Source organism: Lissotriton helveticus, chromosome 7 (genome assembly GCF_964261635.1).
Source record: "Lissotriton helveticus chromosome 7, aLisHel1.1, whole genome shotgun sequence".
NCBI classification, from domain to species: domain Eukaryota; kingdom Metazoa; phylum Chordata; class Amphibia; order Caudata; family Salamandridae; genus Lissotriton; species Lissotriton helveticus.
In genome coordinates this window covers 358,896,256-358,968,344 of record NC_136068.1, presented here as the reverse complement: position 1 = coordinate 358,968,344, position 72,089 = coordinate 358,896,256, and positions in this window count along the sequence as shown.

The window sequence follows — 72,089 nt, the reverse complement described above, 5'->3', positions numbered from 1 at the left end:
GTATTTCATTTTTTATGAAATTACTTGCGTATCCAATTGTATGTACTGAATCATCACTCACCCTCGTGCCAAATCCAACCAGTATGTGTGTGTGCTTGTGGATTAGATGGGTGTGCAGTAATAATTGGTTTTTTTCTCTTTCTGCATTAGGGTGTACCTTGTCCCTTATTGTGATTGTTTTAATGTGTTGCTTTTCCATTCGGATGCTGTCAATGGTCTGGTTTGTATCAGGTATGAAAGGTGCGTGAATGGCCTGTAAAACGGTTGGTGCCTTGTCGTGGCTTTACAGCTCACGAGTTGCGAGTCACTGGTTCGGTTTTTATGCATTTATTTATTGACAGACCATTTCATTTTTTTGAAATATCTTGTTAATAAAAATTTAATGTACTGAACCATCACTCGCCCTCATGCCAAATCCAACCTGTATGTGTGTGTCTTTGAGGAACAATGGTGAAAATGTTAAGTTCACCAGCTTTTGCAAGAGGGGTTACCTGGGTTTTTGGCCCCGTGCGAGACAGCCATCTAGGGAAACCTACCAAACCCACACATTTCTGAAAAGTAGACACCCGGGGGCTTCCAAGGAGGTATGGCTTGCGTGGATCCTCCAACGTTCCTTTACCCAGAATCCCTTGCAAACCTCATTTTGTGCTTGGAAAAAAATCAGTTTTTTCACACGTTTTAGTGTGGGAAAGCGTGGCATCACTGGGCTCACACAAATTACCTCCCACCCAGCGTTTCCCAAGGTCTCCCGATAAAAATGGTACCTCACTTGCCTGGGTAGGCATAGTGGCTGCTTTAGGAAAAGGCCCAATTCATACTGTGACGACCAAAACATTGCCTTTAGCCAAATAATCTTATTTTTTGAGGGGGTCATCTGAGTTTTTGGCCCGGGGCTTGGCGGGCATCTTTGGAAACTACCAAACCCAAACAGTTCTGAAAACTAGACACCCGGGGGAGTCCAGGGAGGTATGGCATGCGTGGGTCCCCCAATGTTTTCCTACCCAGAAACCCCTGCAAACCTGAAATTTTGGTCAAAAAACCCACTTTTCCGTACTTTTTTGGGTGGGATCTCGCTGCCGGAACAAATGTCCTACCACCCAGCGTTTCTCTTGTTCTCCCGAGTAAAATGATACCTCACTTGTGTGGGTGGGCCAAAGGCATGTTGGGGGGTTCTGCTTTGGGGCACCCACACAAGTGAGGTATCCTTTTACTCGGGAGAACAAGGGGAACGCAGGGTGGTAGGACTTTTTTGCCGCCACAGCGATCCCACGCCAAAAAGTTTGGAAAAGTGCTATTCTTACCTAATTTTAAGGTTTGCAAGGAGTTCTTGGTAAGAAAACATTGGGGGACCCACGCATGTCATACCTCCCTGGACTCCCCCGGGTGTCTAGTTTTCAGATCTGTTTTGGTTTGCTACTTTCCAAAGAATACAACCGAGCCCCGGGCCACAAACTCAGATGCCCCCCCCCCAAAATCAAGGTAGTTTTGCAATAAGGTAATGTAAATTCACCACTGTACGATTTGAACCGTTTCCTGTTGCAGCCACTATGTCTATCCACGCAAGTGAGGTACCATTTTTTTCAGGAGACCTGGGGGCACGCTGGGTGGGTGGAAATTTGTGGATCCACGCAGATTCCAGAACTTTCCACCACAGAAATGTGAGGAAAATGTGTTTTTTTGGTCAAATTGTTATGTTTGCAAGGGATTCTGGGTAACAACACCTGGGGGTAGGCAGACGAGTCACCCCATCCTGAATTGCCCTGGGTGTCTAGTTTTCAAAAATGTATAGGTTTGCTAGGTTTCCCTAGGTGCTGGCAGAGCTACGGTGCAAAAACAAAAGGTAGTCTTTTTGTCCGAAAAGTGCTAAATTTCACTGGGAAATTGAGGTGCGACCATGCTGCGTTTTGCGCTGTTTCATGTCGCAGCCACTATGCCTACCCACGCAAGTGAGGTACCATTTTTTTTGGAAGACCTGGGGGCACGCTGGGTGGGTGGAAATTTGTTGATCCACGCAGATTCCTGAACTTTCCACCACAGCAATGTGAGGAAAATGTGTTTTTTTGGTCAAATATTTATGTTTGCAAGGGATTCTGGGTAACAAAACCTGGGGGTAGGCAGAGGAGTCACCCCATCCTGAATTGCCCTGGGTGTCTAGTTTTCAGAAATGTATAGGTTTGCTAGGTTTTCCTAGGTGCTGGCAGAGCTACGGTGCAAAAACAAAAGGTAGTCTTTTTGTCCGAAAAGTGCTAAATTTCACTGGGAAATTGAGGTGCGACCATGCTGCGTTTTTGTGCTGTTTCATGTCGCAGCCACTATGCCTACCTACGCAAGTGAGGTACCATTGTTTTTGGGAGACCTGGGGGCACGCTGGGTGGGTGGAAATTTGTTGATCCACGCAGATTCCAGAACTTTCCACCACAGAAATGTGAGGAAAATGTGTTTTTTTGGTCAAATTTTTATGTTTGCAAGGGATTCTGGGTAACAAAACCTGGGGGTAGGCAGACGAGTCACCCCATACTGAATTGCCCTGGGTGTCTAGTTTTCAAAAATGTATAGGTTTGCTAGGTTTCCTTAGGTGCTGGCAGAGCTACGGTGCAAAAACAAAAGGTAGTCTTTTTGTCCGAAAAGTGCTAAATTTCACTGGGAAATGAGGTGCGACCATGGTGCGTTTTGCGCTGTTTCATGTCGCAGCCACTATGCCTACCCACGCAAGTGAGGTACCATTTTTTTCGGGAGACCTGGGGGCACGCTGGGTGGGTGGAAATTTGTTGATCCACGCATATTCCAGAACTTTCCACCACAGAAATGTGAGGAAAATGTGTTTTTTTGGTCAAATTGTTATGTTTGCAAGGGATTCTGGGTAACAAAACCTGGGGGTAGGCAGACGAGTCACCCCATTCTGAATCTTCCTGGGTGTCTAGATTTCAAAAATGTATAGGTTTGCTAGGTTTCCCTAGGTGCTGGCAGAGCTACGGTGCAAAAACAAAAGGTAGTCTTTTTGTCCGAAAAGTGCTAAATTTCACTGGGAAATTGAGGTGCGACCATGCTGCGTTTTGCGCTGTTTCATGTCGCAGCCACTATGCCTACCCACGCAAGTGAGGTACCATTTTTTTCGGAAGACCTGGGGGAACGCTGGGTGGGTGGAAATTTGTTGATCCACGCAGATTCCAGAACTTTCCACCACAGAAATGTTAGGAAAATGTGTTTTTGGTCAAATATTTATGTTTGCAAGGGATTCTGGGTAACAAAACCTGGGGGTAGGCAGAGGAGTTACCCCATCCTGAATTGCCCTGGGTGTCTAGTTTTCAAAAATGTATAGGTTTGCTAGGTTTCTCTAGGTGCTGGCAGAGCTACGGTGCAAAAACAAAAGGTAGTCTTTTTGTCCGAAAAGTGCTAAATTTCACTGGGAAATTGAGGTGCGACCATGCTGTGTTTTGCGCTGTTTCATGTCGCAGCCACTATGCCTACCCACGCAAGTGAGGTACCATTTTTATCAGGAGACCTGGGGACACGCTAGGTGGGTTGAAATTTGTTGATCCACGCTGATTCCAGAACTTTCCACCACAGAAATGTGAGGAAAGTGTGTTTTTTGGTCACATTTTTATGTTTGCAAGGGATTCTGGGTAACAAAACATGGGGGGTAGGCAGACGAGTCACCCCATCCTAAATTGCCCTGGGTGTCTAGTTTTCAAAAATGTATAGTTTTGCTAGGTTTCCCTAGGTGCTGGCAGAGCTACGGTGCAAAAACAAAAGGTAGTCTTTTTGTCCGAAAAGTGCTAAATTTCACTGGGAAATTGAGGTGCGACCATGCTGCGTTTTGCGGTATTTCATGTCGCAGCCACTATGCCTACCCACGCAAGTGAGGTACCATTTTTATCGGGAGACCTGGGGGCACGCTGGGTGGGTGGAAATTTGTTGATCCACGCAGATTCCAGAACTTTCCACCACAGAAATGTGAGGAAAATGTGTTTTCTTGGTCAAATGTTTATGTTTGCAAGGGATTCTGGGTAACAAAACCTGGGGGTAGGCAGACGAGTCACCCCATCCTGAATTGCCCTGGGTGTCTAGTTTTTAAAAATGTATAGGTTTGCTAGGTTTCTCTAGGTGCTGGCAGAGCTACGGTGCTAAAACAAAAGGTAGTCTTTTTGTCCGAAAAGTGCTAAATTTCACTGGGAAATTGAGGTGCGACCATGCTGCGTTTTGCGCTGTTTCATGTCGCAGCCACTATGCCTACCCACGCAAGTGAGGTACCATTTTTTTGGAAGACCTGGGGGCACGCTGGGTGGGTGGAAATTTGTTGATCCACGCAGATTCCTGAACTTTCCACCACAGCAATGTGAGGAAAATGTGTTTTTTTGGTCACATTTTTATGTTTGCAAGGGATTCTGGGTAACAAAACCTGGGGGTAGGCAGAGGAGTCACCCCATCCTGAATTGCCCTGGGTGTCTAGTTTTCAAAAATGTATAGGTTTGCTAGGTTTCCCTAGGTGCTGGCAGAGCTACGGTGCAAAAACAAAAGGTATTCTTATTGTCCGAAAAGTGCTAAATTTCACTGGGAAATTGAGGTGCGACCATGCTGCGTTTTGCGCTGTTTCATGTCGCAGCCACTATGCCTACCCACGCAAGTGAGGTACCATTTTTTTTGGGAGACCTGGGGGCACACTGGGTGGGTGGAAATTTGTTGAACCACGCAGATTCCGGAACTTTCCACCACAGAAATGTGAGGAAAATGTGTTTTTTTGGTCAAATTTTTATGTTTGCAAGGGATTCTGGGTAACAAAACCTGGGGGTAGGCAGACGAGTCACCCCATCCTGGATTGCCCTGGGTGTCTAGTTTTCAAAAATGTATAGGTTTGCTAGGTTTCCCTAGGTGCTGGCAGAGCTACGGTGCAAAAACAAAAGGTAGTCTTTTTGTCCGAAAAGTGCTAAATTTCACTGGGAAATTGAGGTGCGACCATGCTGCGTTTTTGCGCTGTTTCATGTCGCAGCCACTATGCCTACCCACGCAAGTGAGGTACCATTGTTTTCGGGAGACCTGGGGGCACGCTGGGTGGGTGGAAATTTGTTGATCCACGCAGATTCCAGAACTTTCCACCACAGAAATGTGAGGAAAATGTGTTTTTTTGGTCAAATTTTTATGTTTGCAAGGGATTCTGGGTAACAAAACCTGGGGGTAGGCAGACGAGTCACCACATCCTGAATTGCCCTGGGTGTCTAGTTTTCAAAAATGTATAGGTTTGCTAGGTTTCCCTAGGTGTTGGCAGAGCTACGGTGCAAAAACAAAAGGTAGTCTTTTTGTCCGAAAAGTGCTAAATTTCACTGGGAAATGAGGTGCGACCATGGTGCGTTTTGCGCTGTTTCATGTCGCAGCCACTATGCCTACCCACGCAAGTGAGGTACCATTTTTTTCGGGAGACCTGGGAGCACGCTGGGTGGGTGGAAATTTGTTGATCCACGCAGATTACAGAACTTTCCACCACAGAAATGTGAGGAAAATGTGTTTTTTTGGTCAAATTTTTATGTTTGCAAGGGATTCTGGGTAACAAAACCTGGGGGTAGGCAGACGAGTCACCCCATTCTGAATGTTCCTGGGTGTCTAGTTTTCAAAAATGTATAGGTTTGCTAGGTTTCCCTAGGTGCTGGCAGAGCTACGGTGCAAAAACAAAAGGTAGTCTTTTTGTCCGAAAAGTGCTAAATTTCACTGGGAAATTGAGGTGCGACCATGCTGCGTTTTGCGCTGTTTCATGTCGCAGCCACTATGCCTACCCACGCAAGCGAGGTACAATTTTTTTCGGAAGACCTGGGGGCACGCTGGGTGGGTGGAAATTTGTTGATCCACGCAGATTCCAGAACTTTCCACCACAGAAATGTTAGGAAAATGTGTTTTTTTGGTCAAATGTTTATGTTTGCAAGGGATTCTGGGTAACAAAACCTGGGGGTAGGCAGAGGAGTCTCCCCATCCTGAATTTCCCTGGGTGTCTAGTTTTCAAAAATGTATAGGTTTGCTAGGTTTCCCTAGGTGCTGGCAGAGCTACGGTGCAAAAACAAAAGGTAGTCTTTTTGTCCGAAAAGTGCTAAATTTCACTGGGAAATTGAGGTGCGACCATGCTGTGTTTTGCGCTGTTTCATGTCGCAGCCACTATGCCTACCCACGCAAGTGAGGTACCATTTTTATCAGGAGACCTGGGGGCACGCTAGGTGGGTGGAAATTTGTTGATCCACGCTGATTCCAGAACTTTCCACCACAGAAATGTGAGGAAAATGTGTTTTTTGGTCACATTTTTATGTTTGCAAGGGATTCTGGGTAACAAAACCTGTGGGTAGGCAGACGAGTCACCCCATCCTAAATTGCCCTGGGTGTCTAGTTTTCAAAAATGTATAGTTGTGCTAGGTTTCCCTAGGTGCTGGCGGAGCTACGGTGCAAAAACAAAAGGTAGTCTTTTTGTCCGAAAAGTGCTAAATTTCACTGGGAAATTGAGGTGCGACCATGCTGCGTTTTGCGGTATTTCATGTCGCAGTCACTATGCCTACCCACGCAAGTGAGGTACCATTTTTATCGGGAGACCTGGGGGCACGCTGGGTGGGTAGAAATTTGTTGATCCATGCAGATTCCAGAACTTTCCACCACAGAAATGTGAGGAAAATGTGTTTTTTTGGTCAAATGTTTATGTTTGCAAGGGATTCTGGGTAACAAAACCTGGGGGTAGGCAGACGAGTCACCCCATCCTGAATTGCCCTGGGTGTCTAGTTTTCAAAAATGTATAGGTTTTCTAGGTTTCCTTAGGTGCTAGCAGAGCTACGGTGCAAAAACAAAAGGTAGTCTTTTTGTCCAAAAAGTGCTAAATTTCACTGGGAAATTGAGGTGCGACCATGCTGCGTTTTGCGCTGTTTCATGTCGCAGCCACTATGCCTACCCACGCAAGTGAGGTACCATTTTTTTTGGAAGACCTGGGGGCACGCTGGGTGGGTGGAAATTTGTTGATCCACGCAGATTCCAGAACTTTCCACCACAGAAATGTGAGGAAAATGTGTTTTCTTGGTCAAATGTTTATGTTTGCAAGGGATTCTGGGTAACAAAACCTGGGGGTAGGCAGACGAGTCACCCCATCCTGAATTGCCCTGGGTGTCTAGTTTTCAAAAATGTATAGGTTTGCTAGGTTTCCCTAGGTGCTGGCAGAGCTACGGTGCAAAAACAAAAGGTATTCTTATTGTCCGAAAAGTGCTAAATTTCACTGGGAAATTGAGGTGCGACCATGCTGCGTTTTGCGCTGTTTCATGTCGCAGCCACTATGCCTACCCACGCAAGTGAGGTACCATTTTTTTTGGGAGACCTGGGGGCACACTGGGTGGGTGGAAATTTGTTGAACCACGCAGATTCCGGAACTTTCCACCACAGAAATGTGAGGAAAATGTGTTTTTTTGGTCAAATTTTTATGTTTGCAAGGGATTCTGGGTAACAAAACCTGGGGGTAGGCAGACGAGTCACCCCATCCTGGATTGCCCTGGGTATCTAGTTTTCAAAAATGTATAGGTTTGCTAGGTTTCCCTAGGTGCTGGCAGAGCTACGGTGCAAAAACAAAAGGTAGTCTTTTTGTCCGAAAAGTGCTAAATTTCACTGGGAAATTGAGGTGCGACCATGCTGCGTTTTTGCGCTGTTTCATGTCGCAGCCACTATGCCTACCCACGCAAGTGAGGTACCATTGTTTTCGGGAGACCTGGGGGCACGCTGGGTGGGTGGAAATTTGTTGATCCACGCAGATTCCAGAACTTTCCACCACAGAAATGTGAGGAAAATGTGTTTTTTTGGTCAAATTTTTATGTTTGCAAGGGATTCTGGGTAACAAAACCTGGGGGTAGGCAGACGAGTCACCACATCCTGAATTGCCCTGGGTGTCTAGTTTTCAAAAATGTATAGGTTTGCTAGGTTTCCCTAGGTGTTGGCAGAGCTACGGTGCAAAAACAAAAGGTAGTCTTTTTGTCCGAAAAGTGCTAAATTTCACTGGGAAATGAGGTGCGACCATGGTGCGTTTTGCGCTGTTTCATGTCGCAGCCACTATGCCTACCCACGCAAGTGAGGTACCATTTTTTTCGGGAGACCTGGGAGCACGCTGGGTGGGTGGAAATTTGTTGATCCACGCAGATTACAGAACTTTCCACCACAGAAATGTGAGGAAAATGTGTTTTTTTGGTCAAATGTTTATGTTTGCAAGGGATTCTGGGTAACAAAACCTGGGGGTAGGCAGACGAGTCACCCCATTCTGAATTTTCCTGGGTGTCTAGTTTTCAAAAATGTATAGGTTTGCTAGGTTTCCCTGGGTGCTGGCAGAGCTACGGTGCAAAAACAAAAGGTAGTCTTTTTGTCCGAAAAGTGCTAAATTTCACTGGGAAATTGAGGTGCGACCATGCTGCGTTTTGCGCTGTTTCATGTCGCAGCCACTATGCCTACCCACGCAAGCGAGGTACAATTTTTTTCGGAAGACCTGGGGGCACGCTGGGTGGGTGGAAATTTGTTGATCCACGCAGATTCCAGAACTTTCCACCACAGAAATGTTAGGAAAATGTGTTTTTTTGGTCAAATGTTTATGTTTGCAAGGGATTCTGGGTAACAAAACCTGGGGGTAGGCAGACGAGTCACCCCATCCTAAATTGCCCTGGGTGTCTAGTTTTCAAAAATGTATAGTTGTGCTAGGTTTCCCTAGGTGCTGGCGGAGCTACGGTGCAAAAACAAAAGGTAGTCTTTTTATCCGAAAAGTGCTAAATTTCACTGGGAAATTGAGGTGCGACCATGCTGCGTTTTGCGGTATTTCATGTCGCAGTCACTATGCCTACCCACGCAAGTGAGGTACCATTTTTATCGGGAGACCTGGGGGCACGCTGGGTGGGTAGAAATTTGTTGATCCATGCAGATTCCAGAACTTTCCACCACAGAAATGTGAGGAAAATGTGTTTTTTTGGTCAAATGTTTATTTTTGCAAGGGATTCTGGGTAACAAAACCTGGGGGTAGGCAGACGAGTCACCCCATCCTGAATTGCCCTGGGTGTCTAGTTTTCAAAAATGTATAGTTTTGCTAGGTTTCCCTAGGTGCTGGCAGAGCTACGGTGCAAAAACAAAAGGTAGTCTTTTTGTCCGAAAAGTGCTAAATTTCACTGGGAAATTGAGGTGCGACCATGCTGCGTTTTGCCGTATTTCATGTCGCAGCCACTATGCCTACCCACGCAAGTGAGGTACCATTTTTATCGGGAGACCTAGGGGCACGCTGGGTGGGTAGAAATTTGTTGATCCATGCAGATTCCAGAACTTTCCACCACAGAAATGTGAGGAAAATGTGTTTTTTTGGTCAAATGTTTATGTTTGCAAGGGATTCTGGGTAACAAAACCTGGGGGTAGGCAGACGAGTCACCCCATCCTGAATTGCCCTGGGTGTCTAGTTTTCAAAAATGTATAGGTTTTCTAGGTTTCCTTAGGTGCTAGCAGAGCTACGGTGCAAAAACAAAAGGTAGTCTTTTTGTCCAAAAAGTGCTAAATTTCACTGGGAAATTGAGGTGCGACCATGCTGCGTTTTGCGCTGTTTCATGTCGCAGCCACTATGCCTACCCACGCAAGTGAGGTACCATTTTTTTTGGAAGACCTGGGGGCACGCTGGGTGGGTGGAAATTTGTTGATCCACGCAGATTCCTGAACTTTCCACCACAGCAATGTGAGGAAAATGTGTTTTTTTGGTCAAATGTTTATGTTTGCAAGGGATTCTGGGTAACAAAACCTGGGGGTAGGCAGAGGAGTCACCCCATCCTGAATTGCCCTGGGTGTCTAGTTTTCAAAAATGTATAGGTTTGCTAGGTTTCCCTAGGTGCTGGCAGAGCTACGGTGCAAAAACAAAAGGTAGTCTTTTTGTCCGAAAAGTGCTAAATTTCACTGGGAAATTGAGGTGAGACCATGCTGCGTTTTGCGGTATTTCATGTCGCAGGCACTATGCCTACCCATGCAAGTGAGGTACCATTTTTATCGGGCGACCTGGGGGCACGCTGGGTGGGTAGAAATTTGTTGATCCATGCAGATTCCAGAACTTTCCACCACAGAAATGTGAGGAAAATGTGTTTTTTTGGTCAAATTTTTATGTTTGCAAGGGATTCTGGGTAACAAAACCTGGGGATAGGCAGACGAGTCACCCCATCCTGAATTTCCCTGGGTGTCTAGTTTTCAAAAATGTATAGGTTTTCTAGGTTTCCCTAGGTGCTGGCAGAGCTACGGTGCAAAAACAAAAGGTAGTCTTTTTGTCCGAAAAGTGCTAAATTTCACTGGGAAATTGAGGTGCGACCATGCTGCGTTTTTGCGCTGTTTCATGTCGCATCCACTATGCCTACCCACGCAAGTGAGGTACCATTGTTTTCGGGAGACCTGGGGGCATGCTGGGTGGGTGGAAATTTGTTGATCCACGCAGATTCCAGAACTTTCCACCACAGAAATGTGAGGAAAATTTGTTTTTTTGGTCAGATTTTTATGTTTGCAAGGGATTCTGGGTAACAAAACCTGGGGGTAAGCAGACGAGTCACCCATCCTGAATTGCTCTGGGTGTCTAGTTTTCAAAAATGTATAGGTTTGCTAGGTTTCCCTAGGTGCTGGCAGAGCTACGGTGCAAAAACAAAAGGTAGTCTTTTTGTCCGAAAAGTGCTAAATTTCACTGGGAAATTGAGTTGCGACCATGCTGCGTTTTGCGCTGTTTCATGTCGCAGCCACTATGCCTACCCACGCAAGTGAGGTACCATTTTTTTCTGAAGACCTGGGGACACGCTGGGTGGGTGTAAATTTGTTGATCTACGCAGATTCCAGAACTTTTCACCACAGAAATGTTAGGAAAATGTGTTTTTTTGGTCAAATCTTTATGTTTGCAAGGGATTCTGGGTAACAAAACCTGGGGGTAGGCAGAGGAGTCACCCCATCCTGAATTGCCCTGGGTGTCTAGTTTTCAAAAATGTATAGGTTTGCTAGGTTTCCCTAGGTGCTGGCAGAGCTACGGTGCAAAAACAAAAGGTAGTCTTTTTGTCCGAAAAGTGCTAAATTTCACTGGGAAATTGAGGTGCGACCATGCTGTGTTTTGCGCTGTTTTATGTCGCAGCCACTATGCCTACCCACGCAAGTGAGGTACCATTTTTATCAGGAGACCTGGGGGCACGCTAGGTGGGTGGAAATTTGTTGATCCATGCTGATTCCAGAACTTTCCACCACAGAAATGTGAGGAAAATGTGTTTTTTGGTCACATTTTTATGTTTGCAAGGGATTCTGGGTAACAAAACCTGGGGGTAGGCAGACGAGTCACCCCATCCTAAATTGCCCTGGGTGTCTAGTTTTCAAAAATGTATAGGTTTGCTAGGTTTCCCTAGGTGCTGGCAGAGCTACTGTCATGAAAACACTGTTACTGGGCTTGAAAGATGTTTAGACTGTGCTGTTTAGCAATAATTGAGCCTGACATTCATAGTTGCATGTAGCAATGCTTGTTTGCCGGTTATAATGCTGTGGAGGATTACTCCAATGTTTGTTGCTGTCTGTGCGTGCTCTCACGTTGAATTGGTGCGCTCCACTCACGCTGTCACACACGTGCAACACTGCCTATAAAAAGGCTCACCTGTTCCCTGCCGGCGCTTCGCTTCTTTCGGCTTGCGCGTCACTCGGGAGCTTCCAGGCTCTCGATCTCCGCACCCGGACCCCGCCCTCACCCGGACCTCGCCCTTCACTGAGGGGGCACGACAGCTGCAGCCTACCTGGCTCCTATTGGCAGAGCCCAGCAATCACCGGACTCCTCTTCGGTTTCCTGTGATCACAGGAGCGCTTCCAGTGCCGGCAGAAACGAGTCTCCCGGCTTCCGGTTTTCTCATCGGAGCAGTTTGACAGACGGACCTGCCTCTCCCTTCCGGTTTCAGGACTTGGATTCCCGGAGACACCGAAGGCATCAAAAGAGGACAGTAAGACCTTTCTATGTTTTTGGGCCAAGAAACAAACATTGGCAATAGCAATTCGGATCTGGTGCAATTACCAAGAGACCTTGGCAAAGGAAGATTGAACTGTTCCTAGAATTTCTAATTATGTACAATTCCTGGTTATGTACAACGCCCAGTATTCAATATTGATATGTTGTAGTGATTTAACTACAGTGATTGATGTTTGATAGCAGTGTCTTGTGGGGCTTGTTCTTTCTTTCTTGTTTCCCTTGTTTTCACAGAACCCCCTTTAAAGACCTCACGTAGTAAGTGTAAGGTAAGAAAGAGCGCTGCATGCCAATTGTTATAGTTACTACTAACCAGTTAAAAGAACGGTAAAGTGTAATGCTTATGCATCTCATGCTCTGTATCTCTTAAGGCTTATGCATCTCATGCTCTGTATCTCTTAAGGTGATTAAAGACTGCTAGACTGCAATTAAGTTTAGTGAACGTTAGAACCTTGCGCACGAAGTACAGGAATGGGCTTGTAAATCAGTAGGTATGCATGTATGTTTTTACTAGCATTTGTGATACTTGAGAAGTTAGGAAGAATGTCCTAAATGATGATTCTTTAATGCAGCTCAGCATTTAATCAAACAATACTGATCCGTGAAGGCCCAGAGTACTTCAAAGAGAGAAAAGGTCATCTCAAGAAGAGATCCAGTGTTGTTTTTCTCTCTCTCACCTTCCGTCCCATCCACTACCCCTTTCCGTCCCCGCTTCCCTTCCCCTTTAGGGGTCAGCACTTGTGACAGGTGTTTTATTCCTTGTCACACTTGTTGGTTTCTGGAGGTGTTGGGATTAGTCATCATCAAGACGGAAACAACCTGGACTTCCGAGGTGGCACGCCTGACAGAAAGCGAAGCCTAATTAAAAAAGTCCTTATTTCCTCTTGTGTGTGACTAATCCCATGGAGGACATGGACATCAACCAGTTAGCAGAGTTGGTGCGTAAAATGAATGACGAAATACAGGACCTACGTTTAGAAAACCAATCCCTTAGGCAGGAACTAGACCACACCAGGGACGAGTTGGAGAGCACTAGAGACGGTTTTACCTCTTGGAGGGATGCAGGGGAAGCCAAAAAACCTATTCTAACACCACCTAAGTTTGGAGTACCATTTCAAACTCAAACCCAGGGCTCAAGTTTGGGTCAAGGCCAGTCTGCTCATATCACAGTTGTCTCTCCACAACCGGTTCCCTTAGCCAATCCAGAGCGCTTCTCGGGAGACAGTGCTCATTTTACCACCTTTATGAGTCAATGTCAGTTACACTTCTTATGTAAACCCCACATTTTCACTTCAGACACCACAAAGGTAGCCTTTATAATCTCTTATTTAGGGGGGGTAGCAGCAAATTGGGCCATGCCACTGGTGGATAAAAATGACCCCCTTCTACATAACCTAACCAATTTCAAAGCAGCAATGTCTAGTTTATTTGCGAAACACGTTTTTCTTCAAGCTTCCGATAACGAGTTACTCAATCTACGCCAGTGGTCTCGGGATCTAATTTCCTACGTGACCACCTTTAACCGCTTGTTAGCTGAAACACAGTGGCCAGATGACAAAAGAACATCCTTATTTTACCGAGGGCTTAGAGAGGAATTGAAGGATTCCTTGGCACACATAGTTAACCTACCTACTGATTTCACCGAATTTCAGGACCTCGTAGTCAAGTTAGATCATAGACTAGGTGAAAGAAGAACAGAAAGACCGAAGGCAGATTTCAGGACTTTACACTTTAAATCAGAGAAAAAGGTTACTGAGGATAGGAATGCCCAGGTTGAGCCTATGCAGATTGGAGGAATCAAAGGACCCCTTACACAAGATGAAAAGGATAGAAGAAGGAAAGCCAATTTGTGTCTTTACTGTGGGAAGGCAGGTCACTTCGCTAAAGAGTGTCCAATCCGGCCAGCCAAGAAGAAACTTTTGGCCACGATTCAAGACCAGGAATCGGAAAACTAGTAGTCTCGAGGAAAGGAGAGGTCGATTCCTCGGGAGGCACTTTTCAGATCTCTCAGTACATAACTAGTATTACTAAACATGTACCTCGTCATTTCACGATACGAATGATTTTGATCCTGGCCAATCAACAAAAACATAGCATACCAGTACTTATTGATTCAGGAGCTACCGGAAACTTTTTCGACCTAGGATTCGCTGAAACTTTAAATTTGAATAAGATTCCCAAGAAAGAACCAGAACCCGTGCGAGCTGTAGATGGTTCGGCACTTTCATCTGGTTTAATTAAGTTTCACACTCCTCCACTACTTCTTCTATCCGACAATGGTCATACTGAACTGACGGTATTTGATTTAATTGACACGCCAGCATTTGGGGTGATCCTAGGCATTCCATGGTTGGAGCTCCATAACCCAAAGATTGATTGGGTTAAGCGTACAGTAATTTTGGACTCCACACACTGTAAAGTTCATTGTTATCAAGAACATAGAGATCCTGAATTACCCCTAATCTGTGCTGCCACCCAACCCAATGCTGTTGAGTTGCCAGTTGAAATTCAAGATTTTGCGGACGTTTTTGACCCTGTGAAAGCAACCAAGCTACCCCCTCATAGGGTTTACGACTGCAGGATTGATTTAATTCCTGGAGCAGTGCTACCCTGCAGTCGGATTTACGCACTCACTGAACCTGAAAACCAGCATCTACGGACTTATTTGGACGAGTTGTTGGAGTTGGGTTTCATTCGGCATTCCACTTCCCCGGTCTCATCTCCGTTGTTTTTTGTGGCAAAAAAGACTGGTGATTTGAGGGCCTGCATAGACTATCGTGCAGTGAACAAAGCTACAATTAAAAACCGATACCCATTGCCTCTGATTCCTGTGCTACTAAACCAGGTTAAGGGATCTACAATTTACACCAAACTGGATCTTCGTGGGGCTTACCACTTGATCCGAGTAAAAGAAGGTGACGAGTGGAAGACGGCCTTCCGCACCAAATTCGGACTTTTCGAATATACAGTGATGCCCTTCGGTCTTTGCAATGCTCCAGCAGCCTTCCAATACTTCATTAATGAAGTTTTGCATGAGCTGTTGGACGTCTGCGTCATTGTATATATCGACGACATTCTGATTTTTTCCAAAAATCCTGAGGATCATGTGTTACACGTCAGATCGGTCTTACAGAAACTACGGGATAACTCCTTGTTTGTCAAATTAGAGAAATGTGTTTTTAATACATCAACAGTAGAATTCCTAGGTTACTGGTTATCACCAGAAGGAATAGTCATGGATCCCAAAAAAGTAAAAGCAATTCTGGATTGGCCTACCCCCACATCGGTCAAAGAAATCCAAAGAATTTTGGGTTTTGCAAACTTCTACAGGAGGTTTATCTCAAAATTCTCGGAAATCGTGGTGCCAATTACAAGCCTTCTACAGAAAGGAAAGAAATTTCAATGGAGTGCCGAAGCAGAACAAGCCTTTGACGTATTAAAAAAAGCCTTTACTTCTGCTCCCATTTTAACACATCCCGACCCGGACAGACCATTTTTTGTTGAAGCAGACGCTTCGCAATCGGCAATTGGAGGAGTACTGCTGCAAAAAGACACAAATTCAGGAAACTTCCACCCAATAGCCTTCTTTTCTAGAAAACTGCTACCAGCTGAACAGAACTACACAATTGCCGAGCGCGAACTTCTGGCAATCAAGGCTGTCTTTCAAGAATGGAGACATCATCTCCTGGGAGCCAAACATACAATAACCATATTCTCGGACCACAAAAATTTACAATTCTACTCCACCGTGAAGGCCTTCACACCACGGCAGATGCGGTGGTTACAATTCTTTAGCGAATTCGATTTCATTATTACCTATAGGCCTGGAACCAAACAATTGTTGTCCGATACTCTTTCACGTCTGGTTTGCGATAAAAGTTGTGAGTCAGGAAAAGGACAACAGAGCATAATACCCATAGAAAAGGTTTGTGCAGAAGTCACTCAATTAGATTTTTTATCGATACTCAGGGACCAGATCAAAGACCTGGATCAAAGTGATTGGCTCTCACAAAAGCTGACTTCAGTATCAGATGGTATATTTTATCTAAAAGACAAAATATATCTTCCCAAAGAAGACCTGAGAGAACTAGCGATTAAATGGAATCACGATCTAGCCTTAGTCGCTCATCCTGGCATTACCAAGACTACTGAGTTATGTCAAAGATATTTCTGGTGGAAGGGAATGAAGTCGGACATACAGCAATATGTTCAAGCCTGTCCGGTCTGTGCCAGACAAAAAATTTCACACTCATTCCCTGTAGGTCTGTTACAACCAATGGAGGTACCCCCAACACCGTGGCATACTATCAGTGTAGACTTCATCACAGATTTACCGAGATCATCAGGAATGACCACAGTTTTGGTGGTTGTGGATTTGCTGTCAAAAATGGGACATTTTGTTCCTTTACCTAAACTCCCTTCGGCAGTAGAATTCAGTAATGTGTTTCTAACCAACATTGTTAGATTACACGGTTTGCCACAAAAGATTATCTCAGACAGAGGTCCACAATTCCTATCAAAATTCTGGAAACAACTGAGCACACAATTAGGAATAGCTTTAGCGTTGTCTTCGGCTTTCCATCCTCAGACTGATGGTCAGACTGAAAAGGTGAATCAATACCTAGAACAAAGTCTGCGTTGCTTAACCACCACTTTGTCCTCAGAATGGATAGATGCCCTGCCTTTAGCTGAGTTTACTTATAACAACACAGTACACTCCGCTCTTGGTTGTTCTCCATTTTACTTTCTCACTGGCCAACATCCCAGAACCCTACCAATAGTATTTCCTGAGAAAGACATTACCATGCCTGCAGTTTCCGATAGACTGGCCAGTTTGCGTAAGTTTCAAGAAAATGTGAAAGAAACGCTGATTAAACAAAAAGGAAAGATGAAATTTTATGCAGACCGACATAGGACACCAGCGCCAGTTTATAAACCAGGGGATCAGGTTTGGCTTTCAACCAAGAATATACAAATTGAGGGACCTAAGAAACTAAAACCAAGGTTCATTGGTCCATTTCCCATTGAAAAAATTGTAAATCCTGTTTCTGTGAAATTGACCCTTCCCCAAGACTACAAGATCCATCCGGTGTTCCATGTATCCTTGATTAAACCTGTGCATCCTGACACCCGTCCTGATTCTCCGCCCCCTCCTATTGTTGTTGGAGACCATGTTGAGTATGAAGTCAAGAAAATCCTGGACTCAAAGAGACTGAGGGGGCGTTTGTATTATTTGATTGATTGGAAGGGTTATGATAGTTCTGAGAGATCATGGGAACCTGAGTATAATGTCCACGCCCCCCGTTTGATTCGCTCTTTCCACGCCCAGAATCCCACTAAACCACGACCCTTGAGGAGGCCTTTGGGGGGAGGAACTGTCATGAAAACACTGTTACTGGGCTTGAAAGATGTTTAGACTGTGCTGTTTAGCAATAATTGAGCCTGACATTCATAGTTGCATGTAGCAATGCTTGTTTGCCGGTTATAATGCTGTGGAGGATTACTCCAATGTTTGTTGCTGTCTGTGCGTGCTCTCACGTTGAATTGGTGCGCTCCACTCACGCTGTCACACACGTGCAACACTGCCTATAAAAAGGCTCACCTGTTCCCTGCCGGCGCTTCGCTTCTTTCGGCTTGCGCGTCACTCGGGAGCTTCCAGGCTCTCGATCTCCGCACCCGGACCCCGCCCTCACCCGGACCTCGCCCTTCACTGAGGGGGCACGACAGCTGCAGCCTACCTGGCTCCTATTGGCAGAGCCCAGCAATCACCGGACTCCTCTTCGGTTTCCTGTGATCACAGGAGCGCTTCCAGTGCCGGCAGAAACGAGTCTCCCGGCTTCCGGTTTTCTCATCGGAGCAGTTTGACAGACGGACCTGCCTCTCCCTTCCGGTTTCAGGACTTGGATTCCCGGAGACACCGAAGGCATCAAAAGAGGACAGTAAGACCTTTCTATGTTTTTGGGCCAAGAAACAAACATTGGCAATAGCAATTCGGATCTGGTGCAATTACCAAGAGACCTTGGCAAAGGAAGATTGAACTGTTCCTAGAATTTCTAATTATGTACAATTCCTGGTTATGTACAACGCCCAGTATTCAATATTGATATGTTGTAGTGATTTAACTACAGTGATTGATGTTTGATAGCAGTGTCTTGTGGGGCTTGTTCTTTCTTTCTTGTTTCCCTTGTTTTCACAGAACCCCCTTTAAAGACCTCACGTAGTAAGTGTAAGGTAAGAAAGAGCGCTGCATGCCAATTGTTATAGTTACTACTAACCAGTTAAAAGAACGGTAAAGTGTAATGCTTATGCATCTCATGCTCTGTATCTCTTAAGGCTTATGCATCTCATGCTCTGTATCTCTTAAGGTGATTAAAGACTGCTAGACTGCAATTAAGTTTAGTGAACGTTAGAACCTTGCGCACGAAGTACAGGAATGGGCTTGTAAATCAGTAGGTATGCATGTATGTTTTTACTAGCATTTGTGATACTTGAGAAGTTAGGAAGAATGTCCTAAATGATGATTCTTTAATGCAGCTCAGCATTTAATCAAACAATACTGATCCGTGAAGGCCCAGAGTACTTCAAAGAGAGAAAAGGTCATCTCAAGAAGAGATCCAGTGTTGTTTTTCTCTCTCTCACCTTCCGTCCCATCCACTACCCCTTTCCGTCCCCGCTTCCCTTCCCCTTTAGGGGTCAGCACTTGTGACAGGTGTTTTATTCCTTGTCACACTTGTTGGTTTCTGGAGGTGTTGGGATTAGTCATCATCAAGACGGAAACAACCTGGACTTCCGAGGTGGCACGCCTGACAGCTACGGTGCAAAAGCAAAAGGTAGTCTTTTTGTCCGAAAAGTGCTAAATTTCACTGGGAAATTGAGGTGCGACCATGCTGCGTTTTGCGCTATTTCATGTCGCAGCCACTATGCCTACCCACGCAAGTGAGGTACCATTTTTATCGGGAGACCTGGGGGCACGCTGGGTGGGTGGAAATTTGTTGATCCACGCAGATTCCAGAACTTTCCACCACAGAAATGTGAGGAAAATGTGTTTTTTTGGTCAAATGTTTATGTTTGCAAGGGATTCTGGGTAACAAAACCTGGGGGTAGGCAGACGAGTCACCCCATCCTGAATTGCCCTGGGTGTCTAGTTTTTAAAAATGAATAGGTTTGCTAGGTTTCCCTAGGTGCTGGCAGAGCTACGGTGCAAAAACAAAAGGTAGTCTTTTTGTCCGAAAAGTGCTAAATTTCACTGGGAAATTGAGGTGCGACCATGCTGCGTTTTGCGCTATTTCATGTCGCAGCCACTATGCCTACCCACGCAAGTGAGGTACCATTTTTATCGGGAGACCTGGGGGCACGCTGGGTGGGTGGAAATTTGTTGATCCACGCAGATTCCAGAACTTTCCACCACAGAAATGTGAGGAAAATGTGTTTTTTTGGTCAAATGTTTATGTTTGCAAGGGATTCTGGGTAACAAAACCTGGGGGTAGGCAGACGAGTCACCCCATCCTGAATTGCCCTGGGTGTCTAGTTTTTAAAAATGAATAGGTTTGCTAGGTTTCTCTAGGTGCTGGCAGAGCTACGGTGCAAAAACAAAAGGTAGTCTTTTTGTCCGAAAAGTGCTCAATTTCACTGGGAAATTGAGGTGCGACCATGCTGTGTTTTGCGCTGTTTCATGTCGCAGCCACTATGCCTACCCACGCAAGTGAGGTACCATTTTTATCAGGAGACCTGGGGGCACGCTGGGTGGGGGAAATGTGTTGATCCACCCAGATTCCAGAACTTTCCACCACAGAAATGTGAGGAAAATGTGTTTTTTTGTTCAAATGTTTATGTTTGCAAGGGATTCTGGGTAACAAGCCCTGGGGGTAGGCAGACGAGTCACCCCATCCTAAATTGCCCTGGTTGTCTAGTTTTAAAAAATGTATAGGTTTGCTAGGTTTCCCTAGGTGCTGGCACAGCTACGGTGCAAAAACAAAAGGTAGTCTTTTTGTCCGAAAAGTGCTAAATTTCACTGGGAAATTGAGGTGCGACCATGCTGCGTTTTGCGCTATTTCATGTCGCAGCCACTATGCCTACCCACGCAAGTGAGGTACCATTTTTATCGGGAGACCTGGGGGCACGCTGGTTGGGTGGAAATTTGTTGATCCACGAAGATTCCAGAACTTTCCACCACAGAATTGTGAGGAAAATGTGTTTTTTTTGTAAAATATTTTGGTTTGCAAGGGATTCTGGGTAACAAACCCTGGGGGTAGCCAGACGACTCACCCCCTCCTGAATTTCCCTGGGTGTCTAGTTTTAAAAAATGTATAGGTTTGCTAGGTTTCCCTAGGTGCTGGCAGAGCTACGGCGCAAAAACAAAAGGTAGTCTTTTTGTCCAAAACGTGCTAAATTTCACTGGGAAATTGAGGTGCGACCATGCTGCGTTTTGCGCTGTTTCATGTCGCAGCCACTATGCCTACCCACGCAAGTGAGGTACCATTTTTTTCGGGAGACCTGGGGGCACGCTGGGTGGGTGGAAATTTGTTGATCCACGCAAATTCCAGAACTTTCCACCACAGAAATGTGAGGAAAATGTGTTTTTTTGCTCAAATTTTTATGTTTGCAAGGGATTCTGGGTAACAAAACCTGGGGGTAGGCAGACGAGTCACCCTATCCTGTATTGCCCTGGGTGTCTAGTTTTCAAAAATGTATAGGTTTGCTAGGTTTCCCTAGGTGCTGGCAGAGCTACGGTGCAAAAACAAAAGGTAGTCTTTTTGTCCGAAAAGTGCTAAATTTCACTGGGAAATTGAGGTGCGACCATGCTGCGTTTTGCGGTATTTCATGTCGCAGGCACTATGCCTACCCATGCAAGTGAGGAACCATTTTTATCGGGCGACCTGGGGGCACGCTGGGTGGGTAGAAATTTGTTGATCCATGCAGATTCCAGAACTTTCCACCACAGAAATGTGAGGAAAATGTGTTTTTTTGGTCAAATTTTTATGTTTGCAAGGGATTCTGGGTAACAAAACCTGGGGTTAGGCAGACGAGTCACCCCATCCTGAATTTCCCTGGGTGTCTAGTTTTCAAAAATGTATAGGTTTTCTAGATTTCCCTAGGTGCTGGCAGAGCTACGGTGCAAAAACAAAAGGTAGTCTTTTTGTCCGAAAAGTGCTAAATTTCACTGGGAAATTGAGGTGCGACCATGCTGCGTTTTGCGCTGTTTCATGTCGCAGCCACTATGCCTACCCACGCAAGTGAGGTACCATTTTTTTCAGGAGACCTGGGGGCACGCTGGGTGGGTGGAAATTTGTTGATCCACGCAAATTCCAGAACTTTCCACCACAGAAATGTGAGGAAAATGTGTTTTTTTGCTCAAATTTTTATGTTTGCAAGGGATTCTGGGTAACAAAACCTGGGGGTAGGCAGACGAGTCACCCTATCCTGTATCGCCCTGGGTGTCTAGTTTTCAAAAATGTATAGGTTTGCTAGGTTTCCCTAGGTGCTGGCAGAGCTACGGCGCAAAAACAAAAGGTAGTCTTTTTGACCGAAACGTGCAAAATTTCACCGGGAAATTGAGGTGCGACCATGCTGCGTTTTGCGCTGTTTCATGTCGCCGCCACTATGCCTACCCACGCAAGTGAGGTACCATTTTTTTCGGGAGACCTGGGGGCACGCTGGGTGGGTGGAAATTTGTTGATCCACGCAGATTCCAGAACTTTCCACCACAGAAATGTGAGGAAAATGTGTTTTTTGGGTCAAATTTTTAGGTTTGCAAGGGATTCTGGGTAACAAAACCTGGGAGTAGGCAGACGAGTCACCCAATCCTGAATTCCCCTGGGTGTCTAGTTTTAAAAAATGTATAGGTTTGCTAGGTTTCCCTAGGTGCTGGCTGAGCTACGGCTCAAAAACAAAAGGTAGTCTCTTTGTCCAAAGAGCATAAGATTTCACTGGGAAATTGAGGTGCGACCACGTTGCATTTTGTGCCGTTTCCTGTCGTAGGCACAAGGCCGACCCACACAAGTGAGGTACCATTTTTTTCGGGAGACCTGGGGGCACGCTGGGTGGGTGGAAATTTGTTGATACATGCAGATTCCAGAACTTTCTACCACAGAAATGTGAGGAAAATGTGTTTTTTTTTTCAAAATCTTAGCTTTGCAAGGGATTCTGGGTAACAAAACCTGGTGGTAGGCAGTCGAGTCATCCCATCCTGAATTTCCCTGGGTGTCTACTTTTCAAAAATGTATAGGTTTGCTAGGTTTCCCTAGGTGCCGGCAGAGCTAGGGTGCAAAAACTACAGGTAGGCACTTTGTCAAAAAAGGGTCAATTTGTAACTGCAAAATTTAGGTGTGACCACGTTGCATTTTGCGCCGTTTCCTGTCGCAGGCACAAGGCCGACCCACACAAGTGAGGTACCGTTTTTATCGGGACACTTGGGGTAATTCAGATTTGTAAATCAACTGTTATTACCAATTGAGCTTTCATGCATTTCTCCCTTTGAATGAAAGACATTGTGTAAAAAAAAATCTTTATGAAAAATGACCAATAATTCTCATGCTAGTATGAGTATTCCCAACTTTGAAAATGTGCAATCACATACTATTTCTGAACTCTATAATTTGTACCCAATTCATAAATACATAGGTGTCTTTCATACAGATTATTCCATGTATACATTTTCCAAGACAAAGTGCACTATACCCAGTAAATGACAAAATACCATTGCAAGTTGCTGCTCAGTTTTTGGATCTGGGTTCGTCGGGTTCTTGGTGAAACTACAAGTCCTATATATCCCCACAACCAGGAAGGTCTAACGGATGTAACAGTGTATTGCTTTCTAAGAGCTGTCAAAATTAGAAAAAGTTATAGGTGAAAACGTTGAGACAAAAGGCTGTTTTTTTCAACAAATTTTCATTTATTCCAATATCTAACTGTTAGTTTCTATAACGAAACCTTCATGGATTTAGACAAACTTTCTGAATTAAGAATGTTGTCTACTTTTCGAAAATGTAAAGCTTTCCAGGATCCCATATTGCTTTCAAACTCATTTCTACCATTAACTGGAAGGAGGCGGAAAGCTCTAAAAATAGCAAAAATAGACTATGTCCCAGAAACATGCCAAAACTGAGTGAAAAATGTCGGTTCTCTGACAAAAGACTGTCATTCCCTGAAAGCTGAGAAAATGGAGATTTCAGACCCACAAACCCTTTTGTGATACCATTTTCAGGGAAAAACCCAGAGGCTTTCATTTGCAGCCCGTTTTTCCCATTTTTCTGAAAAAAACAAAAAAATCACTATATTTTGGTTAATTTCTGGGACCCCTCCAAGGGAATCCACAAACCCTTGGCGCCTTTAGAATCCACATGATGTTGGAAGAAAAGGACGCAAATTTGGCGTGGATACCTTATGTGGTCAAAAAGTTACAAGGGCCTAAGCGCGCACTACTCCAAAACACCAAAAAAAGCCTCAGCACAGGAGAGGAAAAGGCCTAGCAGCGAAGGGGTTAAAACCATCAAAGTATACAACTACAAGTACAAGCAAGACTTAAGTTTTAAGATAATTAAGCTTGATAAAAGTCATCAGGCATACCTAAAACAGATAAAAAAAAGGGCATAGCTAAAATTCTTAAAACAGTTATCAACTAATATCATGTAAATCAGCATGCATTTAAAAAGCACAACACTAAGGTAACAGCCTACAATTCATTTGTGCCGATAAATCAATTTTTGGAATCACAAGAGTTTAATTTTGATATTAGCGATCGGCCCCATCTATGTGCAAAAGCTTTTCTCTGTTGATCCAGAACGAGAATAGGAAATGACTCTTCTGTCTCCAAAGTTTTGGCACATGCGGGACAGAGTTCTAAAGATAGTTCTGTGGTCCGGTTGCTGGGAAACCATAATAGGAGGTTGCCATACTTAAATCTAACATATAAGCATTTTGCAAGTGGTGGCGTGATTTGGTCCAGGAAGGGTTCAAAGGAAAGGCATGGCTTAGCACTTAAAAATTGTGAAGTTAATTGGCCATTTGCTGACCTAGTGGCATAATGATCTTCCACGGCTGGGCAATCTTCTTTATTTGCTTCTCTGGGTGTTCCCATGATTCTGTCATGCCGAGAATTTTGAACCAACTCGCAACATGCTTAAACCATGGGAGGCTTTTAGCACCACTAAGATTCAAAACCTCCTTTAGGGAGATGCAATAATTAGAAAGTTGCGGTGTTGTCCATAAGCGCAGCCAGTACAGTAAACGTTTTCAGTGACGTCATATAACCGATTTGTTACTTCCTCAGATCAAAAAACGCACACCCCAGTCTCAAGCAGTTATAGACTTAATTTGGTGTTAACAACTGAGGTGAGAAATAGGTTTGAAGTTTCAGAATTAAACCAAAGAGAGATTAGATGAGCATGTGACAGCCTAGAAAAAAATGGATGATCTTGCCAGTAGGACCACTCAGTTGGAAACCTCAGTGAAGGATCTTACACTTCAAACAGAAGCCAACACTAAGGAGATCAAACTATTAAAGGGGAATGAGGTGACATGAGAAGAAACAACCTCCGTATATTAAAAATCCCAGAAGGCTCGGAGGGCAAGGAGTTGAAGGCTTTTGTTGCAAGACTTTTGAAGTCAAGTACACAAATTGAGTGAACACATGAAGACTTGGTGGAGGATATACAGAGGGTTTATAAAACCCCCTTTAAGGCTTCCCTGAATAAGACAAAACCAAGGAAAATTCTTGTTAACTTTAAAACATATAAGGTCAAGGAAGACATTCTTCTGAAGGCTCTAATACAGAAAACGTTAACAGCTGATGGCATGAATTTTCGAATAAGATCTGACATCTCCCAATTAACGGCTAATAAGCAGTGGGAATTGGGTAATATGATTAAGCCTTTTAAAAAAGATGTGGGCGATGGCCCAGCTGAGATTTCCGGCCAGTCTTTGGGTGATGCACAACAACAAACTGCAGAATGTACGAAGGGTAGAAGATGCTGCTGCATTTCTTAAATCGTTAGACACATGGCTGAGGCAGAGGCCAGCGCATTTTAGCACTCTTCTTCAGTTAGTATGCACCACTTCACTCTCTGGGTTGTTTTTTGATTGTTACTGTGTATCAGCGGAATGATTTTTTTTTTCCTTTTTATTTTAGTGTGGTCTCTTAAATTCAGGGGGGCTCCTCAGGCTTAGGCAATCAGGAAGGAAGAGGAGGGTTTTCCAAGGAAGGGATGGAGGGGAGTCATGGGTAGCTATTTGTGCACGGGTGAGAGAGCGGTGGGTAAAAAGGACAAATAAATGTGGAAAAATTATAATTTAGCCTCTAATAAGATAATGACTCTAAGAAATAAAAGATGACAACCAGCCTGAAACCACAGATAGAAATCCTATTGTTGAACGTTAATGGGCTTAGAATGAAACATAGAAGGGAGCTGATGTTGCAATATTTAAAAGACGCCCCTGCCCAGATTATAATTTTACAAGAGACCCATCTAATGAGAGAAGAGATGAAAGAGGATCTTAAATCAAGGAAATGGATACAGAAAGCGGTATTCACTGATCAACAGCTTACCATTAGAGGGGTAGCGAATCTGTTGAAAACGAATTCCCAGATAACAATAGTGAATAGAAAAGTAGAAAGGGCTGGTAGGTGGGTGGTGGCCAAGATAAGATGCTATAATCAGGCCTATAAAGTAAAAGGCTATTACGGCCCTAAACTAAATGACCCTACTCCATTTGGTAACTTGCTTACAGAACCTTTGGATTTACTTGACCCTGTCATTTTGGCAGGGGATTTCAATGTAGTTCCAGATATTAATTTATATCGTTCCACCTAAAGCAGAGCTGTGACAAACAATAAAACTCGATCCCGAATAAAAACTCAATAAAGGATCGAGGCTGGTGTGACATCTGGAGAGAGAGGAAGGGATCCCTTAAGAGTTATACCTTTAATAATAAAAAAATTGGGCACCAATAAAGAATTTACCTATTTTTAATCACTCGAAATACAAAGGATCAGGTTGGAGGTGTTAATCATGTGGGATCACACATGTCAGACCACTCGACCATCACTTTAACTTTGGCCCCCTTAAATAATGTAGTACAGAATAGGTGGTCTGTTGATTGCACTATACTGTTTGATGGTGAAAAAGTAGGAAAACTCGGGATGGAAATTTAGAGTTTTTTTGGAAAAACATAGATACAGCACCAATAGGTATGATTTGGGATGCCTATAAGCTTTCTTAAGGGGGGAAATAATATCCATTCAATCCCACAAAAAGATTGCGAGTATCGAGAGTAAGATTTGGCTTTTAGAACAGCAGCTGCCTGACAATGGGAAAGTACAAGGACCCTTGCAAACCTCTATCCAGGCTCTAAAAACGTTCTTGCAGGAGTGATGGAAGGCAGATTACAAGAAAGGTGTCAAGCAAGTAAACTTGCCCATTTTAATTATGGAGAAGGATGCAGCAAATTGCTTGCGTGGAAGATTATAAATGACCAGGCAAAATACTTTATTAAAGAACTAAAGCAAAAAGGCACAGGTAGTCTAATTGTGACAAGAAAAGGTAAAGATGAGGCTTTTCTGAACCATTTTGGAGAAGTATATTCGGAAGCGCTAACCACGAAGGAGGAGTAGGTGGAAGAATGTTTGGGTCATGATAGCCCACGAAAAATTCCTGATGCCCAGAGAGAAGCTATTAATAGCTCAATAACAGTAGGGGAAATAAGAACTCCATTGGAGCAGGGAAATCAAATAAAGCAGCAGGTCCGGCTGGTCTCCCTATTGAGATTTATAAAAAGTTAGGGGGATATTTAGCCCTGATTATGGCCAAGCTGTTATCAGCTAGCTTTGAAAATGGCGGGGAGATTCCACTATCCTGAGATGATGCCATTGTGATGTTGATACTAAAACCTGACAAACCACCAAATTGTTGCGATTCATATAGGCCTATCTCACTATTTAATTCAGATTATAAAAATATTGGCAGAGAGGCCTAGTGGGGTGGTGGGTAATCTCCTCCATGAAGATCAGAAGGGTTTTGTACGAGGTAGGTGAATTAAAAACCTTACATATAGTTTAATCGGGCCATAAATATAGCCACCATGTTTAAAGTACCACTGGCAGTGATTACAGTGGACGCAACCATGGCCTTTGATAGGGTAAATTGGTCCTATCTACAGAAAATTTCTAAATGATCTAATCTTGTAGAGAATTTTTGCAGGGGAATAGACCTACTATATAGAGGTCCTACAGCTAGAATTGTAGTGAATGGGAATCTGTGATATCATTTAAATGAAAATAAACAGTAGTAATGACTTGAAATATTAACTCGCAGTTGAATTGTATCCAGGGGGAGATGAGCTACTTGGACATTAAGATAGTTCCAAAAGTAGAACTAATCCCGGAATCCAACTTTTATAAGATCAATGAAGAAGTGGGTAAATTGCTACTAAGTTGGGCCCATCTTCCTTCGACATTATATGGGAGAATCAACCTTGTAAAAATGTCTATTCTTCCTAAGTACACCTTCATGTTTCAGAATATTCCTATGGTGTTTAAGGAAGAGTGGTTCAAAAAGGCTCAATCCAAAATTACCAGCTTTATTTGGGCCTCAAAAGGGGGCCGTATTGCAAGGAATAAGCTAAGGCGGCAGTATCATAAAGGAGGTCTACAATTGCCACATCTATTGTCTTACGTTCGGGTATTTCTTTTAAAAGCAGGGAAAATGCTATTAGTATACCTGATATTTCCGATCTCGGGAATATGTTTAAGGCAATGCTCCAGGAGGTAGAAGGGGGTGAATATGGGTTTATACATAAGTATGGAAACCCGCATTTCTTTAATAAAGTGAGACTTAAGATTCTACAGTATTTTGTGTAGTATAAAATCAGGAAAGAATTCAAATAAATTATTACAGTGGAATGGCTCCTATCTGGAACTCGCCTGGTTCTCCGGAGTGGTCTAAAGATAGCCTGGCTCTTCCATTGAAAAAATCAGGAATAGTACACTGGGGACAACTGATATCAGATGGGGCTCTGATTTCCTGGGATGAGTGTCAAGGAATAGCCAATAATCAGCTTTCAATATTTAAATATCTTTGAATGAAAAGCTGGTTTATTTCTGCTGGTTCTGGTGTTGGTATATCAAATGCTTTGGAATCTAGGATAATGACAAAAGTGACTCGGAAAAAAGAGGTGGCAAGCTGGTATTGGCTTTTAACACCTTAGGAGCTCGTAAACAAACCTCCCCAGTGCTGCGCTGTCCATTATCCAGTGCTGAACTGGACGTCCAGCGGTCGCACGCAGCACTGGGGAGGTAGTGCCCGTGACGACCGTTGGCCGACGGCAGCACCTAAAGGGTTAATGGAGTTAGCAGACGGAGAATTTATTCTACCATAATTACTGTGAGAGAAGAGCTTGCCCGGAGAACAGATGAAAGAATTATAGCAAGTATCTTGTAACTTTCTATACTCCACGGTTTGTGCTGCAAATTTAAGGAGGAACCTCCTTTTCTGTCTTTACAGAGTTATTGGACTCCGTATAAACTGGCCACATTGGGGAAAGGCCCCACGCCGAGATGTCCGAAGTGTGGTAAGGAAAAAGGAGACAACACTCACGTTTTTGGACTACCCCGAAGTCCAGGGGTTTTGGGTGGACGTGAGTAACACTATATCCTTAATACTTGGAGAGACACTCCAGGTAAGCAAAATTCTTGTTTTCTTTGGGATCACGGAGCATTGTGAAGTTTTGTCAAATAACAGAAAAAAATAGATTTTCTACCTGATACTCTTGGACCATAGAGAAATTAGTAAAAATTGGGTTAAATCCACTCCGCCAAATAAAACAGAATGGATGATGTCAGTAAAGTATACCAATCGGCCGGATAGGACTTCTAAGATTAAGCGTAACGAGTTTTGGCTTCCCTATGAGAACTGGGTGAACCAACTTACTTAAATTCAGTCCGATGAATAGGCCTCTATATTATACTGCTTGATTACTCCTTTGGTAACTTCACTGGTGGCTGTCTGAAATCAAGTTACCTATGGTTGGAGATTAGTAAGCAAGGTATAGAGTGACCCATCCTTGGTGTGGAACAAAGAACTCTGTCTGGTGCTATTCTACGGGAGGCCCTGGAGTAGGGAATATCTCTATTGTTATCTGAGGCAAAGGAGGACTTTAAAGGCAAAACAAAACAAAAAAACAATGGTTATACTTGGAATTCGAAGGGTACTGGGATTTTGACTGGCCAGGCAGAGCTCTCCTAGTCTATTTTACCATCTATTTTAGGCCCAGGGCCCCCTGTTGGTCACAAGCAAAAGGTTGGTATACAGATTGTTGCGTACCTAGCTGTTGAGTAGACTGGCCTGGTTGGTGGTCTGTGTGCACCTACTATTTAGTGTTATAGAAGTATCAAATTTATTTACACTCTTTAACTTATTTATAATGAGGACCAAATTAGATATGGCAGTTTTTAATCACCCCACTTCAGTCCTTAATTCGTTAACTAGATTTGCACATTCCCGACTTATTTGAAGTTTGGGATCAGATGCTGAAGTCCTCAGAGAAAGTTTGGGAGGGGGAGATACAGGGGGAGCAGGGGTTACCATACTCTCTACAGTCCCATCTACAGACCCATCAGACAAGTCCAGCAAAGGCAGGAATCAATTATTATAGTGGACAACTATTGCTGGTATCGGTGGATGAGATAATCCCCTTGTCTCTGGACTAGAAGAATTCCCGTCATTACCATCATAGGCTGTTTAGCTGCCTTTCCAAACATACTAGGTATGCGAGACTATAAGCTAGATGTGGAAGTGCCCGCTTGAGTAGGGTCTGGGATGGTTATAGAGTTCCGAGTGCCAGTGGTTCAGATTGCAACAAGTCCTCGCATTAGGTGATTAAATTAACAATGCGATCTATTACGCAGTTCCCACTAGAAGATTTGACTGTTCTTTTTTATTTTTTATTTTGCAAAGTGGGAACCGTAGGCCCTTTGGTAGCCTTCCTCTTTCCCATTATAGATGTGGTGGTTGATAGTACAGGAAACGGGAAGAAGAGCGTGGGGCAAAGTGGTAGTTGAGGATGCTTGAAACAATGTCGAGATGCAAGGTGTATACACCCCTAGGAGTATGTTTGTCAGGAAGTCGAAGGTAGGCTCCCTGAGAAGGGGCCCGGTATCAATAATAAAACAATGAATGTTAACGATACAGTACAACAAAGTCTTACTTCTAAGCTTCTTGGATCAAAGATGTTAGGGGGATTGTGACACAACCGCAACAATGCATGATTCCATACGTATCTGTCATTAATTGCGACATGGAGAGCTATACAGTGAATACAGTGCATCCATGGTGTCGTGAGAAGGGCATAGTGAAAAGTGTTGCAACGCTATTTTGTCGCAGCGCTGCAACACTTTTCATGGATGAGGCACAGGAAAGCGCCCTATCTTATTGATGGTGCGCATTCCTGCCCTGTAGTTTTGTCGCAGGGCAGCGCAGCCCAGCAACATTCCTTGCAGCGCTATTCAGCAGCAAAACCTGCTGAAATGAGGCCCCAAGTCTTTGCACCATTTTTAAGACCAGCTATTCTCTGTTGTTTAAAAACTGCCTCTAACTGCAGTTCGAGGCAGTTTTTTTTGGTCTAGTTCCAGACAAGGAATTCCTTGTAAATATCGCGAAGTGGGGTTAGCAGCTGTTTTTGTACAGGAACGCCTACCTTGCATCTAATTTTCGTTAACTGTCGCTAACAGAAGAGGCAATCTTTAAAATGCCCATTTTCGCCAGAAAACTGCAGCTAACTGAGGTTAGCGACTGCTTGCAATAGGGCGATAGAAAAAATCGCCGCCTACTATCCAAAAAGTGCTGCTAGGGCGGCGTTAACTCCTTGTACATATGCCCCCCAACTTGTAGCCTCAACTTTATTTCAAGGTGTCGGATGGGAATGGCCTTTGAGTTTAACAATTTGACTTAGGTGCGACACATGGTTATAAAAATAGAACGTAATCACAGAGTTGTTTGTGTATATAGGTTAGAATAATAAAGCACATTACAAGCCAGTGAAGCGTAGACTAGAAATAGGCCCAGGCAGAAGGGCTGACAAAAACAGCAGATCCACAATGTCAAATGGATACTGCGAAGGAGTGTAGTTACTTATTCTGTGTCATAAATGTACATTAAAATGTACTGATGGATTTGCGGTGAGCCTCAGTAGGAAATTATGGTCATGGAACACAAAATATGTGTTAAAATAGCTGAAAAGCAGTTGGAAAGGCTAGTCTTGCAATCAGCTCCTCCCTTCTCTTTGTTTCTCTCGCTCCTCTTCTCTCTTCTTTCACGTTCCTTGTTGTGCCATTGTCCTTCCTTTCCTCTTTTGCTTCTTGCTCTTTCCTTTCTCCTCTTCCCTACCTTGCTTTCAATCTCCTGTTTACTTTTTTCTTTCTTCTAATCTTCGTTTCTTGTCCTCTTACCTCTCACATTCCCATAACTCATCCCATCTCTTGTTCCCTCTTTTACTTTTTTTCTCTCATCTCCCCATCTTTTCCTCTTTCTTTCTCTCCCCTCACGTTTTCACACTCGCTCCTTGTTTTTGTGTGTCCTCTTCCCCATCTGCGTTGCTCATTCCTTTCTTCCCTTCTGTATTACCCTTGTATTATTTAATTCTCACATTGTTTATTCTCATCTCCTTGTTGCTGTTTTCCCCATTTCCATCACCACTCTTTGCCATTTGATAATCTCCATTATTAACTCTCTCCCTTTTTCTCGCCTCTCCTTTTATTTGCTCTCCTGTTTCTTCACTTTCTCTACATGATCCTCATCTTTTCATTCCATCCATTTTTCTACCACCTCTTTCACTCGGCTGTCCTCCTTTCTCTACATCTTTCTCTTCTCCCCTTCCCTTTTCATGTCGTCTATCTATTTATCCTCTCCTAATTTGCTCTCCCTTCTTTTCTTTTTCTTGCTCTCTCAATAGTACTTGGTTCCTCTTCTCCCTAAATTTACTCCTAATCCACCTCCCATCTCTTTAACACAGAGCCTCACAGCACATCTAGTTCCACACACCTACATTCCTTGCATATCTGAAAATAATTGGTCCGCCAGTCTAATATTCTTGAGAATGTGGCTACGTCACAGCATTACATACAGCTCCTGCTCATCATCTGAAACCCTCTCTATCACACCACCCTCATGTCACCCTATCCATTACTTCACTTCCTTGGGCTGGCTCCTCTCATCAACTCTCACATTTAACTACAAGGTTCCCCTTCCACTTCACTCTTTTCAACTTTCCATCCAGTTGTAACTCTCTTGTCCCCATGTCTCCCTCCCCCACACTCCCGAATTCCCCCACCACCAACTACTATACAAGGCTCCTGGCATCACAACTTCCCACACAACAAAACACCCAACACTATACCATTTCTTATAATCTCACCTCACTTAACGATACTTCTGCATTTGGCTAATATACTCTCTACTGTGAATTCCTCTCTTTCTCGGGCTCTCTCTCCTGCCTCTCCTTCTCCTGCTCACTGTCCACACCTATTCAAGCCCATCACCTACTCAACATCACTCCACCACTAAAACTCAGTCTATAAATAAAACTCACCAGCTACTTCATCCTTGGTCCCTACTTTGCCTTCTCTTCTTACAATACCACAATATTCCATGGCATACAACCTAGGTCACAGCATATCATACAAACTCCACATCTTGAACGCCACCTGCCTTCACACTTAGGCACATGACTCAACACTGCACAAACATTGTCAACAGCATCCCTTAATACATCTCACCATACACCACCAGGCCACTCTTACCTTAACTCACTTCAGCATACCACTAGCCCACACAACATGGACCATCTTGTCATTTGTGACTAACACAGTTCAGTACACCAATGTATCACATCCCTTTCAGTGGCCATTTTACCGATTATAGATCAATAGATAAAAAACCTATGCAAAAGCAGTTTTACAGAGAGCGAACCTTGCCCAAGGACATAAGTGTGCTTCACCAAAGACACAGGCCATGCTCCATTTTTTGGCATCATGAGATTCATCAGACATCAATGCGATTAGTGTGCTTAAAGGGAAGCCTGTTGTAATGCCCACCCTATATATGGCCTAGCAGTTCATCTCATTCTCAAAACATTGTTTACGCCTCACCACTTCTAAATCCACCAGCCGCCACTGGACAAGACTACTCCATACCAGTGAAAGTATGGTTCTCACTTTTCAATATTTATCTAAAGCAGAGTGACTTATCATAATCCGTTAACTATCACAATCAGGCTGGATCTTTTCCAGAGAACAAGAAGTAAACAACTGAATGAAGAAATTGCCACCCATGGGAATAATGGAGTTTCCATAAAATGGACAGGAGTGAACCCAGTAACTTTTATGGAACAGTTTATGGGGAAATCACAAGGTGACATCGATATTTGCCTCGAAGTCTCTTCTACTGCCCAGGCAATTGTAAATGCTTTTTGTAATATTACTACCTCTATTGCCGGGGAGCTTACAACCAAAGGGAAAAGCAAACGTGCAATATTAACCCCAGATGGTTTAACAACCTATGCTCAAACTAAATAGAGACTTGAAACTAGCGTTAAACCATAAACCAAGAGATTATACTAGGATTCGCACGGTGATAAAAGATTATCATCTTCATTTCATTTCATTTTCTCCATTTGTAAAGCGCGGCTGACACCTTGCAGGTTTCCTGGCGCTGGCGAATACTCGTACCTCAGGGGAACAACAGCAGGGAGCAAGGGGGGGGTGGAATTTCTAAGGGAATAACCACGTCTTGATGCGTTTCCTGAAGGGGAGGAGCTGTGATATTTGCCGGATATCAGGAGGAAGACTGTTCCACAATTTAGCCGCAGCGACTCTGAAAGATCTGCCCCCCGTCCTGACTTTGTTGTATTTAGGAACAATCACCAGGCGAGCCGAGGCAGAACGTAGAGATCTGGAAGGGATGTACCATGTGAACATAGCCTGCAGAGGTTTAGGTCCAGCTCCGTGGAGCGCTTTAAACACCAGGCAGAGGGACTTGAAGGCCACACGTTGCCTAAGCGGAAGCCAGTGTAGTTCAGCTAGGGCCGCTGTGGCGGAAGCTCTCCTAGTCCAGCCTAGAACTAGTTTGGCTGCGGCCGACTGAACTCGTTGAAGTCGGTCAAGCAGGGCAGCTGGGGACTCAAGAAGCAGCGCGTTGCAGTAGTCCAGGTGACTGAGGATGGTACACCTGACTATCTGCTCCCGAGCTTGAGCGGGTAACAATGGCATAATTTTGCGTAGGGAACGTATGAGAGCTGTGCAAGTTCCCACCGTTTTTGCAACTTGGGTTTCAGTGTTCATTTTCTCATTCAGCGTGGCTCCTAGATTACGGACCGATGTAACTGGCCGAGGTTTATCTGTCGATTCCGGGGGCCAGAAATCGCAGGGGAATTGCCGGGGAATGCGGCTTCCCGCACAGTACAGAACCTCCGTTTTGGAGGAATTAAATTGCAGCGAGTTAGTGAGTAGCCACCCAGCCGTCTCCCTTAAGCAGTCGTGAAAGGCTGCCAGGGGGGTAGAGTCTTCTCCCTCCCAAGAGAGAATGAGCTGGGTGTCGTCTGCATAATTAATTGTTTTTAACCCGTGTGCCTTTATTAACGTGATCAGAGGTCTAAGATACACATTAAAAAGAATGGGGCTGATGGAGGAGCCCTGGGGCACCCCGTGGGAGACAGGGGAGAACGTGGATTGATAAGGGGGAAGAGATACCGCCTGTCTCCTGTCCCGAAGGAAGGAGTGAAACCAGAGAAGGGCAGTGCCGTCAATCCCCGCTGCCTGGAGTCGCTCCAGCAGGACCCCATGGTTGACCGTATCGAAGGCGGCAGACAGGTCCAACAGGATCAAGGCTACTGCCTGGCCCCTGTCTGCACGCATACGAAGGTCTTCCATAGCTGTCAGGACAGCTGTTTCGGTCCCGTGGGCAGGGCGGAAGCCGAACTGAAAGTCGTCCAGGATCTGATTATCCTCCAAATAGGTGGAGAGACAGGTGCTTACCCAGCGCTCCACAATTTTAGCAGGAAAAGGCAGAAGGGAAATAGGCCGGTAATTGGACAGACAATCAGGGTTCAGGGAAGGTTTTTTTAACAATGGGGTGATAAGGGCCTCCTTCCAGGTGGAAGGCACAAGTCCGCAGTATAAAGATTGATTACAGATCCTGCGTAGTGTGTCAAAGAGGTCGGTACCAAAATTCTTCCAAATTTTAGGAGGTACTGGGTCCAGGGGGGAACCGGAGGTGATCCCAAGAGTCAGCCTTTCAAATTCTGGAGCTTGGATAGGGGGAAACTCCCGCAGTTTTTTCCTAAAAGAAAAATCTGAGTGCGCCGGAGTGGGATCGCTAGTACCGGATCTAGATGTAATGGGGCCCCCTAGGGGGGGGGAGGAGTTCAGATTAGAGATAATGGTGTCAATTTTGTTTTTGAAGAACAACGCAAGGTTGTCACAGAGGGCTTGGGTAGGAAGGGTAGTTGTAGAGACACAATCAGGGTGGGTAAGGTTTCTGAGGATCTGAAATATGCTTTTGGAGCTGTTGGGGGCATTACTAATCATTGAGCAAAAATAGTTGGCTTTGCTCTGAGTAATGGCAGTTTTGTATGCAAGGAGATGGCTTTTCCAGATGGCTTTGTTTGACTCCGAGTACCCTTGTCTCCATTTCCTCTCAGATTGTCTGCAAGCTAGTTTAAGGGATTTTAGAGAGTCGTTGAACCAAGGAGCAGGAACTCTGCCTTTGACCTTTCCTTTCTTCAAAGGGGCAAAAGAGTCAACGATGGATGTGATTGCTAAGGAGAAGGCTTTGAAGTTGTTCTCAACAGAATTGTTGGAGGAAAAACTGTTTTCCACATTGAATACATCTTGCTTTAATAGAAAGAAAAACAGAGATATGTGAAGGAGCTTGGGAAAAATTAACCCAAGCTGCAGCTACAAACGATGAAGTGCCATTTTGGAAAACTGTAAATGATCCTTTTTTCAATGAGAACAGTGTAGCAAAACTTGATACTGTAATAGCCCCGGAAGTCCGAGTATCCCATTTTGAGCACATTTTTAACCCAGGCGCTAGAAAAAGCATTAACGCCATCGTAGATCATTTTATACCTGTAGAACCAGTTGGAATGGCTCCAATAACTCCAGATGAGATAAAAATTGCCCCGGAAAAAGCACAAATGGGAAAGCAATTCATGCACATGGTGTTCCAATTGACATATTTAAGTTTAACATGGCTCTCTGGATACCCATCTTATTGAATCTTTTTAATGCTACACTGAAAGGTGCCTTACCTGCGACTTTGGTAGAGAGCATTATCGTACCCATTTTTAAAAAAGGAGACAGGGGAATGGCTACTTGCTACCGTCCAATATCTCTTCTTGATTCCTCCTTTAAAGTGATGGGCCGTATTCTGTTGGAAAGGCTTGAAAACTGGGCAATCGAAGGTAACATCTTATCGGATGCCCAGTACGGTTTCAGAAGAGGTATTGGAACGGTGGAACAATGCTTGAATTTAGATCTATTAATAGGGAAATATACTCTAGTAAGGGAAGGGGCGCTACATTTATGCTTTGTAGATCTAACCAGTGCTTTTGACCTAGTTAATCATCAAATACTACGGCAAACACTGAAGGGGCAAGGCGCATCCCTAGAAATCATTAACTACTTGTCCCAGATTTACAATTTCTTAACTTCTGGAGTACGTTATGGAAAAAGAGGAGAATGCACTTCAGCTTTTAGAGGTATACGGGACATAAGACAGGGTTGCATATTAGCGCCCTTTCTATTTTCTCTTTATATTAACAGTGTAGACTTTTTTTACAATCACTACCCGCAGATGCCCCAAAAGTTGGTATGCGTTCTATGCCTGTTCTTTTATATGTGAATGACACTGTCCTAATTTCTAGGACAGCAAACGGGCTGCAACATTTAATTGATAACTATGCGCATTTTATGACCTACAAAAGTTTACAGCTAAATTTAAAAAAAACCTATGTGATGACATGTGGGAAAAATAGACCTAAGATTAGACAACATCATGCTAGTGGGGTTGTCATAAATAGAGTTTCTACCTTCTCATATTTAGGAATGTTTTTTAGCAAATGTGGTCGATGGAACATGCACATTGAACTGAACAGCATGACATTTTTAAGAGTGATGGAAAGTATTTTTAGATTTGCCACTAAAATGGGAAATAAGCCCATACCAGAGATTTTAGCCCTCTATCGGACCAAATGTATTACTGTGGTTTGCTATGGGGGTGCGATTTGGGGGAGAACACCTGTTGTTACTTTACAAACTCAAGAAAATACTTTCTTTAAAAGATTATTAGCGGTCCCCCAAGCTACAGCAACCTGCATAGTACATAAGGAACTAATGGCTCCATACCTAACCGATACGATAAATTTAGCTGGCTTGCTCCTGTGGAAAGGCGATATGGTCCAAGGATGAAACTAAATTATCGAAAGAAATTATTATGGACTGTTTATCACTTGATTTTCACAGGAAAATACCATGACTGGATTACATTTACAAACTATTAACATATTTTTTTTTAAATTGACTTTGATAAAAAGAATCCCTCGTCCATTCAAGAGATTAGCAAAAGGGATTTGAGGGCCAGATATTTTAAACTTGCGGTAAACGATTGATATAGAGAGGATAAATTGAGAGAAAGTGTTGTCTCCTACCATGAACAGGTGGCCACGGTTGTACCCTTATACCTTGTATTGGTGAGAAACATCCAGTATAGATTCTACCTAACAAGGTTGAGGATGGATACATTACATTTTATAGTAGCCTTCCCAAAAATGGAAAAATGCAGCCACAAATTACCTAACTGCCCATGTGATGGAAGATCTGCACGATCAACTATGCACTTTATCCTATTTTGTAAATTGTATATAGAAATGCGGAAATCGTTTTTAAAGCCTTTATTCTTATCTAATAGACTTTTTAATTACAAACTCGCTTTTAGTTTTATTTGTAATTTAGGAAATGCAAAAATGATCAATTCCGTTATCAGATATGTGCAATGTGCAATTAGAAAAAGAAAATAACGTTTTTTTTTGGAAGCCTTGTCATATAAGAATGTGGACGCTGTAATTTAGCTGTGTAAATATACACTTTTATAACTGAAAGTTCTACATTTAAAAAGTATCCTAAGCCCCTAAATATTATACATATTCCATCCTATAAACAAGTACTTGTATTTTATGAAAGAAAACTATTAATGAAATATTGTATTTATTATTCTTATATTGTATGAACTGTGACTTTTATTAATGATATTAATGTTGTATGGATTTTGTGCTTTTATGGTGATCTTGTATGCACCAAATCAAGCTGAATTGAATTGAATTGAATTGAAGTTGACTTATAGTTTTGGTCCTGAGTAATGCCATGAACCTGTCGGTCTATGAAGGCAGAAACATGTCAACCAAAATATAGAATACGGTAATATCCATATCCCTATTTCATGAGCTTGTTTTTAAGTCTATCCATTGGGGATACCAGAATAAATGTTGTCCTCACCCACCAAGAGATAGTTTTAACCCAAGCAGTCATTTTTGTTTACTCTCTGCCCCTCTATCCCCTATACAATAGAGAGAACTTGTAGCGTGGATGACAAAAAAAATCCCTGCTCCTCTTACGGAAGAGTTGTAGCCCACTCTGGGTACCTTGCGGTCCCAGTGTGAAGAAGGGACCCTATGATGAAGCATGTCACCCTAGGGTGAGTGAGGGTTCTCGTCTTATCACAGCATTGCTTCCTAGTCCATTTTTTCCTCCTTTCTGTTCTGTTTCTCTTCCTTTTCTACCATCCCCATATGTTATGTGGGGTAGAGCATAACTAGAGGGCCAGCTTAGAGGATGACAGCAGGAGCAGGGCAACCAATACATGCCTTTAAAGATCTTGTGAGAAAGAATCATTTACCAGTCAAGGAGCTTGATTATGAGTTCCTCTTGTCTTATGTGATAATCACTTTAACTGTTAAAATCCGACACCAAGGTGTTCTGAGTTTATCAGATGAGATATTTATTACCTATTTAGCTTTGAGGACAATATCATGCAATTTTACTCAATAAAGTGCATGTGCTCCAATGAGAAAACAGTCTACAGAATAGCTGTTGATTCAAAGATATGAGAATGATAGCACTAAATAAAAAGGAACACAGTCCTGACAAAGGCCTCATATAAATATAGCCCTGCTCCCACCTCTCAACCCACCCACCCCCCCTCCCCATGGTGAGGTCGATGCTACTGTACCCCTTGTGCTGAGGAGAATTTCCCTGAAGTGAAACAGTGAAAAGACATTGGGATTGGTCAAAGAAAAAATAACGTTTCAAATTTCATAACAAGTCCTCAAACCTCTGCACGACCAAGTAATTTCCAATAACCAGGTGAACCTTTGTTAGGAATGCTGGATGCTCCCTCAATTGGTTATTTTCAGATGCTACAATAAAGTGTCTCTTTATGTCTTCTTTGTAGTTCTAATAAAATTGTGTCAAAATCATCGAGAACTTTGCATTGCTCAAACCATTTTTTGGGAATAAGTTCACTCGGGAGAAGTTCACTATGAAGGGAATGCCGCTGGCTCGCGCGACGCGAAGGGGAGCTAAGCGAGACAGCATCTTAGTCCCACATTCCGCGCGAGCAAAACGGTGCACGGCAGCTCCTGGCCGCCCCCTTTCATGCGCGTCCAATGGGCGCGGGTCACCTGGTGGGAGGGGCGGCCCTAAGGGGTTTAAAATTAGCGCGGCAGCGAGGCTCGGCCTTTCCTGCCGTCGCGTTCCTGGCTGCTCTGCGCTGTTGCTGCTCTCGGCTTGCGTCGCGTCGTGTTATCGAGGTATGTTGCTTCCGACTTGCCTCCCTCCGGCCCCGTCCCTGGGCATGACCAGGTGGTACGGGGCCCAGTGGTATCGGCCACGGGGGGGGGGGTTAGTGGTGGCGGGTCGCGGATAGTTAGAAAGCCGGGGGTGTGGGGTAACCAGCCGTTCCTTTAAATTGCAACGCAAAGGGATCGGGTTCGGCGGGGGAATAAATTCTATGTAGCCGGAAGTTTAACTAAGGGATTTGCCAGCACCGGACCGCCTCCGTGCTTTTCATGAGGAGGTTTCGCTGTGCTTCGATCAACCCGGTCCGCGTAGCGTACACAGGGAGAGTGAACTTCACGAGCATTTAAAGTGGATAGGCTTTTACGGTGACCTATCTCCAAATGTTCCTAGTCGTATTCTTTTGCTTCTAACTGTTAAGTTAATTTACAAATGAAACACACGGTAGCAGCTCGGTGCCACGAGATGTGTGCCGTTACTCAGTGAACAGGTCTTGGGTTGGCGCCATATCCGGCCGTCGCCACCGGTCCTTTGTTCAGGACGCACCTTCACTCCCTGCAAGCCTGCCTCCATACATACGCCTCGGGGCGAGGGGAGGGTGGTAAGAGGAAGATAGAGTTTAAAGTAAGTGCAGATAGACTAGCTTCGGCCGTCGTCACCGGTCTTTGGTTCAGGACTCACCTCCACCCCCTGCGAGCATGCCTTTATACATACACCTCGGGGCGAGGGGGGGGGTTGTAAGAGGAAGACAGCGGTTTTAATTCAAGCGCAGATAGATTGGCTTGACCTAAGTTACATCGTTGCACCTGAATCACGCCCTTCTGCTTCTAACATCACCCCCAGGCGGGGGTTAATTCCTTAACTTCACTGCCTGCACTGTGCCCATGAAGGGAGAGTCCCAGCTGTGCTTGCAGCGTCCATGAGACTTCTCACATTGCGGTGCACCATATGGCACTGCGACCACAGCGGTTTTAATTCAAGCGCAGATAGATTAGCTTGACCTAAGTTACATCGTTGCACCTCCTCCGTAAACAGGAAGGAAAGAGGAGAATGCCCTGACTGTATAAGCACGGATTTACAGGGTAGAAAGGGGAAAGTAAACTGACCTTATACAGCCCTCGAACATGAAAAGCTGCCCACGTGCATCACTGCCCCAACTCATTTACCTTACGGTTGGGTGGTGCCTGGACTGCTATAAAACTATTCATGTTACTCCATCTGAAAGAAGACAAGATTTACTTGTAGCTGACAAATTTAAGTTTGCACTGGGTTGGGAGGGCAGCGTGTGCCAGCGTGCTGGGTTTGATCAACACGCGAGTCCCGGCCTTCCAAGCACATGAGGTCGCATGTGCTGTGCATTCTGGGATTTGTAGTTCTGTGGCTCGGAACGCGCGCCCGAAACGTGGACTGGGCGACCAGTTGGAACATCAGGCTGCAGTGACCGGTTGCGCAGTCGTGCCATCCAACAGTAGAGTGTAGGCTGTGGGCGGGACTCTAGGTCCCATAAGTACAACGCGGAGTTGCCTCGAAACATGCAGCTGTCCAAGGACCCACATAAATGTAATGTTGCCCGACTACAATGAGCCCGCGGAATGCGGCCCGACCAAGGGCGCACGTAACAGCCAGCAATATTAGTCAACGAGCCCGCTGCATGCGGCCCGACCAAGGGCGCACATAGCACCCAGCAATTTCAGTTCATTGACTTCCCCAACCATGGCGAGGCGCTTTATCGTTTGACATAATGCACACGAGAATATCCAGCCTATCCCCTGGTACGTCGCGAGTGATTCACGAGCGATGGTCATTACCAAGTCTGTCTATAATGTGCGCGACCCCCTGTTGGCTGATGCGTGCACCAGTGGTTTTCCCGGGGTCGCAGTTGGAGCGTGGAGTCGCGTGGCTCCTGCTTTACGGGTGTTTGGGACGAATCATCCCATGCTGTAGCGGTCACGGTTTTTGCCCTAGCGCTGCCAAGGCTTACGTTGGGTTATGTGTCCCGCGACGTTTGGTCTTTTGAGGGCCATCTCTTCCCAGTTTGCTGCTGCGCGCACACGTCTGGCGCTGGACTTGACTTGTGGGAAGCCACGACTGACGGTTGGGTGACGAGGCGCGTCGCGGCGCTGTGTGTCTTTTCTGCTTGTTGTGCGGTCTGTTTGGCGGTGCTGTGTTCGGAGCGGGGTCTTTTGCCAAGCATCATGTTCACATGTTTGTGTAGTGCTGTATATGCCATGTTGCAGCGGCGTCGAGGCGCTGTGTGGCATGTGCACTAGAGTGGTAGATGCCGTGCAGCTGTGGCACGTGGAAGCCTGCAAGGACTGTGTGGTGGCTGTCTGTGGTGTATGTGTGGCGCTCTGGGTGAGACATCACTTCTGATCAGTGGAAAGAGAGTGGTGTCACTGCTGTGCGTCGGTGCTGTGTTGCAGTGTGGCTGCATTGTGGCGTCACGGTGCCCACTGCGGGGGCAGCTGGCGGCGAGAGAGACGTTTCCCGGGTCTTCAGTGGGGCTGCTGTTTAGACTATGAAAAGGAGCGCTGGCTTTTCAGCTTAGTACTGAGATCATGTGTCCCGCTGCGTTTGATGTATCGGGGGCCGTCTCTTCCCAGTTTCTCTCGCTCCGGTGGGCGCGCGCCGGCATAGGTTCATTGGAGTTCGGAGCAAAGCCGGCCATGTAGGTGGTGACGGGTTGGAGTGGGGAACCCTCTATGCACTTATCCCTGCTGGCCAGAGTGATAGTGCCTGTGTGCCCATACAACATGATGAACCTGTCACACCGCTCAGTGCGTATTTAACTTGCATATAAGTCGCTAAAACTATGGTACAAAGGGTAACATGGGCACCGCACAACTATCCAGTGTTATAGAACACCCAGTTTGTGTGTTTACATTATTTAGCTCCGATTGTCCCTCGGGTTGCTACCAGCACGAAGGCACAACTTCATTCAAGCTCGGCCTAAGATTCGGGAGTTTTAATGTATATGTGCCTAACAGTGCTTAGGTTTACAAACACTGAGCTTACAAGCAGTCAGGTTGGGCATGTGTGCGTTTAATAGACGCGCAGCACAAGTCCTGTGAAAAGTGTGCCGGGGCGGTTTCAGAGTATTACGTTTCTGGTGGTTCATACAGGAGGTAGGACACAGGAACGCTGTGGGGTTATGCCAGGTAGAAAGGGCTGGGATCGTTCGGAGTGCTGAACAGTTTTGGAAGGGAGCGTAAAAGGCCACGTGACACGATGCTCAGCCAGATTGTCACACGTGACTGCACTCTGTCTAGGATCAATTTGTCTAGGATAATTTGGCCTGGACTGGTGGTAATCTGTTTAAAGGTCAGATGGCCACGCAAATTAATTTGGGACAGCGGGTGTGCTGATGAATGTTCTTTCAGGGAGGGTCAAGCCTCTGCAGTTCAGACAAACAACTTCCAGCCGGCACATAACGCCCAGATATAAGGTTTCACATCTGGAGATAGCTGTTGCACTTGTATGTGCACCGCTGTGCTCCTCGGGTAGGCGCGTGCGCAGACAGGTCTCGAGCGCTAGCTGTGTACGTGGCTGTTATTACACGAAGCACCACAAGGACCCCCCCTCAAAGCGAGGCGCGTTTTAAGAACAATACAGGTCTCAGCGGACCACAGATGGGGTTGGGCATAGGGCTTGATTGGGAGTTGGCAAATAAGTCAGGTAGAAACGGAGGGCCATCAATAATTGTATTCTACATATCCCCCAGCGCCGTAGTCTTGTAGTCTTGACACTCTCTCGACTCGAGCTATGCGTCCCTTCAGGTGTCGGCATTCTACCATTCGCTTCTGACATCACTCCGCCCGCTTCGGGGCATCCCTCGTGCCCAGGCTTGATTAACTCTGGCGGGTCGTGACACAGTCGTATCACTCACAAGCCTGAATATTATCAGAGGGCTGGCTTCTGCGTTCACGGCGTAACAAAGGTTACTGACCATTGCTTAATTACAAGGGACTCAAAGTAGGTCTCAGAATGATGAAAGGCTGAGTTGGCTTCGCAGGGCATAAAACTTATGGCATCAAGGTAATAAAGATAGCAACAGCAGGCGCTTAGCGGGCTTTTGGTTGCTATGCAGCTACGGAAACGGAACGAGTCTCACTTACCCTTGGGAAAATAATTTTGCTGAAACAGGGGCATTTATACCAGTTGCTTAAAGAATGTAAGCACATATCAATAACAAAAACTAAACTGAAATCGCCATCAAGATCCCTTAGTTCTAATGTCTTTTAAATGCGAGATTCTGATCTAGATAATAGCTATATTGGGATAGGGAATGTATGGAAGTGCGGCCGGGCCAGAACTAAATTCTGGCAATGTGTTGAAAAAATGTCATACAGCACCCATTTAGGTGCACAGTGCCATACACACAGCCAGGTCTGCTTGGGGTTCGCGATGTACATTCCCACCCTCTAGGATGGAGATCTAACGGAAGGTATAGTATGCAATTTCAGCGAAGCATACGATGCCCGACTAGCCAGTTGGTGGGAGGGGCTAGAGTAGCTTTTGAAGTTGGGTAGACCCTAGTAAAATGCATTGTACTGGGCTTCCAAGAAGTGACTTCCATGAAGTGATCAATAGCTGTAAGTAGGAAGCAGGCGCGCAACGCCCGAGCGGGCTCAAAGGGCTAGTTTAATGTATCTAACATTTAAGGTAGCTTTTCTACTGGGGTAGTAATAAGTAGTCCCTGGCATGAATCCCATTGCTAAGTGGCTGCCATATCCATGTCAGATATTGGCCGTCTTACAGTAAGGGAGTCACGTGTGCTGTGCCATTGCTGGTTGCCACCGGCAGCACCGTAGTGTATGCTTTAAGAGCCATATTCGTCTCCCGGCGAGGGCAGCAGGGACGAAGGAGTGTGGAATGGGCAGATGGCTGGAACGGATTACTTAAATAAAAGCAATTGTTTGCAACTACCACAAGGCTTTGGCACGTGTAATGGGCAGATGGCTGGAACCAATTAATGAAATAAAAGCAATTATCTTGCAATTACCACTAGGCTCTGGCACGAGGTTAAATGCAAGCAGAATTCCAAATGTGTCCAACACACACATGTAATCCTAAAAGGCTCGGCAGGATTATGCAGTAAACCACAGCACTTCAGGTTGTCCATTTCGGATGTTTTGACATATTAAGGCAATATCATTCAACTAAACGTGCAGCACCCTGACATAGCACTCCATCCTTATAGTATATGTTGCCCTATTTTTGCCGGGTCCAATGCCACTGAAAGCATTACAACATCTACCTGGCAACCATTATGACGCAAAGGTGTCTTCATGTTTTAAAGCGAAGTGTATGACATTCAGGCTAGCTTATGTGTCTTTCTCACTGACTACGTCACACACCTGCTGTAGTTAATTTTAAACGGTTCCATCGTTTGGTCAGAGCGAGTTTATTATACATTGGGAATGCACCCATTGGTAGGAGCGAGCTCCGGTGGTACATAAATGGCGCGTGTGTGGTAGGTGACATGGAGCACTCATTCATTGATACGTTATATAACAGATTATTAGCTAAATATATCTGGTTGTACTAGCAGCGCACAGACAGGCTCAAACAAAGTTGGTATTACGGCAGATTAAAACTGTCTAGGGGCGCCAGTCGAAACCGCTCATGAACTGGTTTCATCAAGGAAGGAATTCATTCACGACAAGGCTGCGTGAGAAACAACTGTAATAGCTCACTATAGACACCCCCTGGCTACCTGCCTATCAGCCCCTTACGGAGAAGGAATTGGTTCTATGCACATATATTCAAATATGATAGGAAAGATTCTGCACACCAAGTGCTCTAGCAGGTGGCACGGCCCCTTCCTGGCTCTCACGTTAAAAATATATTAGGCAATGCATGGTTGACAAGCACGTCATCCTGTTGAGGCAGTTATTCAATTGCTCGAGGTCAACTTTTTGCTATTTGATTTATTATGCGTTTCATGTAGCATGGACGTTACCAGAAGGCGGAGCGCTTCACAATAAGTACAAGTAATAACTGGGAATAATAGTGCAATAGCAGACGCCAAGTTACATAAGGTAAAGTGGCAATTGTTGAGCAAACAAAATACATGAGGAAGCAAACAGTGCATTGCAGAAGGATATGTGATAAGCGTGCGGGTTGCAAGAGAGACTAAGTACAAGGGGAGGTAAAATACTGCAATATGTGCTAGATACTCAGACCTAACAACAAACAGTGTAGAGGACGGTGGCACTTGTGCAAGCAGCAAAGGCAAACCACGGTCACAAGGGAAATGTGGAAAAGTAAATTTTGCCATGTTCTGTGTCCCTACGCCTCATCCATCATATGTTATGTGTGCATGACCAATATGCATATGTTATTCCCCATGTCCGATTAAAGACGCAATTATAGTTGTGTCCACCTCTGATATGTCAGTTTCCAGTCCTCGTGAATACTACGAATATCAGGCCTATGTAAAGTTATGTTGCCACGTTCCTCAGTGTGCACGTTATTCCATTATAAAGTCCCCGTTTCTAGGCCTCAAAAGGGCCCGGACATCAGATTCAGCTCCTGTCTCCTGAAAAGCCTCGCTGAGGAGCGATACAGCCCCCACCTGTATCCTCGACCCTTCACTTACTTCCTGCCTCGCAGTGCCCGGTGCAGCTTGGCTCTGCCTCTGAGTCTGCCAAGAGTATGTTATAGTTCCAGTTATCAGTTCAGTCCTCCTTCTCTGCATTCCTAAGCTACTGAACTGCATCAATAGTTTCCGTCATTGTCTAGCCTTCTCGTCTCCATGTTAGAGAAATACTGCATTTACTGGTCATTTAATATTCCTCATCACGCATTTCATGTAGAATAATGTATGGTCCAGTCTTAGAATCAAGTTAGCTTTTCCCCTCATGACTTCTAGTTTATATCAACATGTTCCCTAAACACCAGATACCAGATAGGGTTTAGGTACATGTCGCTCCGACCCTCCAGACTCTAGTCTCTGCTCCTAGCACAGAGTTCGTAGCCCCCAGCTTCTCCTAGTAACACGTCATTGCCAGTTTACGCGCACCATTAGGTTAGAGGTCCCAGCTCCTTAGGTAGCCCCCTCCAAAGTTTCCGCCCATTCATGACATATTCTGTTACGTTTGCATCACATGTCTATGTATACTCCCAGTTACACCTACTTTTACTGTTATCTCTCGCGACTGCTACGCGTCACGCCTTCTGCTCCACCCACTGTTACGCCTACTGCAATGTAATGCTATGTGTTTGCGCTATGTATATAAGTTGATGTATTGTTATTAAAAGTTAGCACGCTCATCCCAGATCAAGCCCCGGCAGCTGCTGGGCCCCAGTTGTCCTGCCGGGCCCTGTCACTCTGTTCCTATGCAGGTTGTCCTGATCCTGTCCTTATGCTGTAATAAACCTGCAGAAACTCCTACTACCTCGAATCTTGACTCTTATTTTATTGAGCTATCTGTTATTCATTCATTCATTCAAAAATAGATCCGGTATTATTTATTTATATACCACATAATGGCGCCCGAATAGGGACTTGCCCTTTCCCCACGCGTCGGTGAAGCCACGCCGACCCCCTGACCCTCTGCAGTCGTGACGGAACTCTTCTGCGCAGTGGCAGATATTTCTGCTCAAGTATCCCTCAGGCCCACGGAGGAGACGGAGGAGGCGGTCCAGCATCCGAACGAGACGGTGGAGGAACGCGGCGAGTCCCGACCAGAGCCCAAGCCGAGAGTCCAAGGTCCGAGGTATCCGGAGGCCCACCCGTAACTGAAGTCCGAAGTCCGTCGTCGTCAGTCCAGTCCAGTCCGAGGCCTTCCGTTCTTGCTGCCCGGTGAGTACCATTGCTGGGGTAGTATCTAGACAGGGTCAGTCTAAATTGACTCTGGTCCGTGGGTTGGTGGTACCCAAGCCCACAAACGAAGTGTTCACCTAGGTGGATACGGGTCTTGATGCGTCCCTTTATGGGACCGGTATGTTCCGTACTGTTATAGCAGTGCATCCAGTAACTCTAGTCTGTTCCGTTCTCGAGAAATTCTTGTATTTCTGTTCTCAGTATTCCAGGTAATATTCTGTTCGAACTGTTATTTATAATGTTGTTCAATGTATTTCCAATGTCGTGGTATGCCTGAATTGTTTTCCCAATTGTTATTGTTTTTCGTGTATTGTATTGTGTTCCAATTCAAGTTTACAATGCCGCTCTTTTCAAGATTACGTCAGTTAAAAACTAGAAAGGGTTTATTAGAGGAAGCAGTTCCTGTCCCGCCCAGGGACAGTCCAGGTCATTTTATGTATCAGAAACATGGCATAAGCGCCATATTGTATCTAGATTTATGGGTAGAGTATACCAAACAGTTAGAAGAAAAGTATAGATGGCCCGTATCGGGTACATGGGATGCCGAATGTATCATGCGAGTAGAAGAAGCATTATGGAAAAAGAAAGCCAGACAGTCACAGAAAGATGCCATCGAGTTATGGCGTAAAGAAGCTCATAAAAGAACGGAAAAGGAAGTCAGAAAGTCAGAGTTAAGTAGAGAATCCCAGGAACGAGCCCAAGAAAGGGAATTAATCGAGATAGGTGAACGAGTCAAAGCCGAACAGTCAGACAGACAGAGGCATGCCCTTATTAAGGGTATGTATCCTCTTCTTGCCGAGGGCTTGCCAAAAGCGACCCCAGAGGCATCCAGTAATTTCCCGCCACCATTAGTTCCGACCAAGCTACGTCACAAACCGACCGCAGCTGATATTTTTATTTCGTCCTATTTGGACGACACAGTCCCTGAATATGCAAATCCTGTTCGCGCTCCGCCCGTCCCTGTAAATCAGGTAGTTCCTGCGCCTCCAGACACCGGGGTGCCCTTAACAGCTCCCCCGGGTCAGCCCGCCATACAAGTCCAGCCCACGTTACAATTACCGACCCTGCCAGGTCGGAAAGCATCAGTTGATGATTCCAGTTTAGGGGCCGCGGGAGGAGGTCTTCCTCAAACCCCGCCGCCACACAAACGTTTAACATTACTCGAATTACATGCTCAAGCATTACAGCGTACGCCCAAACATCAGTCTGTTACAGAAATCAGGCAAACCCTTACCGAATGTGTCTATGATCCAGTTCCAGGCGAATATAATATGGTTTTATATTCATTACGTATAAGGAGAGTGACCGAGTATCTAGTCACCTTGCCGAATATGAAAGAATATCTAGACAGAATATATCGTTTCATCCGTACAGGGGATGATCCAGAAAGTATTAGTGATGCCATGTCTCAAAGGAAAGCCGAGATCCAGCTCATGATATTAAAGTTTCTGATCAATTGCCTAATAAGAGAACAAGATTACCCGTCTAAAGATCCGGCCGAAATGAGAATCCTGACAAGGTGGAGTGATAATATAGCCGAGGGTAAGCACAAGACCGTCAGTGCCATGGAAAGTATGTACAAGAAAATCCGTAAAGAGATAATAAAGATACACGAACAGCGTAAAGCAGCACAAGTAAGCGAGAAAGAAAGTACCTCTGAACCTGAAGAGGAAGACGACGAGAATCCCGCCAGAATAGCGTATGTAGGAAAATCTAGATTTCCAGATCGCCATTTACGTCTAGAACCCAAGTCTATTTCCCATCATCAAGCACCAGAACAAGGTTCCCTAGAACAAGTATTTCAAGCTACCGATCACATTCTGAAATCACGAATCGGTTATAGCGAATTAAGTACTATGCATGAACAAGAACTAGTCCGATCAGCAGTCCGATGGATTACTGATTCTACCACTTTTCCAGACGAAATAGTGGCACAAATGTTTCTGAAATTGCCCCCAGCCGAGCAACGACTGGTGGGTATGTATATGATCCAGTACCTCATTACTCTGTATGAGGGTCAACACTCTGATCCAGGTCCGTTACACGATGTCCTGAGCGAGTTACTCCAGTATAGATGGAGAGGTCTAGGTACCGATTTAATTAGTGTCATTTTAGAACAGCGCCACAAATATAGAACGTTCCTGAACCCGCATTTTGTTCATGTCTCACCCCCAGAAAGTAAATCATTCTACATAGACAGACAGAATCCGTTACGAGAGGTCCACCCAGTCCAAGGGGCGGGTGGCGATATGCAACGAGTGTTTGTATACACTCCGATTTCAAAGATGGAACTTCTTGAAATGAAGAAATTAATTCCCTGTCATGACAAAGATCCAGCAGGGTTCCATAGAGAATTAAAAGACATGCTCCGTATGGGAGAATACACTTACCCAGATATCATTAAAATGTTAAAGGTTCTGTTACCCGCAGGGGTGTATGAAAAGTTAAAGGAAAAGGAATGGGAGGTGGGAGAGAAAAAGATCGATTGGGCAGTTCTAGAAGCTGAAGACAAGGCACGAGTACCAGGTACCGGTCTTGGAGATAAATGTAAAGATTTACCAGAATTATTGATTCAAGTTTTACCCAGATTATTGACAACGAGAAAAGAAGACTGGGATGCAATCTCAGCCTGTAAACAGAAACAAGATGAAGATATTAGTGATTTTTATTCTAGATTTGAAAAATGTTTCAGTATCAACAGTGGTCTCAAGACAAGTAGTGAGTCATACCCTCACCTTTTTGTTACTAAATTAGTCGAGAATTCAAGCCCACAAATTAAAAATCGAGTTTTGAAAGTCGAAAGCACCTGGCAAGCAAATACTCCGTCCCAGATGCTCCAGATGCTCCAGTACCACCAGAATAGAATCAGAGAAGAGCAAGAACACGAGAGAAAACGTATGAAAGACACGAAAATGAAAGTGCTAGTTGCACAATCTGTTCCTCAAGACAGTCAGAAGAGGGGTCCGAATCAAGCCAGTCATCCTGCAGCTCCCGTTAGAGGGAACTGCAATTATTGTAAACAGCCAGGTCATTTTATAAACGAGTGTGCAGTTCTGAAACACAACATAGCTACTGGTAAGACTAAAGAAAGACCACGTCCGCCTAGACAAGAACAAGTTTCACAGATTCCTCAGCCACAGAATGCACAACAGACAGTTACAGCACCGCAGCCTATAGCTGCAACACAGCATGTCACATCGCAGATGTACCAGTATGCACAGTCTGAGTATCCAGAATATCAGCCATATTCATGAAACAGCCTAGAGAGGGAGGTAGGCTTGCCTCTCATCGAGATACCTGTAGATCAAGAAGGTCCCTATGTTCACAGTCAAGTATTAGGGAAAGACAGAAAGTTTTTGATCGATACAGGGGCAAGTAGGACCACAATTAGTCATGCCGAAGTTCCAGGGGCTCCGCTCTCAGGCTCAAGAAATGTTTCCCTTGGATTTTCAGGAAAGCCAATAGTTAATGAGATTTCCAAGCCAGTTACTCTAGAAGTAGGTCCATTGTCCCGTACTACTGATCTGTTACTTACTAAGTCATGTCCAGAAAACCTATTAGGCATTAAGACACTGAAAGAGTTAGGTGCAGTTATTTGCTGCTCCCCAGAGGGAATACGTCTGTTCCTACGTGACTTTAAGGGTCACTATGTATTACGAGATTTTGATTCAAGATTGTCTAATGTTCCACAGCATTTATGGGCGCAAGGTCCAACTGATGTAGGTTACATGCAAATCACACCCCATCGTGTGACTCTCAAACCAGGTGTAGTGTTACCCCGAATCAGACAGTACAGATTGCCACCTGAGGCTGTAGCAGCCTTATCCAAAATTATTGACGAGCTCATGGCTCAAGGAGTAGTTGTAGAAACTGACTCCAATGTATGTAATTCTCCGATCATTCCAGTCATGAAACGTACTGATCCAAATGCACCCCCAGTATATCGATTAGTGATTGATTTACGAGAGCTTAATAAATGTATTATTCCTCAGTACCCAGTTGTCCCAGACATCTCTTCCCTATTAACAGCCATTGATTCCGAAGCCATGTTCTTCACTGTCATTGACCTCAAGAATGCATTTTTTAGTGTTCCAATTCATCCAGACAGCCAGTTTCTTTTCGGATTTTGTTTAAATGGAAGGAGCTATATGTTCACACGCGCTCCTCAAGGTTTCACAGAAAGTCCTAGTATTTAGAGTCAAGCACTTAAGAGACAACTAGACAATATTCACATGCCAACTGACACTGCCCTGCTCCAGTATGTCGATGATCTACTGATCACAGCCCGTTCTGAACGTGCTTGCGAGCGAGCATCCCTTACAGTTCTGTATTTTCTAGCCGAGATGGGGCACAAGGTGTCCCCTTCGAAGCTTCAATTCTGTGTTCAGCAAGTGGTATACTTGGGGCACTTGCTGTCCAAGAGGGGTAGGCAGTTGACACCAGACCGTATCCAGTTAATAGCGAGTCTTCCCCAGCCCAGAACCCAGAAGGAGGTACGTGCCTTTATCGGCCTTACTTCTTATTGTAGACAATGGATTCCCCAGTATGCATTTCTAGCCAAGCCACTGATACAGTTAACGACACAGGAGGCAGCCGTATCGACTGTCCTCCCTTGGACATCTGAACATACACTTAGTTTCAACGAGTTAAAGAAAGCCCTATGCCAAGCTCCAGTTCTAGCTACACCGAACTACAGTAAGCCTTTTACACTTTTCGTTACTGAACGCGAAGGTACAGCATTATCTGTTCTCACACAAGATCAAGCAGGACAATACAAGCCCTGTGCTTATTTTTCGAGCACATTAGATCCAGTCGCCCAGGCGTTGCCTGCGTGCCTCAAGTCAGTTGCAGCCACAGCACTAGCTATCAGACAAAGTGATTCCATAGTTTTAGGACATTCTCTGACAGTACAAGTCCCACATTCAGTAGAAGTTCTTTTAAACCGAACACAAACTCAGCACTTGACAATTGCACGTTTAACAGGTTATGAATTGACACTGTTCCAGCCACACATAGAAATTAGACGCTGCAACGTCCTAAATCCTGCTACACTGTTACCATCAGTTAGTTCAAATCCAGACACACATGACTGTGTGGAAGTAGTTAATATTACGACAAAGCCAAGACAAGACCTGACAGACATTCCGTTACCAGATCCTGACCTGACACTTTATGTGGATGGTTCATGTATGAGAACTAGTACAGGAGAACTAGTCGCTGCGTATGCAGTGACTACTGACACCGAAGTTATTGAAACACACCGTATTGATACCCTGTCCGCTCAAGCAGCAGAGCTAGTCGCTCTGACACAAGCCTGTATATATGCCAAGAACCTGAAAGTTAATGTTTACACAGATTCACGTTACGCATTTGGAGTTGTACACGACTTCGGAGTGCTCTGGCAGGAGAGAGGTTTTATGACTTCTCATGGAACCAAGATTCAGCATGGTCTCCTTATTCAAGCTCTGTTAGATGCCATACATTTACCGACATCCATTGCCATCATGAAATGTAAAGCACATACGAAAGTTACTGACATTATTTCCCAAGGTAATGATCTAGCAGATCGCACAGCCAAGCTTACAGCACAGACTCCAGACATTCCAGTTAACCTGACACATATTCCAGATCCGATTACATGCATGACAGTTAAGGACCCTACACAAGACGTCATAGATATACAGTTACATGCTACTCCCGATGAAATCAAGAAATGGTCTGAACAAGGAGGGGTCCAGACAGATCAAGGATGGTTAACGAAGGGCAGAGCCACATGGTTTCTCCCCGATTCTATGGTTCAAGTCATTATCAATACCGCACATAGTCCAGCACATTTAGGAGAAAAAGCTATGTTAGACAGTATCCAGAACATTTGGTTCAACAAGCATTTACGAGCTGCAGCCAAGCAGAAAGTCCGTACCTGTATGATATGTTGTCAGTTTAATCCAGGTAAAAGTGTCCCGGTGGAACAAGGTGGTTTCCAGCCCCCTGACCACCCTTTTGAAGTCCTCCAGATGGATTATATTCAAATGGAGCGATGTCGAGGTTTCAAGTATGTCCTTGTAGTTGTATGCGCTTTGTCCAGGTGGACAGAAGCATATCCAGTCCCAGATTACACAGCCGCGACCACTGCCAAGCAGTTGGTTCGTGAATTTTTCCCTAGATATGGACTCCCTAGAGTCGTATATTCTGATAACGGCCAACCATTCTCATCTGAACTCATGAAGCACGTTTCCCTGTTGTTAGGGTACCAGTGGAAGTTTCATTGTGTACGCCATCCTGAAGCAGCCGGTCTGGTCGAGAGACATAATCAGACTCTGAAAATCCGTATCGCAAAAGTTTGTAAAGACAAAGGTGTGGACTGGTTAGTAGCTCTGCCAGTCGCTTTGTTTTATATGCGCATGGTTGCACATTCCAGATCAGGTCTGTCCCCGTATGAGGTCGTATTCGGCCGCCCCCCTAACATGTGGGGTACTCCTAGACCCCGAAGTATTACCGATGTTTCATGTAATATGCTGACAGATTACCTAGCTTCCTTGATGTCTGCCCTCAACTCATGTCGTTCACAGGTTGCTGCCGCATTTCCAGACAATACCGAGGTGGCACCGCATGAAATCGTTCCAGGTTCCCTTGTGATGGTCCGAAATTTTGACAGATCAAGTCCGCTGGAACCTCGTTGGAAGGAGCCACGTCAGGTCCTCCTCACCACCCGTACCGCCGTGAAGTTGGAAGGCAGAAAAGGATGGATCCATCTGTCTCATGTTAAACTTTTTAAAGGATTGAAACCCGTTTCTAAAAACATTTCCCAGGATTTGAAACATTGCCCGAATATTGCTCTTAAGGACTGTCCCGCAAAAGACATTATTACAACCCCTCCCTTGTTAGAGAAAACTCCGCAGCAGGAGTATAAGTTAAAGCTCAGGTCTAGTAAAATAAGTCAGTCAGTTTGATTGTATAAGTCCTCCCCTAGGTGAAACGGTTAGACTGTTTCTGACATGTATAAAATAGACCCCCATAGTGAGAGAGTCAGTCGAAGTTCAATTCAATGTATCGTTTTTCTGAGTTTCATATTATTCATCAGCATTATGATTTCCTGCACCAGCTATGCGTTCTATCTGTATCTTCCAGTTCCTCATGTAAATATGTCTGCTAATGCTACAGTAGAGCACACGTTTAGTGATCTGCCTCCTCACGAATATTCATACGGCCTCGCTATGCGCAACAATTCTTTCATCCGTATGTTACATTACTCACACCAGACCAGCAATGCCACTAATTGTTGGGTGTGTGGTCGACTCCCCCCTTTCCAGACACCGAAGGGAGTTCTGCCACTTTTTCCTTATCCATTCTCACATAATGGTTCGTGTGGAGCATGGTCCACGTTAACGTCATCCTTAACAGATATGTCTTTTCTTAACAGTACATGTTTCCCAGACAAGCAAGGTCTTCCCCACAGAACAGGGTTAGATCTAGAAAATGAAGTGTATAATTTAGGTAATTATTCGTCGAATTTCATGGTCCTGAATGTTCAGTCTGATACTACTCCAGACTTACCTGCTATTTCAGTACTACCTGTCAAAGGCGAATTATGTGTCCGTAGTCATGGTTCCATACATGTAGGTCATAGTGAATGTACTACTGTTATCCAGTATAGTGACAGTGGGAAATCTGTTTTCAAAGCTTCACGTCATTCTTATTTTATTTGTGGTCAAACCGCATATGTCCGTCTGCCCCTCGATTGGGAGGGAACCTGTTACATTGCCTTCTTACTACCACCTGTTTTCCTAGCCCCATCTGATTATCACAGAAACACACATCTAGTACACATTAGACATAGAAGGGAGTCCCCAATTGTCGATTATACTGAAACTACTCTAGAACAGTATACAGATTTCAATAAAGGTTTCTTCTTCTTTGTAGGACCTGTCCAGAATAGTAAACTGATCCGTAGGTTAACAAGAACCCTTGAAGCTGTAGTAAATGAGACTGCCTCTGCTCTAGGTAACCTAACCGAAGAACAATCTGCTATGAGATTTGTCGTTTTGCAAAATCGTCTCGCCCTTGACGTCATACTGGCCGATAGGGGCGGGGCCTGTAGAGTCATCGGATCTAGTTGCTGCATTTTCATTCCAAATAACGCGCCGTCTGTTTATTCAGCTATAACCAGACTCCATAAAATTGCCCATCTGTTACACCAAGATCCAGGCACCAGGACATGGTCCGGTTGGTTCTGGAATATAATTTCCGCATGGGGATGGAAAGTCCTGTCCTTTCTAGGTATTGCAGTAGCGATCATATTTAGCTGCTGCCTCTGTATACAATGTGGCCCTGCGATTTGCGGCATTTGTGCTACCTCTTGTATTCCTAGTCCCAAGCCCCGTTCTAAGTCCCGTTCCAGGATAATTCGAGACGAGCAAATGATACTGTATGAAATGATAGATGGTATCATGAAAATTGATGTTTCCTGATGGAAACGTAGTGACAAGGAGGGAATGTGGAAAAGTAAATTTTGCCATGTTCTGTGTCCCTACGCCTCATCCATCATATGTTATGTGTGCATGACCAATATGCATATGTTATTCCCCATGTCCGATTAAAGACGCAATTATAGTTGTGTCCACCTCTGATATGTCAGTTTCCAGTCCTCGTGAATACTACGAATATCAGGCCTATGTAAAGTTATGTTGCCACGTTCCTCAGTGTGCACGTTATTCCATTATAAAGTCCCCGTTTCTAGGCCTCAAAAGGGCCCGGACATCAGATTCAGCTCCTGTCTCCTGAAAAGCCTCGCTGAGGAGCGATACAGCCCCCACCTGTATCCTCGACCCTTCACTTACTTCCTGCCTCGCAGTGCCCGGTGCAGCTTGGCTCTGCCTCTGAGTCTGCCAAGAGTATGTTATAGTTCCAGTTATCAGTTCAGTCCTCCTTCTCTGCATTCCTAAGCTACTGAACTGCATCAATAGTTTCCGTCATTGTCTAGCCTTCTCGTCTCCATGTTAGAGAAATACTGCATTTACTGGTCATTTAATATTCCTCATCACGCATTTCATGTAGAATAATGTATGGTCCAGTCTTAGAATCAAGTTAGCTTTTCCCCTCCTGACTTCTAGTTTATATCAACATGTTCCCTAAACACCAGATACCAGATAGGGTTTAGGTACATGTCGCTCCGACCCTCCAGACTCTAGTCTCTGCTCCTAGCACAGAGTTCGTAGCCCCCAGCTTCTCCTAGTAACACGTCATTGCCAGTTTACGCGCACCATTAGGTTAGAGGTCCCGGCTCCTTAGGTAGCCCCCTCCAAAGTTTCCGCCCATTCATGACATATTCTGTTACGTTTGCATCACATGTCTATGTATACTCCCAGTTACACCTACTTTTACTGTTATCTCTCGCGACTGCTACGCGTCACGCCTTCTGCTCCACCCACTGTTACGCCTACTGCAATGTAATGCTATGTGTTTGCGCTATGTATATAAGTTGATGTATTGTTATTAAAAGTTAGCGCGCTCATCCCAGATCAAGCCCCGGCAGCTGCTGGGCCCCAGTTGTCCTGCCGGGCCCTGTCACTCTGTTCCTATGCAGGTTGTCCTGATCCTGTCCTTATGCTGTAATAAACCTGCAGAAACTCCTACTACCTCGAATCTTGACTCTTATTTTATTGAGCTATCTGTTATTCATTCATTCATTCAAAAATAGATCCGGTATTATTTATTTATATACCACAGAAAGTACAGTATATTTTGAGGTGAAATACTGCAATACAACAGAAAACTGGGAATGACATTTGACGGCTACGGGCACCATGTTAGTGCGTGCCCTAACCAATCTCAGATAACGATCTTGCAGGAATTGCCAGGACAGTCACAGTCATGTATGCAGCACTGGACATGTCCTTCATAAGCCCACTACCTTGCTTTGACGAGTATCACTGGTTTGCCATTTTCAGCAGATACAATTACGCTAATAGTCACCTGCCGATCCCCCGTACAATATGTCCGGACAAAAAACACTAACCGCCAAGGAATCTCTGCAAGAGGTGTGGCTTTGTAACTAAGGGTGTGGCCTAAGAACAGTATTTAAGCAATCCCCATCAGAGGTGCGGCTTATGTAACTAGGGCGTGTCCTAAGAACTGTGCCAAGATATATCCATAGTGCTGCGGTGAAGGGTACTATGATAGAGGTGCACCTGAAGGCTTAAGAAAGGAGGAGAGCTGAATAATGGGCTTAAAATTACAGGGTTACAACGGCAATGGTGGGTTCAAGGCGAAGGGTGCCTCGGTAATAGATCGCGAATGCGATGTGCGGGGATAATAATAAAAAATAAAAAAAAACGCCAATAGGTAATAAATACATGAGGTAGCTACAGTGCATCAGAAGGGATAAGTGGCCATGCAGAGGGACACTATTGCCACAACGAACAAATTGGGTGCCACCGAGCTAATAGGGTCGGAGATTGTTCCCCGTAGGGCCTGGAAGGGAGCGCGATCAGCTGTTGCCTTAGAGCAAGGCAGGAAGAGGGTCAACAGGGCCATGCAAAAATTCATGGATAGGAGAGGCCTGGGGTTCATCAGGCATGCGTGATACAGGAAAGGACTGTGGGTTATTACGAAAAGGACGGGGTGCACTTGTCTGTGCTGGGTATGGAGGTCTTCTCCTAGACTTAGAAGAGTGCCTAACAGCAGCAGGGTGCCAGTGATCTTGTTGACAGGTACCAATGCGGCGAGACAGAGAGATACAAGTGATGAAAGCAGTAACAGAAAGTAGGAGGTGGTGGGGGGCTCTGTCATCGACGGGGGCCTCCTCCAGAGCTGTGGCGGAGTACAGGGCGATCTGGAAGCAGATGGACACGAGGGGTACCTCTGCGGCAGAAGGATACAGTCAATACCTCTGCCTGGCACAGTAGGGGTGCCTGAGCCAAGAACCTGGAGCCGAGGGGGTTCCAGGAAACAGCGTCGGCGCCCCGTTAGTCCTTCGGGCGGTCGGGGGGCCTGAACCGACCGGGGGTGTGCCTCATCGCTCCGCCCTGACAGGGGGGGCGGGAGTGAACGAAAGAAAGTGATAATGGACTGCACCGTCAGAGCATCGACTCGCCGTGCAAGAAGGGCTCATTAGGCATGCGGGTCAGCGAGGGGCTGCCGCATTGGATCGCCCGTAAGATGACCCACCTTATTGCTACTTGTTGTGCAAAATAAACCTGCACCACTGCTTTCCCACAAATCTGTCTCATGAGTTTCCTTGGTATGTAAGTGTTATGGTGCGCAAAGTGGAGTAAGCGCTGGGAGTGTGGGCACTATGCCGCTGGCTCGCGCGACGCGAAGGGGAGCTAAGCGAGACAGCATCTTAGTCCCACATTCCGCGCGAGCAAAACGGTGCACGGCAGCTCCTGGCCGCCCCCTTTCATGCGCGTCCAATGGGCGCGGGTCACCTGGTGGGAGGGGCGGCCCTAAGGGGTTTAAAATTAGCGCGGCAGCGAGGCTCGGCCTTTCCTGCCGTCGCGTTCCTGGCTGCTCTGCGCTGTTCCCTCCCTGACCCAGACCCAGCGGCAGAGCGGCAGGCATGTTTTGAACTGTTAATGGTCTGTTTTGTGTTGCAGGCGGAGTCACAGGGCGATCTGGAAGCAGATGGACACGAGGGGTACCTCTGCGGCAGAAGGATACAGTCAATACCTCTGCCTGGCACAGTAGGGGTGCCTGAGCCAAGAACCTGGAGCCGAGGGGGTTCCAGGAAACAGCGTCGGCGCCCCGTTAGTCCTTCGGGCGGTCGGGGGGCCTGAACCGACCGGGGGTGTGCCTCATCGCTCCGCCCTGACAGGGGGGGCGGGAGTGAACGAAAGAAAGTGATAATGGACTGCACCGTCAGAGCATCGACTCGCCGTGCAAGAAGGGCTCATTAGGCATGCGGGTCAGCGAGGGGCTGCCGCATTGGATCGCCCGTAAGATGACCCACCTTATTGCTACTTGTTGTGCAAAATAAACCTGCACCACTGCTTTCCCACAAATCTGTCTCATGAGTTTCCTTGGTATGTAAGTGTTATGGTGCGCAAAGTGGAGTAAGCGCTGGGAGTGTGGGCACTAATGGTGGCTGTGGGTATTTTTTTGGGATGTATCTTTATGAATGTTGCTTGGCACTCCAATTTTTAGGTCAAGCATAGATTGAGCACGCAAGTGCTGCTCTGGTGAAGATCTGCTGTAGTTCAGTACGTGAGGGAAGCCCCGCTAACTCCCCCGCCTATATTTTTCATTGGCTTGTGTCTTTGGCCTTCGTAAATGCCTTCGGATTTATTTATAGGCTTGTTAGCTCCTCCTTATTATGGCCATGTTGTAATTTGTATCCTCCCATGGCCAAAAACCCCTATAGTTCGAGTGTTACACGGTACATGTTTTTTAGACTTTGAGCCCTATTTCCTTAATGATGTTCTCCTACTGCCTTCTCTACTCCCTCCTCCCTCCCATTGTACGTGCCTTCTCACCCCTCCTCCGGCCCTCAGGCCTGTTGTCCGTGTCTCCTCGCCCCCTTCTCCCTTCTCCCCCTCCCCCTGCCTGCACTCCTGTTGTCCGTGCCTTCTTCCCCATCTCCCCGCCCGCACTCCCGTTGTCCGTGCCTCCCCCCCTACATTCCCCCCTTCTCTCCAGTTGTCTGTGATGACTACCATTGCAATGCAATAGGTCTCGAGTAAATGTGAGTCCTATTGCATTGTAAATGCTTATTTATAAACGTGTACATATGTTAATTGGAATAGTGATGTTAAACACTAGCGATATTTCGAAGTTTCTTGTATTTTATGAACAGATCAGATGTGTAATTTTTGGCTGACTGGAGACTCTCATGTGCGGTTGTTTAATTGACTGGCCCCGCCTCCAGCAAATCTGTACCCCTTCCCTGTGATGTTTTTTAATCCTAGTACCCACAGGGAGCCCTTATTTATAATATATTGCTAAGGCTTTATTCACCCGGCTCCAACAGATTTTTGCCTTTGGAATTGACCCTGGAAGCAAATGAGCCACCTGTTCTCTTCTGCCCATTGTTCCAGTGCTACCCTTCTTCATATTGAATCTTTATGGTGAACTATCAGATATTTCCACTGGGACGAATCTTTCCACCCTTTAATTCGTGCTAGTGTTTAGCAGTGCAGGCCAAAGGGCCGCTAAAAATGAGGGCAAAGTGAGGGTTAGGCCCTCCAAATAATCTTCAATTGACATAAGAGCTATGAAAAATGTTCTGATATGTGCCTTTTTTGTCTTTATGAAGAATCAGTATTTTAATTTGAACCTCGCTATGCTGCCACCTCTGTGTGGAAAAAACTGTCCCCTTGCCCTTCTACATTCTTGTATTGTCTCATAGAGATGTTACTGAGAAGTGAGGTGGCAGATTATGAAATGGCTTCCTACTCTGCTGTGATCTGCTTACTACTTAACTAGTAACAACTGAGCCGAAGGTTCTCATTTACAATTATTTTTTCCTTGTTCTGATCTACCACCTGCATATGCTCTCCCACCTCTTCCTCAGGCTAGTGCCTGTGAAAGGCTGGTAGGTACTGTGTTAACCTTTCTCACCAGCTTGTGTGCCTTTGACTTTTTGTTTTTACTGCTTGTGGCCACGACCTATCTATCCCGCCAAATTACAAGCATCCTGCCATAGCTCAGTGCACCTAACAGTATGGTACAGTACTTGCTGTCAGATCAATAAGTCGTTCAATGGAACCTATTGATGGCTTATCACATTCCTTCTTGCTTCTGCTTGTCGTCTAGGGCCCCCTGGATAGCATTGCCCATCAGGACTACCCTCATAGTGAGCCTGATTCACAAAAGCAAACTTAGACCTGAAGTCTAAGTTTAAGCTTGAAGTCTAAGTGCCTGATTCACAAAGATAAACTGAAGTTTAAGTTTAGACCTGAAGTCAGGTCTAAGGTTAGGCTTCAGGAATAAATAGAGACTTCAGGAATAAACTTAGGGGCCCATTAGGATGTCGGGCGGATCGCCACGTGGGTGGTGGCGATCCGCCCGACATCCTTGCCCGCCCACCACCCGCCTGCCACCCATTTCCCCCCGCCATATTACTATGGCGGGGGGGACCGCGGCGGACGGAAAGACCGTCCGCCGCTTTTCTGCCCAGGTTGTCTTGCGACCGGGGCGGAAAAGGTTTAATATGGTGGCAGTGTCTATCAGACACCACCATCCATGTTAGTATGGGCATTGGGAGATGCCTTTTTGTGGCGGCAATGCCGCCACGGAAAGGCAGGTGGTCTTCACTTAGGGGGCCCCCTGCGGGCCCCCATGGTAAAGGCGAGGAAAGGGGGTGCACATGGGGGGTACCTGTGGTACCCCCCTGCATTTGCATTCACAATGCGGCAGGCACCGCGCGGTGCCTGCCGCATTGTGAATGCAAATGCTTTACATGTATTTTTAGCATTGTGGCGGGCGGTGCTGAGAGCACCACCCGCCACAATGTTAAAAATGCAGGATGCGCCCGCCACTGTGGCGGGCGCATCCTAATACCCCCCACGGGACCCCGGCCCATATGGCGGGCAGTCATGTAAGTCCGCCCGTCATCCTAATGACCCCCTTAGACTTCAGGTCGAATTTCCCTTTGTGAATCGGGCCCAATGTCTCCCTACACAATGCTTCCGAAGAGAAACATTCAAGTAGCCCAATTCACCATCACTGCCCTTTCTCTCCAGAATTCTAATATTATGAAATTATGGCGTTACTTCTTCATTGTCACATGCTATCAACTTTTTTTGCTGTGTTCACAATGGGACACTGTATTAAAATTGCTGCAGCAGTTCCCAACAAGCACAATGCGATGTTAATTTTGTGCACCACAACTTAGCTGGAATGGCACTAAAATTAACTTCTCACAGAATATTCTAACATCACCTTAAATCACCAGCCTGGATGATAGAAGAGTCCCAGAAGTGGGGAATCTAAAATTGCCCCCATCCATGGCATGGCCAGACTGACCTTTCATTCCATCTGGCATTTCAGAGGTGGGCTGGAGCATTGGAGGCCGGTTCTGGAAGCGAGGGCTCTCATGGAGCCTCTGTCACTTTTCCCAGCTCCCAAAGGTCAGATCCAGATGCACATGGAGGCCTTAACAAAAAAGAGGGAGAATAGAAGAAAGAAAATAGGGAGGCAGAGCTTGGAGATAAAGCGAGTGGGGCTGCTTTGTACATTTTAGCCAGGGCTGCTTTTGGTTCCCCAATATAGCCCCGTTCCTTTATTCTAGCATTGCATCTGCTCTTCCATATTCCTCTGTATGTATGGTATTCTCATGTACTTGCATCACCTAGAACCTTCAGAGAAGGCATTGTAAGGGGATCCTTTATTTGATAGGTCATGTAAGAGCAACAAACCTCTGTCATGATTGAACTAGTGCAGGAACAGGGGTGATCCTAGGCACATAACAGGAATGGGTTGACATGAGAGAAATGCTGTTCATTTCCTGTCAAAGAGGAAAGCTCAAAACCAGTCAATAAAATTACCAGTGACAGCCATCACTGCAGCCACAAACTCACTCCATGAGACTACTCTGCACAATATTATCATCAAAATAGTATCACCCACATCAGTAATGTTTATTATATCTTTCACAAAGGATAAAGGCTGAATCACAGATGCCAGGATTCATGCGTGTGTTCTGCTGGTTCCATACAGATTAGTCATGCCCCTACTCAACCACACTAAACAATCTAATTGGCCGGAGCCTCGTTTTCATCTGATTTATAAAAAATCCCCACTCCATGCTGGTTCTCCTGCCCTTAAAAACCTGAAGATAGACACACCCTTGGTTTATACAATATCCATACCTATCCTTAACTTAGAGGGAAATAGTTGGGTATTTGAGACCGCAAGAGGTCTCAGGCTGAGATGATACTTCATCATTTCCCTCCCTCTATGCAATGGGGCATTGTTTGGCAGTTGACTACCAATTGTCACAATTCCCCACGGCGCGGTATGCATGTAGGTAGGTAGGGAAGAACTACACCACCCAGCATGCATCTGGGCAGGCATCCGGATCTTAGCTGGGGGGGTTGAGCGACTATATAAGGCCTTTTTCTAGGGGGATCCTGTCATATCCTGCATGACCCACAGGGTCCTAGTGTCCCCTCCTGTCCAGTCGCCCATCTGTCAGGTCACTACAGATCCGGTGCTTGTCACCTGCTGCAGTATACGAATCTTGAAAACCAAACAGACTGATCAGTTGAGAGGCTGATTTCCTTCCGACCGCGAGAAGGACTCCGCAGAAGCCCTGGAGGCTTGTACCGGAATCCAAGCCATCAAGAGTAGCTGGGAAGCTGCTTGCATCACTGCCCTCATCACCCAGCATGTCGGCTTGGATAGAAGAGATTCCTGAGCGGTCTGGAGTCCCGCGGGTGTGCGGTAAGCCACCAGGTCCCCCAAGACTGTTTTCTTTGATTTTGTTGCCTTTGCACGGAGTGCACAGAGTTCGTGCTCCTTCGATTGTCCAATGGATGGAACCATTCTGGTTCCAATTTGAAAGGAGATTTGTTTGGCCGTGTGATAAAAGGAACAGACCAGAGTGTCACACAGCAGTTCAGCGTTTGCTGAGGATATCATGTTCGTTGCGCATATGTGTGAGACGTATAAACACAAATGTTTAACTCATTTTCATTACCCTTGACATTAGCGCTGACTCTCATGGGGAGAGCCTTTCCGCGCAAATCAAGTACTTCCTTTTTTGGTTGGTATTACCTCCACTAAGCTGCCTACTAAAAGAGGGCTAGCAAGAAGGGGTTGAATGTAAGTACATTGGCAGACAAGAAGCGAGGGCATTGATGACTGACCAGTACAGTGTGAATAAGTTAGTGAGTGGCTACTGTATTAATGTTTATTCTTTCTTTTTTCTCCTATACAGCGCTCTGTGAGCTGCTGAAGGAAATACCCTAGTGAGAGCATATTCCAGTGATCCTCGATGTAGAAGATTCGTTAGGAAGAGTGCAGTGGAGTTTCTTTTCAATTTCCCTTGTTTTCCCCTTTCCCTTGCGCACTGCAGTGCAGGGTGGAGCGTTTCCGACCCTCCGTGGGGTAGTGCAAAGGGGATTTGGGATCTACGCATCGCCCCTGCTGGATTTGTCTCTATAGGTTAGTGAAAACCATTAATTGTAACCTGACAGAATGACAAGCCCAAGACGCACTTCCAGCCTCGGCGATGGATACCAATGTGGTGTTAGCCACACTCCTAGAAACTATATCTGCCTTACAGGTAGAAGTCAACGCCTTCCATACTGAAACACAAGAACTTAGGAATGAGATGTGTACCATGCGTAGGGAAGCAGCTGGGTTAAGCAGGAAGGGCCACACCGACCAGGCAGGGAGGAAGTATGTAAAAGACTGGACGCTTCCACCCCCTCAGCACAGGTCACTGGGCATGCAGACCCCATGGCGGGGGGTGCTACAGGCTCAGGGTTATATCCCTCCTCTCACACCACTCAGTTGGGGTGGGTGAGACAGTACTGGTTCATGTTGTCCATTTTCCGCAAATACCATTAGCGCCCCCAAGTGCTTTTATGGAGACCCAAAGAAGTTTGGGACGTTTATCAGTCAGTGCAGGTTGCACTTCTTGTGCAAACCAATTCTATTCCATGATGACCAGGCAAAAATCTCCTTTATCATGTCTTATTTGGGTGGGACGCCGCAAGCTGGTCCATCCCTTTCATAGAACAAGACGATCCTGTGCTGTACAATTATACTGACTTCTGCACGGAAATGCGTAAGTTGTTCGACAGAAAGACGCACCCACTAACATCTGACCGGGAGCTGTTCACCCTCAAACAAGGCACTCAGGATCTCCTCTCCTACATTACCACGTTCAATTGGCTGGTGGTGGAAACAGAATGGCTTCAGGATAAAAGTACCTCCTTCTTTTATCAGGGACTTTGGGGTGAGCTGAAGGACGTTCTGGCCAAGGTAATTCATCTAACTCACACGTGCGAGGAGCTAATTGATCTTACCATTCAGTTAGACCATCAAATGCAGGAGAGAACATACGATAAGAACAAGGGCGACTTCAAATGCTTCATTCCTCAAGGTTATCCTGCTCCTGGAGGAGGAGCCCATACTCAAGAAGGATAGAAACCTATGCAGATAAGCGGACACAAGAACCCCTTACTATGGAAGAGAGAGAGAAGCGAAAGAAACATTATCATTGTCTCTATTGTGGAAAGGCGGGACACTTTTCCGGGAATGCAAGGCTCAAACAAAACTACTGGATGGGATGCCTCCAACCAAAACCCAAACGATGACACAGGGGTCATGGAATCAAGGAGAAGAGGTGGGAAACTGAAGGCCTGAGCCGGTGTGAGATCCCAAGCTTGGGCGTTCTAACGAGGAAGTGTCTCCTGTGATTGCCAACACTTTACAGCATACAGTTCCGCACCTTAACGTTTGTGTTTCCTTGTGGTTGGAGGACAGAGTCCTAAAACAAGTACCCACCTTAGTGGATTCCGGCGCCACCGGCAACTTCATTGATCAAAAACTATGCCAAGGATATAGGCGTGCCATGCAAGAAGAAGCTTGTACCCGAACCAGTGAAGGCGGAAGATGTAACCATGCCGATGTCTGGCCCCATCCGATACCATACCCAGCCTATCCTCATTCAATTCAATTCAGACCATTACGAAATGATCTTGTTTGTTCCGATTGACACCCCTCATTTTTGCCTCATTCTCGGAATGCCATGGTTGACACTTCACGACCCCAAGGTAGGGTGGGCAAATCGGTCAGTGGAAATTAACTCCCAATACTGTAAGGAGCATTGTACGAAGAATCATGCTTTAGTGGTAGAATCTATAGAAACCCCAGCCTTGCTCCTATCTACGGGATGCACTGCGAGCATACTGGGCTGTGTGTCTACAGTCCCTTCTGAGTATCAACAATATGCTACAGTTTTCGACAAGAAAGAAGTGATCCATCTTCCACCTTATAAGGGTTATGATTGCCGGATAGCTCTGGTCCCTGGAGCAGCGATCCCATGCAGTCGTGTTTACACCCTGACAGAACGAGAAACCCAACATCTGATGGAATATTTGGATGAAAATTTGGCCAATGGGTTTATACGTCATTCATCGTCCCCTGCTTCCTCTCCTCTTTTCCTTATCCCCCAAGAAGGAGGCAATTTGCAAACGTGCATTGACTTAAGAGCCATCACTAGAGTCATGATAAAGAACAGATATCCTCTTCCTCTGATAGCGGTGTTGCTGGATCAATTAAAGGGGTCATCCATTTTCACTGAATTGGACCTTCGCGGAGCCCACCACTTGGTGAGGATGAAGTGAGGGGATGAGTGGAAGACAGCCTTCTGTACGAACTTTGGGCTCTTTGAGTATCAATTGATGCCATTTGGCCTCTGTAACGCACCAGCGGCTTTCCAATACTTTAAGGATGAGTTGCTGAGGTGCTTGTTGGACGTGATGTGTATGGTCTACATAGACAACATTTTAATCTACTCTTCTAGCATCACAGAGAACATCACTCATGTGAAACAGGTCCTGGAATGATTGAGAGAACATCCCCTGTGTGACAAACTGGAGAAATTCCTGTTCCATGCCTCGGAGGTAGAGTTCTTGGGGTACATCATCAGCGCCAGTGGAACACGGATGGACACAAGGAAAGTGGAAGCTATCACCCAGTGGAAATATCAGATGATCCAGATGGCCTTACAGGGCTTTATCGGCTTCGCTAATTATCAGAGGTTCATCTAGAACTTCTCGCATATACTACAACCCCTCACCCACCTATTCAAGAAAGGATTAACTTTTGTGTGGTCCGAACAGGTGGAAGACGCTTTCCGGACATTGAAGTCCTACTTCACAAAAGCACAGATATTGAGACACCCTCATGTACAGCTGCCCTCTGTTTTGGAAACCGATGCCTTGTATCATGCCCTAGGGAGGTATCCTCTCACAAAGACATCCTGTTACCGGACAGCTACACCCTGTGGCTTTTTATTCAAAAAAGCTCACTCCGTGTGAGGTGAATTACAGTATCAGTGGTAAAGAGTTACTAGCAGTCAAAATAGCAGGTGAAGAATGGAGACACCATCTAATGGGGGCTAAACATACTATCAAGATCTTAACGGACCATCGGGATCTGTTGTTCCTGAAGACGGCCAGAGCCCTTACGCTTCGACAGTTGCGTTAGTCTCTCTTCTTTGCAGACTATGACTTTGTAATAAAGTACAGACCTAGGAGCCAACATGGCAAAGCGGCTGCATTGTCTAGGCCTAACGACTACCCTAGAGCAGAAGACCAACCATGTATATCGCCTCCCCCCATCCTGAGCAAGGCAATAGTCCCTGCTCAAGAGATAGCCTTGGTATCCGAAGAAGGCTTCCTGGAAGAACTAGAGCTGTTGGAAATTGATAAGCAGGCTTGGGTGGAGGAAGACCCCGAAAATAGAAGCGTGAAAGAGGACTTGCTTTATCGCCTACATGCCTTGTATTTGCCAGAAGCCTGATTGCAAGAACAGACAATCCACTGGGGTCATGACACGTCCTTGGGCGGTCCTATCGGTATCTACAAAACCATCACGCTAGTAGGGAGACATTTCTGGTTGCCAGAATTAAGAGAAGCAGTACAGCTTTACGTGCTGGGGTGTGTGGTGTGCACCCAAGGCAAGCCCAGTCACACCAAATCTGCGGGGTTACTGTGCCCTATACCCAATCCAGACACTCCACGGCACACAGTTTCCATAGACGTTATAGTAGAAATGCCACCAAGCAATGGAAATACATTCATCCTGGTCCTAGTGGATCACCATACCTATAAAAGCCATTTTTTCTTCCTCCGTACTATCCGGTGTATTCCTACAACATGTGGTGCGAGCGCATGGTATACCAGAGGTTCTCATAACTGATAGATGTTCCAAGTTTACATTCCATTTCTTGAAAGAACTATGTAGGATCCTGAAAATAGATGCATGCCTCTCCACCAGCTATCATCCACAAACCGATGGATAAACTGAGAGGTTAAGTCAAACACTGGAGCAATATCTGAGGTGTTTTTCACTGCACCATGAAGCCAAATGGAGTACCTTGCTGTGGACTGCCGAGTTCGCCTACAACATTAGCAAACACACTACGTTGGGTTGTTCACCTTTTTACTGTTTGTATGGATACAATCCCAACATACTTCCTTTCAACTGGCCAATAACAACCAAACATCCGTCCATTCAAGCTCACCACGTGCATCTCCGTGCAGTACTTATAGACGCTAAGGCACAAGAAACCACTATATGGTTCGCTGATAGGAAGTGGTCCCTGGGGCCCCAGTGTAAAATTGGAGATAAGGTGTGGTTATCCACAAAGAACATACAGATGAAGGGAACCAACAGGCTGAAACCCAGATTTGAAGGTTATAAACCCGGTAGCCATGAAATCGGGACTGCCACAAACTTGGAGAGTGCATCCTGTTTTCCATATTTCCCTGTTACGTCCTTGCCTGCCTCACACTTGACTGCTTAGTTGTCCAGACCCTATTATAGTGAATGGAGAAGAGGAAGACGAGGTACAGAACATACTAGACTCTCTCTTGTAGACTGGAAAGGTCATGGTCTGGAAGAACACAGCTGGAAACCAGAGCACATCCTACATTGTCCCCGTCTCCTCCTCAGACGATTTCATGCTTGACACTCTACAAACCTGGTAGTCCGCTGGGACGGTGGCCATTGTGGAGGGGTACTGTCACGATTCCCCCGCAGCATGGTATGCATGTGGGTATGAAGGGAAGAACTACACCATCCCAGCATGTATCAGGCTAGGCAGCGGGCTCTTACCTGGGAGGTTGAGTCGCTATATAAGGCCTTCCTCTAGGGGAATCCGGTGCTTGTCACCTGCTGCAGTATCCGGATCTTGAAAACCAAACAGACTGAGCCATTGAGAGGCTGATTTCCTTCCCACCGCAAGGAGGACGCTGCCGAAGCCCTGGAGGTTTGAATCCAGGTCATCAAGAGCAGTTGGGAAGCTGCTTGCATTGCTGCCCTCATCACCCAGTGTGTTGGCTTGGATAGAGGAGATTCCTGAGTCGTCTGGAGTCCCGCGAGTGCGCGGTAAGCCACCAGGTCCCCTGAGACTGTTTTCACTGATTTTGTTGCCTGTGCCCAGAACGCACAGAGTTTGTACTCCTTTGATTGTCCAATGGAAGGAACCATTCCAGTTCCTATTTAAAAGGAGATTTTTTTGTTTGGCCGTTTGATAAGGGGAACAGACCAGAGTGTCACACAGCAATTCAGAGTTTGCTGAGCATATCATGTTCGTTGCACACATGTGTGAGATGGATCACACCAACATTTAACTTGTTTACATTACCCTTGACATTAGCACTAACTCTCATGGAGAGAGCCTTTCCACGCTAGTCGAGTGCTTTAGTTTTGGTTGAGATTACCTCCGCTAAGCTGCCTAATTCAAGAGGGCTAGCAAGAAAGGGTTACATGTAAGTACATTGGCAGACAAGGAGGGAGGGCATTGATGACCTACCAGTACAGTGTAAGTGAGTTAGTGAGTGGTTACTGTCTTATTGTTTATTCTTTTTTTCATATACAGCGTTCTGTGAGCTGTTGATGGACATACTCTAATGTGAGCCTATTCCAGTGATCCGCGACGTAGGAAGAGTGCAGCAGAGTTTCTTTTCAATTTCCATATTTTTTCCTTTTCCTTGCGCACTGCAGGGCAGGGTGGAGTGTTTCCGTCCCTCTGTGGGTTAGTGCAAAGGGGATTTGGGATCTACGCATTACCCCTGCTGGATCTGTCTCTGGAGGTTAGTGAAAACCATTAATTGTAACCTGACACCAATATCCTCCAAAGCAAAGATGGTGACTTGTGCTCCTTGCCTGAAAAACTCTTCCCTGGTGGGATCAGTAGCTTCTATAATAACGTTATGGGATGACTTCATGAAACCAGGGACACCATGTTCCAGTACTTAACTACCCTTTTAAAACCTGTCATTTTCCAGGTGTGTTAATCCACGTGGCTAAGGCAAAATTAAAAAAGATCCTAGAATGCATTTGATTCTTAAGCGAAGCCCTAGACTGGAAAATGATATCCCCCATGCAGGCCCGGACTGGCCGTTGCGGGCACCGGGCAATCCCCCGGTGCGCCGCAAGGGTGGGGGCCGGTTTTGGGCCCTTGGGGCCGTTTTTGTTATAGGTCCGTTTTTGCAGCATAGCTGCAAAATCGGTCCTGTAACAAAATCGGCCGAAAACCGGCCCGGCAAAGAGCTTGGTCGCACCCCCAGGGGGCCGGCCGAGCACTTTGCCAGGACCGGTTTTGGTTCTCAGTCCGGCCCTGCCCCCATGTCACAGACTAAATAGGCATTTTACTCAAGCACATTGCTCCTGCAGCACAGTCACAGACTTGCTAATGCCGTTATATTGTCAGATACGTAACTTCACTGTGTGACTAGCTGAACCAACTCCATGTCAGTGGTGCAGGTGGTCAGAAAACTACTCTTTTGCATTGCGGCTTGCTCTGCAGCCATAGAAAAGGGCTGCAGCACAAGCCACAATGCAAAACAGCAGCTTTCGAACAACTGTGTTCCATGCACCATGTGGTGCCTGGTACACTGTGCATGAATGTTTGGGGGGGCTCCACATGTGCTCCCCTAGGCCCATATCCGAATCCCACCGGGGTCGGGGCCCATGTCAGGGGCCCTCAAAGTCCAATTCCATCTGACTTTACATGGCGGTTAGACTGCCATGTAAATGGCAGAGGGAAGAGGTCCATTGTAATCCCTACAATGGTGCCTCAGCAGGCACCACCCCCAATATAGGGATTATAGATGGCCCAACACTTGAGCATCGGTAGGTCCCTCCATCCACTGCGGTCTGACGGACCTCATCATAAAGCGGCAGTAGGACCGATATGCTAAATGTCGGTGGGCCCGCCACCGGCGGCCTGTCAGTGGGGATTCCATTAACATCAGAATGAGCCCCTAGGTGTTCTTGCCAAAAACCTGTGTGTACCAGATGCTAATGATAATATTACATCTAAAGTAATCAAGCGCAATATTTAATCAGGAGGAGAAGGATGTCCTGGGGCCCAACCAACTGTGAATCCTGAGTAACTGGCCCAAGTACCCCTTCTTCACGTAACTATCAAGGTAGGTGTGGTCTGAGCAGTCCAAGGTTCCCTTAGGTGGGGGGATGTGGATAAAGGGGGCTGAACACCGGCTCACAACTCAACATGTGTGCAGCAGCAAGGAATGATTGTCCAGCCAAATACTTTTGTGATAAAAGGAGTATTTTATTTTTATTGCCATCGACACAAAGGGAAATACGACATTCGCAAACAACTACACAGTAACCCTGAGTTCAGGGCTCTAGTGTTACTTTAGGTGCTTCCCCTTGGTGTGTCTACCTCCTAGCAATAGCAGCTATTCCCCATTCTCTCTATGTAACTTCCAGGGTAAACTCCACTAGTAGTCTGAGTC